The sequence below is a fragment of the Salmo trutta genome, chromosome 7 (assembly GCF_901001165.1).
Source record: "Salmo trutta chromosome 7, fSalTru1.1, whole genome shotgun sequence".
Classification (NCBI taxonomy): Eukaryota; Metazoa; Chordata; class Actinopteri; order Salmoniformes; family Salmonidae; genus Salmo; species Salmo trutta.
The window spans coordinates 30,680,636-30,752,724 of record NC_042963.1 but is presented as its reverse complement, the minus strand read 5'-3'; the positions used below and the strand labels follow the sequence as shown (position 1 = coordinate 30,752,724).

General features: G+C 41.5%; 1 protein-coding gene across 3 annotated transcripts; it reads left to right on the top strand.

Moving 5' to 3' along the window:
* The first annotated feature begins 41,734 nt into the window (after window positions 1–41,734).
* Window positions 41,735–56,639, top strand: LOC115197224 (pituitary homeobox 1-like). Of its 3 annotated transcripts, none has more exons than XM_029758557.1 (5): window positions 41,735–42,056; window positions 43,369–43,422; window positions 52,554–52,703; window positions 53,732–53,934; window positions 55,699–56,639. In XM_029758557.1, the coding sequence occupies exons 2-5, from the start codon at window positions 43,377–43,379 to the stop codon at window positions 56,248–56,250; spliced, it is 951 nt and encodes a 316-aa protein (XP_029614417.1). In that variant the 5' UTR covers window positions 41,735–42,056; window positions 43,369–43,376; the 3' UTR covers window positions 56,251–56,639. The 3 variants fall into 3 exon arrangements, with proteins under 3 accessions (XP_029614417.1, XP_029614415.1, XP_029614416.1); XM_029758555.1 differs by having other exon boundaries at window positions 41,736–42,015; XM_029758556.1 differs by lacking the exon at window positions 41,735–42,056 and adding an exon at window positions 42,428–42,610.
* The last annotated feature ends 15,450 nt before the right edge of the window (window positions 56,640–72,089 follow it).

Genomic DNA, 72,089 nt, shown 5'->3' with positions numbered 1-72,089 from the left:
AGAAAGGCAAGTAAAAGGTCATATTGAAAATTAGCTCCCTGGATGCAATTCCTATGGCTTCAACAGGGTGTCAGCAGTCTATGTTTAAGGTTTCAGGCTTGTAACTTCAAAAATGAATAAGAAATATCAGTTTTAGTACAGGGACAGAGTCTTGGAAATTTGTGTTTGCGCGCGTCATGAAGACAGGACGCACATGCTAAAATCAGTGTCCTATTGAACATACTTCTTTCCGTAAGAAAAATTATAGTTTGCATTTTAGGGTATCTGAGGAGTAAATAGAAACGTATTTTGACTTGTTGAAAAAAAGTTTAGAGGAACATTTTCGGATTCCTTTCTCTTCATGTTGTCACAGCTGTCATGGAAGAGAGAATGGGACCAAGGCGCAGCGGGTTGCGTGCTCAACATATTTATTATAATAATGAGAACACCACGGAAAAACAATAAACAAACTAACGACAGGAACAGAGATGCAGGCTCAACAAAAGCAGTGCTCTCAAACAACTACCCACAAGTGACAAACAAAACACACACCTATTTATAGGACTCCCAATCAGAGGCAACTAGAAACACCTGCCTCCAATTGAGAGTCCAGCACCCAACCGACACATAGAAAAACTAACATAGACCAGTGACCAAAAACCCCGTAATACATAAATAAACTAACCTCTGCCACGTCCTGACCAAACTACAATAACAAAATATCCTCTATACTGGTCAGGACGTGACAGTACCCCCCCCCCCCCCCCCCCAAAGGTGCAGACCCCGGATGCACCTACACAAAACACAGAAAAAAAACAAAACAAACAGAAAAATCCCCCTAAACTAAAGGGAGGGAAGGGAGGGAAGGGAGGGTGGCTGCCGTCAACGACGGCACTGTGCTACACCCCCCCCTCCCCAACCCACCTATATCGGAGGCGGCTCAGGTGCGGGACGTGGACCCCGCTCCACCCTCGGCGTCGCCCACTTAGGTGGCTCCCCTGGCCGCATCGGAGGACTGGTGGGCGACCCTGACTTCGCCCGGCTGGCGGGCGATTCTTACTGCGCCCGGCTGGCGGGTGTCTCTGGCTGCGCCCGGCTGACGGGCGACCCTGGCTGCGCCCGGCTGGCGGACGACCCTGGCGGCTCCCGACTGGCGGGCGGCTCTGGCGGCTCCCGACTGGCGGGCGGCTCTGGCGGCTCCAGACTGGCTGGCGGCTCTGGCGGCTCCAGACTGGCTGGCGGCTCTGGCGGCTCCAGACTGGCTGGCGGCTCTGGCGGCTCCAGACTGGCTGGCGGCTCTGGCGGCTCCAGACTGACGAGGCTGGGCTGACGCACTAGAAGCCTGATGCGTGGGGCTGGTACAGGATGTGCCAGTCTGGGCACACGCACCTCAAGGCTAGTGCGGGGAGCGGGAACAGGCTGAGTCGGACTGGGTTGACGCACTAGAAGCCTGATGCGTGGGGCTGGTACTGGACGTGCCAGCCTGGAAACACGCACCTCAAGGCTAGTGCGTGTAGCGGGAAACACTGTACCGTAGAGGCGCACTGGCGGTCTCGAGCGCAGGGCTGGCATCACCCCTACTGGCTGGATGCCCACTTTCCCCTGGCACATGCAGGGCGCTGGTACTGCGCGTACCGGCCTGAAAATACCCGGCCTCGCCACAGCACCCATCACCCCAAAGCACGGGACCTGTCCAGTATGTCTCTGCCCAAAAAGGGTACGGGGAGCTGGCCTGGGGCTCCATCCTCGCCCCGCCAAAACTGCCCTTGTGCCCCCCCAAAAATAATTATTGGGGCTGCCTCTCGGGCTCCCTTACCAGCCGTGTTCCCCGGTCCTCGCCAGATTTCCTCCGCTGCTTGGTCCTGTTGTGGTGGGTAGTTCTGTCATAAATGTTGAAGCCGTGTTGAATGGACCAAACTGCAGGCGGAATGTAGATACTCATCTTTTTAATATATAAGAGCAAAGGATCCACAGGAAAAACAATAAACAATAATTACTAACGGCAGGCTAACATGCTACGTACGAACAAAAGGACTAGCAGTGTTAGCACAACCACCCACAAACCCAAGTGACAAACATACTCCTAAATATATGACTCCTAATCAGGAACAACGATCCCCAGCTGTTCCTGATCAGGAGTCACAAGACCAACACAGAAACAGACATACTAGACAACACATACAGACTTCTTCTGCCACGTCCTGACCAAAACACTACACCACTACTCCCTCTGCTGGTCAGGACGTGACACATGTTGAATGAGTTCATTACTCAAATCGATGGCGCCAACTAAAAATACTTTTTGGGATATAAAGATTTTATCTAACAAAACGACACTACATGTTATACCTGGAACCCTTTGGATGACAAATCAAGGAAGATTTTCAAAAAGTAAGTGAATATTTAATCTTTATTTGTGAATGTATGAAACTTGTGCTGGTGGGAAAATATTTTGATGTGGGGTGCCGTCCTCAAACAATCGCATGACATGTTTTCGCTAGCGGGAGAAATATCCCTAAGTAGTTTTTAAGACACTTTCTATTATTAAAATGTGGTCGCTGTAATAGCCTATAGAAGGCTGTGTGAAAAACGTCTGGCCCTTGCTACATATACCAAGGGAATAACTGGACACTCATCCATAAAGACTCGGAGCCATCTCCGAGTGCACGGTTCGGATAGCACAATCCCCCCTGTGCATTAATGTCATGATCCTTCTGCAGAAGGAGAACCTCTTGGCTGAGTTCTTGTGACCTTAGTGGGGATGTGCAGTTTGCGAACAATTAGTTATTTTGAACTACTTTTTTTACTGATTTGAGAGTCATGATTTGTTTTTCTGAGTGACTCTGTTATTTGAGTCATTCGTTTGACCTGCTAGTGCTGGCTGCAATGAGTCCTACAGCAGGATTAAAACATGCTCCTCTGGCTCAGCGGCTCCAGAGCTTATACCTCAGTGCTCCAGAGACATGCTTAGAACAACAACTGTCTGTCATATGCACGCAGGAAAATAGATAATGAGCATAGAGAAAATAACTTTTATTTTCCGCAATAGAGATAAAAAGTAAAGGCATTGTTCTTTTGACAAAGCCTATGTGGAAAATGCCGTTTTAAATTGTTTGTACTTTTTTATAAACACCTAAAATAAGGTCTGTGGAGAGCTTATATGTTTTGCTCTATGGGAACTTATATAATAAAAAACCCAACATAAAGCACGTAAAGGTTTCATAATTAATAATGAATAGGTCACGGTAATTGACTGATATTATCTCATAGAACAAATAAGATCTCCTAAGCTGATCGTGGACTATGGAAAAAGGAGGGCCGAACAGGCCCCCATTAAAAGTGGAACGGGTCGAGAGTTTCAAGTTCCTTGGTGTCCACATCACCAACAAACTATCATGGTCCAAACACACCTAGACAGTTGTGAAGAGGGCACAACAACACCTTTTCCCCCTCAGAAGACTGAAAAGGTTTGCCATGGGTCCCAAGACCCTCCAAAAGTTATACAGCTGCACCATCAAGAGTATCCTGACCGGTTGCATCAATGTCTGGTATGGCAATTGCTCGGCATTTGACCGCAAGGCGCTACAGAGGGTAGTGTGTACGGCCCAGTACATCACTTTGACCAAGCTTCCTGACATCCAGGACCTCTATACCAGGCGGTGTCAGGGGAAGGCCCAAAAAATTGTCAAAGAATCCAGTCACACAAGTGATAGACTGTTATCTCTGCTATCGCATGGCAAGTGGTACCGGAGAGACAAGTCTAGGACCAAAAGTTTCCTTAAAACCTCTTAAGGATCACACCCAATTTTCGCCTAAAATGACATACCCAAATCTAACTACATGTAGCTCAGGACCTGAAGCAAAGATATGCATATTCTTGATACTATTTGAAAGGAAACACTTTGAAGTTTGTGGAAATGCAAAATTAATGTAGGAGAATATAACACATTAGATCTGGTAAAAGATAATACAAAAAAAATGGTTTTCTTTTTTTTTCACCATCTTTAAAATGCAAGAGAAAGGACATAATATAATATTTCAGTTTCGACACAATTTAGTTTGGCTACAATATGGCAGCAGTGTGTGTGCAAAGTTTCAGATTGATCCAGTGAAGCATTGCAATACTAGGCAATATTTTGTATCAAGTCTGCCCAAATGTGCCAAATTAGTCAATTGATACATTTTCAAGTACATAGCTATAGAGAATTTGCAAAAATGATATGGTAATGCAAAATGTAAGTTTACACACTCCCAGGAATGTCATACATGATGGATCATTAGCTTATACACTAACTTTCACACATCTAGATGGCCGGGCGGGGTGGGAGTGGAGCCAGAAACAGCAGTGGGGTCAAACTGTAGAACCCAGTTCCTACATTTGAATATAAAAATGTATTTTATCAAACAAAACTATGCTTCATTTTATCTCTGGAGCATTTTATCTCTGGAGCAAGATTACTGAATGTAAGTACATTTACCTTCAGAGGTGAATGTATCAACCCAGTTTCCGTGATAAGTTTTTTGTTGTTGTGCACTCTCCTCAAACAATAGCATGGTATTTTTTTCACTGTAATAGCTACTGTAAATTGGCCACTGTAGTTAGATTAACAACAATTAAAGCTTTCTGCCCATATAAGACATGTCCTGTTTGCTGTTTGCTGTTAATTACAACGTCATGCTAATCACATTAGCGCACGTTAGCTCAACCATCCCGGTATAGGGACACTGATCCCGTAGAGGTTTTTAAGACTGCTGAACAACTAATCAAATGGCCACCTGGTGTCCCTATACCGGGACACTGATCTGTCTCACCTGTCCCTGCAGGTGTTGCCCATCTTCCCTACTTATCCTCTGGGTATTTATACCTGTGTTTTCTGTCTGTCTGTGCCAGTTCGTCTTGTTTGTCAAGCTTACAAGCGTTTGTCCTGTCAGCTCCTGTCTTTTCCCAGCCTTTCTTTTTCTCGCCCTCCTGGTTTTTACCCTTGCCTGTCCTGACCATGTATCTGCCCGCCTGACCACTCTGCCTGTCCCTGACCCTGAGCTCCGTCCTGTACCTTTGTTCCACCTCTGGATTACCAACCTCTGCCTATCCTGAGCCTGCCTGCCGTCCTATACCTTGTCCTCTACTCTGGATTATCGACCCCCCCTCCCTGCCTGCCTTGACCTGTCGTTTGCCTGCCACTGTTGTTACAATAAACATTGTTACTTCACACAATCTGCACTTGGGTCTTACCTTGATTCCTGATACCCGGACTATTTACATTGAACCCCCTTGTTTTTACCCGGCTCCTACTCACTGTTTATTATCTATGCATGGTTACTTCACAAATTACCTCGGCTAACCTGTACCCCCGAACATTGACTTTGTACCGGTACCCCCTGTATATAGCCTCGTTATTGTTATGTACATTTCTTGTGTTACTTTTTGAGTGATACATTTTTTTTTACCTTAGTTTATTTAGTAAATATTTTGTTAACTCTATTTCTTGAACTGCATTGTTGGTTAAGGGCTTGTAAGTAAGCATTCATGGTGAAGTCTACACCTGTTGTATTTGGAGCATGTGACAAATAAGATTTTGATATGATTTTAATCTCAGACCTTATTTTGTGTATTTATCACAAAACCCATACATTTTCGGCATGTCATTTTTTGGGGCTTACGAACCAGAGGTAACTTAACAGCGGAATAATTTAGCAGAGGAGGAGAAAATAAGAGAGAGAGTAGGTATTAAACATACAAACAAAAATGCAGACCAACAGGCAAAGAAAAAGGAAAGACCAAAAGCCAAAGAGAAAGAATGGGTGAAAAACAAGAGACAGACAAAGACATAGGAAGAGACAGAGGGGTTGATTTATTGACAACAATGTGGAGATGTGATTTATCTGGATATGGAGGGACCATTCCTCTCAAAGCAGACAGGACAGGGGCGCAGTAGAGAGAGAACAGAAAAGGCAGAGAGAGTGCTTTTGAATGAATCAAGAGGAGATCGCCAGCTGTGTTTATCTGACCTCTGTCCAGCAGTCCACTCAGATCTCCACAGACTGACCTGCTGCAACACCAACACACCTCTATACTGATACTGGGTGCTTGATGATATGCTGATAAAACTACAACAAGTGGTCATTACAGAGAAGACAGGTCATTTCACTGAACAAAAATATAAACGCAAGTTACAATATTATTGTAGTTTACTGAGTTATAGTTCATTTAAGGAAATCAGTCAATTTAAATAAATTCATCAGGACCTAATCTATGGATTTCACATGACTGGGAATAATGCTATGCATCTGTTGGTCACAGATACCTTAAAAAAAGGTAGGGGCGTGGATCAGAAAACCAGTCAATGTCTGGCGTGACTGCCGTTTGCATCATGCAGCGCGAAACACGGGCCTCAGGATCTCGTCACGGTATCTCTGTGCATTCAAATTGCCATCAATACAATTACAATTTGACAGAAATAAGCTTTTTTGTATGTATGGTTAATTTCGGGGATCTTTTATTTCACGACAATGGGCCTCAGGATCTCGTCATGGTATTTCTGTGCATTCCAATTGCCATCGATACATGGGAATATGGGATCAACACCATGAAACATGGGCCCAACACTTTACATGTTGCATTTATATTTTTGGACAGTAATACATTGAAATGTGAAATTAATTTCAATGCATAGTTCTGGCAAGGTAAATAACGGGACCCCATGCTACGTGATATCAGAGCTCACACATCAACAACCCAAAAGAGTAGTACATAGAAGAGAGAAGGGAGGAACAAAACAAAATGTAAAAAATGATGGTAGCTCGGAGCTCCTCTAAAGGAGGGGAACCTGCAGAGCTCACTAATCCTCCGGACCTGACCTTAAGCAATCAGTTGTGGGTCCCCACGCAGGCCTAGACACCCATAGCAGCCTGATCAAAGCCTGTCAGCCTCGACAGCCGCCAACTTGGGCCTGGTGGTTTTAGCCAAGCCGGGAACCCTCGACCTGAGCTAAACAATCAGGAGACAGACCCAGCTGCTACCTTTACGCAGCTCAGAGAGAAAGGGGAACGGAAGGCAGGAAGGAATAAGGAGCAGGGAGAAAGATAGGCAGAGAGAGATAGAGAGAGGCAGGGAGAGGGAGCAGGGAGAGGGAGAGCAGAGAGAAAGAATGGGAGCTCAACATGGAGAGGATGCTGGTGAGCAAGTCTGATTGGTCAGAAAATAAACTATATAGTTGACAGGAGAGAAATTGTTTGCAGCAGAAAATGTAAATTGGATAGTAACAAGTATTTCACCTTTTCTTGTTAGAGCACATGGTTTTAGCTATGTACTGAATAGATACTGAATGTAAAATTTGACTCTAGTTGCCAGCTATCTTTCTACATTAGCTAGATAACATAGCTAGTTAGCTAATAGCTGCAATATTCTAGTTTACAATGTTAAGATAGCAAACTAGCTACTTAGCTACCAAAAGCAGGCTTCCTGCTTGGAATTACACATTTCAAAGATAAGATAAAACTATCTGGCTTCTAAGTTAGCTAAGCTTGCTCAACTTTATTCTGCCCTGGGAAAAACTGTACAATCATGAGGCTTTGAGGGCAACTAGCTATAAATAGCCAGACAAATGTATTGTCACAATTTTACAAATTTTATCACTCAATAAATCATAGCATGTTGAAGTTCATTCAGTAATTTTTACATGATAAAGTAGAATTCTGTTGAAAAAGTATGTTAAAGTACCATTTACATTCCTACATTTTTTTGGTGAAAATGATACTGTTGCCATGGTGTTTAGATTGATGGCCAAGTGTCAAAATACTGGTTTTAGATGTCCAAATTCATAATCAATATGCTGAAATAAGTTGTGATATTTTGAAGACCAATAAATAAAAGTTACTCCCTACACACGTGTCACACTTCTGTTCAGAGTGCTTGTATTTTTCTAAATTAGTATCTTCCAAACTGCACACGCACCACTATTTACCAAGGGGTCATTCAAGACTGGAATTGATAAGCTTGGTCTACTGTAATCAATAACGCGTGCAAATGAATCACTCACTTCGATATTGAAATCAATGGAACTGGGACAATAACCACTGCGACATGTACCATTTGCACTCTTCTAACAGACAAACCTCAATGAACTTGGGTATCCTACATGTGTCTGTCGATAGATGATAACCTGTCATAGCCCTTTATCAACGTATATCACTGTGAGAAAATTATTTCAGTAGATGGCCAATATGGAAAAGGAAACAACACTTTGACCAGATAATTTCAACGAGTCACCACCTCACATTGGTTTCTAAATAGCGACAGGGGTTGGATTTCATTTGAATGTTAGCTTAACCCTCAAATCCATGAATTCATATGAGGCCAGAGACTTATGGCTGGAGCACCTGATTTGCTTCTAGCCACTGTGGTCTGAAAATGACATCTACGTTCTAAGTCCCACTACTGACTGGCTCATATAACAGAAACATTAGTACTAAACCAAAGAGAATGATCTGTTTTAAGCAATCGATTGTGATTACTATGAACTGTAATAATATCACCAATCTGAGGAATTAAGGATGTGTATTTCCTGTCATTATCGTGACACAAGGTGAGACCCAGATGCAGACACAGGAGGCAGATGGTTAGAGTCTTACAATACTTATTAATCCAAAAGGAGCTGGCAAAAGAATGGTCGTGGACAGACAAAAGGTCAAAACCAGATCAGAGTCCAGGAGGTACAGAGCGGCAGACAGGCTCGTGGTCAAGGCAGGCAGAATGGTCAGGCAGGCGGGTACAAAGTTCAAACTTTTGACTAGTACTGTACATTTGCATCTTTGCTCAAATGCATGTAATACCTGACATGACCGCAGGAAGATGTTTTGGGGTGGGGAGCTGCAGATGTTTTTTCTCTCCTCGCTCTGCTGGTGAGTAATAAAGGTCTGTTTTTTATTATTCATTCTTTTTTGAATTGTGATTTATCAGGGGGTGCTGCAACACCCTCAGCACCCCTGCTATGATGCCTGCCAAGTCATTGGGAGTGATATTATTTAAATTGTGATGTGAGTAAAAAATAAATGTTTGATTTCACCTAATTGCAACATTCTGTCATAAAGAGCACATGTTCAACTTCATTAAAAAACACATTTTCCCATGTCAAGATTTTTTTTTAAATAAAACTGCTTAATTAAATAATGAAAAAAATCTCTATATAAAGTATCATCTGTTTTACATACTTTATCGATTTAAACAAAAGCTATAAATTGTACAATGCTCCACAATATGTCAAATTGAAGGTCTAGGTAATTTGTCACATATACACTGGGAGTCAGGAAGCAGGTGCAGAAGGTGAGTATAATAATGATAAATAAAGATAAACAAAACATGAGACGTGTACAGACCATGAATCAGAACAAATCAATACTGCCTGATGACTGAGGCTACTGAGGGCTAAATAAAGGGAAGGTAATCAAGGTGAGGATGAAGCCCAGGTGTACGTAATGATGGAGAGCAGGTGTGTGTAATAATGGTTGCCAGGGCCGGTGGTTAGTAGACCGGCGACGTTGAGCACTGGAGATGGGGAGCGGGAGTAGGCGTGACAGCTTCCAATAAGTGATATTATATGCTCTACAGTGATTGGATGGTTAGTGGTGTTATGGTGAATTCGTAACCAAGTGGGAAGTGGGAATTTACCATATCTGTGAAAGTCCTCTTGAACGGTAATCCAACTGGCAAGTACTAGTTAAATCAGCCATGAATCCCCCTTTTAATTTTTTTTTGGGGGGGGGGGGGGGGGGGGGGTAACAGGGTAGACATGTTATGCTTGATCCGCTTAGTTTTTCACCGCAAACAGCAGAAAAATCCCGTTGGATGTTGGTTGCAATGCTCTCGTCAAGTTTGTTTGTTTATTTGTCATACTTGGAGGCGTGGCTTGTGATAACAAAGAGTTGACTAAAGTTTAATTCTAGTATAATTTGCCAAATGTTGGAATATATTTGACAAAAGATTTCCAAGTACATGTTAAAAAATATTTACCAAATATATCAATATATGTGAAAATAGATGCATTATAGCCAATCAGAGCTACAGTAGGCTTTATACAAACAAGCCATTTGCCACAAGGCCTGCCATCATTCACTTTAAACTGGACTGTGTGTTTATAGGCAGTTGCAACGGCCCAACTTTAGATCATTCATTGTGGCCAAAAGCCACAAAATACACCTAAATGGATTTCTGTAAATATGTAAACACCATGGGAGTCCTCTTACATTTGGGATCTTTACAGTCCTATTGATCAAACAACCATGAAAAGGTAGTCTCTCTCTCCCTTAGCTATGCACATCAACAACAAGATCAACATCTAATGCTAGCCAGATCAAGATGAGCTAAAATCTAACAAAGGAACATTAGATAAACCCTCTCAAACTTTTTCAGCTAGTTCGCCATCAAAATTGCATTGATAAACGATGGGGAATTGTAGCCTCCACGTCCTTCTGAAGCTTGCCTGCCAATGCATGCTTGTCCCAACCAAGCACCCAAGATAACTGGCTGAAGTTGGCTAGCTTGCTAGCTAGCTACTGTACATCCAGACACAAATGAGAGAATGCCTCACTCTGATCATTTTACTCACTGTAGCAGATTTGGTTAGGCTATTTACATGTTATGTAGAGAGTTCTTAACTAACTATTACTTTTTTTACCAACTTTTACTGACACCGGTCATATCTAGTGGGTATTGGCATTCGTAGAACAATACAGTTGTTCTGCGCTCTGGAACACTCAAAGGAGAGTGCTCTGAAATCGGAGTAGATGGCCAGAGTGAATTTGTGAATTCACAAGTGATATACTATCTGGATAACAGTCGTTCAAGTCCTTGCTAGCTAACCAAATGACACCGGTATCTTAGAATATTTGTGATTTCTGTATAGCCACTGAAAAACGATATCAGGGGGAAAAGTTAGTCACTCACCCAGTCCTCCAATGGCATGACATTTACATTACATTTACATTTAAGTCATTTAGCAGACGCTCTTATCCAGAGCGACTTACAAATTGGTGCATTCACCTTATGATATCCAGTGGAACAACCACTTTACAATAGTGCATCTAAATCTTTTAAGGGTGGGGGGGGGGGTTAGAAGGATTACTTTATCCTATCCCAGGTATTCCTTAAAGAGGTGGGGTTTCAGGTGTCTCCGGAAGGTGGTGATTGACTCCGCTGTCCTGGCGTCGTGAGGGAGCTTGTTCCACCATTGGGGTGCCAGAGCAGCGAACAGTTTTGACTGGGCTGAGAGGGAACTGTGCTTCCTCAGAGGTAGGGAGGCGAGCAGGCCAGAGGTGGATGAACGCAGTGCCCTTGTTTGGGTGTAGGGCCTGATCAGAGCCTGAAGGTACGGAGGTGCCGTTCCCCTCACAGCTCCGTAGGCAAGCACCATGGTTTTGTAGCGGATGCGAGCTTCAACTGGAAGCCAGTGGAGAGAGCGGAGGAGCGGGGTGACGTGAGAGAACTTGGAAAGGTTGAACACCAGACGGGCTGCGGCGTTCTGGATGAGTTGTAAGGGTTTAATGGCACAGGCAGGGAGCCCAGCCAACAGCGAGTTGCAGTAATCCAGACGGGAGATGACAAGTGCCTGGATTAGGACCTGCGCCGCTTCCTGTGTGAGGCAGGGTCGTACTCTGCGAATGTTGTAGAGCATGAACCTACAGGATCGGGTCACCGCCTTGATGTTAGTGGAGAACGACAGGGTGTTGTCCAGGGTCACGCCAAGGTTCTTAGCACTCTTGGAGGAGGACACAAGGGAGTTGTCAACCGTGATGGCGAGATCATGGAACGGGCAGTCCTTCCCCGGGAGGAAGAGCAGCTCCGTCTTGCCGAGGTTCAGCTTGATGTGGTGAGCCGTTATCCACACTGATATGTCTGCCAGACATGCAGAGATGCGATTCGCCGCCTGGTTATCAGAAGGGGGAAAGGAGAAGATTAATTGTGTGTCGTCTGCATAGCAATGATAGGAGAGACCATGTGAGGATATGACAGAGCCAAGTGACTTGGTGTATAGCGAGAATAGGAGAGGGCCAAGAACAGAGCCCTGGGGGACACCAGTGGTGAGAGCGCGTGGTGCGGAGACAGATTCTCGCCACGCCACCTGGTAGGAGCGACCTGTCAGGTAGGACGCAATCCAAGCGTGGGCCGTGCCGGAGATGCCCAACTCGGAGAGGGTGGAGAGGAGGATCTGATGGTTCACAGTATCAAAGGCAGCAGATAGGTCTAGAAGGATGAGAGCAGAGGAGAGAGAGTTAGCTTTAGCAGTGCGGAGAGCCTCCGTGACACAGAGAAGAGCAGTCTCAGTTGAATGCCCAGTCTTGAAACCTGACTGATTAGGATCAAGAAGGTCATTCTGAGAGAGATAGCAGGAGAGCTGGCCAAGGACGGCACGTTCAAGAGTTTTGGAGAGAAAAGAAAGAAGGGATACTGGTCTGTAGTTGTTGACATCGGAGGGATCGAGTGTAGGTTTTTTCAGAAGGGGTGCAACTCTCGCTCTCTTGAAGACGGAAGGGACGTAGCCAGCGGTCAAGGATGAGTTGATGAGCGAGGTGAGGTAGGGGAGAAGGTCTCCGGAAATGGTCTGGAGAAGAGAGGAGGGGATAGGGTCAAGTGGGCAGGTTGTTGGGCGGCCGGCCGTCACAAGACGCGAGATTTCATCTGGAGAGAGAGGGGAGAAAGAGGTCAAAGCACAGGGTAGGGCAGTGTGAGCAGGACCAGCGGTGTCGTTTGACTTAGCAAACGAGGATCGGATATCGTCAACCTTCTTTTCAAAATGGTTGACGAAGTCATCCGCAGAGAGGGAGGAGGGGGGGAGGAGGATTCAGGAGGGAGGAGAAGGTAGCAAAGAGCTTCCTAGGGTTAGAGGCAGATGCTTGGAATTTAGAGTGGTAGAAAGTGGCTTTAGCAGCAGAGACAGAAGAGGAGAATGTAGAGAGGAGGGAGTGAAAGGATGCCAGGTCCGCAGGGAGGCGAGTTTTCCTCCATTTCCGCTCGGCTGCCCGGAGCCCTGTTCTGTGACCTCGCAGTGAGTCGTCGAGCCACGGAGCAGGAGGGGAGGACCGAGCCGGCCTGGAGGATAGGGGACAGAGAAAATCAAAGGATGCAGAAAGGGAGGAGAGGAGGGTTGAGGAGGCAGAATCAGGAGATAGATTGGAGAAGGTTTGAGCAGAGGGAAGAGATGATAGGATGGAAGAGGAGAGAGTAGCGGGAGAGAGAGAGCGAAGGTTGGGACGGCGCAATACCATCCGAGTAGGGGCAAAGTGAGAAGTGTTGGATGAGAGCGAGAGGGAAAAGGATACAAGGTAGTGGTCGAAGACTTGGAGGGGAGTTGCAATGAGATTAGTGGAAGAACAGCATCTAGTAAAGATGAGGTCAAGCGTATTGCCTGCCTTGTGAGTAGGGGGGAAGGTGAGAGGGTGAGGTCAAAAGAGGAGAGGAGTGGAAAGAAGGAGGCAGAGAGGAATGAGTCAAAGGTAGACGTGGGGAGGTTAAAGTCACCCAGAACTGTGAGAGGTGAGCCATCCTCAGGAAAGGAACTTATCAAGGCGTCAAGCTCATTGATGAACTCTCCAAGGGAACCTGGAGGGCGATAAATGATAAGGATGTTAAGCTTGAAAGGGCTGGTAACTGTGACAGCATGGAATTCAAATGAGGAGATAGACAGATGGGTCAGGGGAGAAAGAGAGAATGTCCACTTGGGAGAGATGAGGATTCCAGTGCCACCACCCCGCTGGCTCGATGCTCTAGGGGTATGCGAGAACACGTGGGCAGACGAGGAGAGAGCAGTAGGAGTAGCAGTGTTATCTGTGGTAGTCCATGTTTCCGTCAGCGCCAGGAAGTCTAGGGACTGGAGGGTAGCATAGGCTGAGATGAACTCAGCCTTGTTGGCCGCAGACCGGCAGTTCCAGAGGCTGCCGGAGACCTGGAACTCCACGTGGGTCGTGCGCGCTGGGACCACCAGGTTAGAGTGGCAGCGGCCACGCGGTGTGAAGCGTTTGTATGGCCTGTGCAGAGGGGAGAGAACAGGGATAGACAGACACATAGTTGACAAGCTACAGAAGAGGCTACGCTAATGCAAAGGAGATTGGAATGACAAATGGACTACACGTCTCGAATGTTCAGAAAATGACGAAAATGATACAGTACTGCTGGCTGGCGGAGTAGGCTAGCTAGCAGTGGCTGCGTTGTTGACTTTGTTAGAACGTGTAGCTGGCTAGGTAACCTTGATAGTTTCAGTACTACACCTTGTCATGATACAAAAGCAACTTTGTAGCTAGCTAACATAACACTAATCAAGACGTTCCTTTGTAATGTATTTAGTTTCTACAGTGCTGCTCGTCGGTAATAGTTGGCTACTTTTGGAAAAATGGCGTCGCGGGGGACGGAAATAGCTGGCTAGCTAACCTCGATAATTACTAAACTACACAATTATCAAGCTATGACAAAGACAACTATGTGGCTAGTTAGCTAACACTGCACTAGTCAAATCGTTCCGTTGTAATGTATTAGTATCTACAGCGCTGCTAGTCGGTAACGGTTGGCTAGCTAGCAGTGGGTTTGATGACTAGGTGTGTTGACTAAGTCTGGAGTCTGGACAAGGCGTCGCGTCGCGGCTGGCTAGCTAACCTCGATAATTACTAAACTACACAATTATCAAGCTATGACAAAGACAACTATGTGGCTAGTTAGCTAACACTGCACTAGTCAAATCGTTCCGTTGTAATGTATTAGTATCTACAGCGCTGCTAGTTGGTAACGGTTGGCTAGCTAGCAGTGGGTTTGATGACTAGGTGTGTTGACTAAGTCTGGAGTCTGGACAAGGCGTCGCGTTGCGGCTGGCTAGCTAACCTCGATAATTACTCTAAACTACACAATTATCTTAGATACAAAGACAGCAAAGACAGCTATGTAGCTAGCTAACTAACACTAACGCTAAACTAATCAAGTCGTTCCGTTGTAATGTAATAGTTTCTACAGTGCTGCTAGTTGGCTAGTTGGCTAGCTAGCAGTGTTGACCGACTAGCTAGCTAGCAGTGTTGACTACGTTAGGACGAAAATAGCTAACCTCGATAATACTCTAATTACTCTAAACTACACAATTATCTTTGATACAAAGACACAATTATCTTTGATACAAAGCTAAGAAAAATTGCTCAGATCAAACAAATCAAACTGTTGTAATGTAATAAAGTGTAATATTACCTGTGGAGCGAAGCAAAGTGCGACTGCTCGCTCCAAACCGGAAGCGATCCTCCTAACAGCTAACTAGCTAGCTAGAAATCTAACCAACGTTAGGCTCCGTGTTTTTAGCTTGCTACATAATTAGATACGCTATCCTATTAGCCACTTTATGACTGACTTGTGATCATTGCCCTTGCTAGTTTGATTGTATTGGCATTCCCAGCCTTAGTTACATTCATCTGTTTTTGTCCAGAATATTGAGTGTTAGAAACTAAAACAGTGCATCCCGAATGGAGGCAGAAAACAATGTATCAGGCCAGCTGTGATTAAAACCTGATAGCAGTATTTTTTGGACTACCAAGAAATGTATTGCTGAATTATATCAATCAAGCATTGAACTGCATCCATATATTCTGGCAACAATGCCTTAGTGTACGTCATGGAATGTACAGTCAAATATAATCTATTAAAGCCTCTTATAATGTTGGTTTTGTAGCATAAACTGTGAATTTGATATTTTTGACTGATATTATGATTGTCTGTTTGTTTCATATCTGCAAAGTAGTTAAAACACTGTCAGTTCCACTTTAATCTTTAGGTCACAGGTTACTTTGTGTGCAAAATGTGAAATGTATTTTTTTGCAATGGGAAGTAATCCACCCAGGCTCATCCCAGGCCCATCCATGTCTATGCCCCTGATGCAAAAAGCACATGATGATAATTGCACATCACAAATAGCCTACTAACCAACATTTCTGACTAAACCTTTTTAATACCTGGTTTACCTTAGTTAGAATTTACTAGCAGATACCATAAGTCGAAACGTCTTTCCTATCCTACCGGCTACCGATGTCATTATTCTGTGAGCTGCTCCATGCCAAAACCAGTTGAGAGCTGCACACTCTTGCTGCCTGCAGATGATATTCAGTTGAAAATAGGCTGTGTGCGGTGCGCATGTGAATATATTTCAAGTGCTTTGCGATTGTGTAGGGTACTTTGTGCATAATTCCTCTGTTGTACTACATAATTTATGCCGTATACCTCCACTACACTACTTTGATACGCATCAGTAGGAATTATGAAGTGTGTATACAGTTGAAGTAGGAAGTTTATATACACTTAGGTTGAAGTCATTAAAACTCGTTTTTCAACCACTCCACACATTTCTTGTTAACAAAATAGAGTTTTGGCAAGTCGGTTAGGACATCTACTTTGTGCATGACGTTTGAAATTATAGATTTATATTATTTTCTATGCGTATAATGATGACGATGATCCCAATTTAAAACCCTACGCCTGCTCTATAGTAGACATAGAATCTACACCCAGATATTGCACGTGGTGCAACAGGTATCATTTTTAAGTGCGATTTACTTACAACCAGCTGTTGCAACTGGCCCCTGATGTTAACGTTTAAACACTGAGGTAAACACTAATGCTCAGGCACTATTTAAAATAAGTAAAACAAGTACAATAAAAAAAATCTTACTCAGATTCAGAAGGGTTCTATGTAGAATCCTTCTGGCCTTCCAAACAACCATCAAAGAACCCTTTCTTCCAAAAACAGGTCTTAGGAGGAAAATTGTTCTAGGTGGAACGCTTTGCTTTACAAAGAACTCGTCTTCCAAAAAGGGTTATTCAGATAAAAATAGATCTTGGTAGAACCCTATCTCTCTGTAAATAACTATTTTGGAGAAAAATAATTCTAAGAGTGCATGTCTTTTTGGGCATTCTGGCTTTCTCTTCCCATCTGGTGTCCAGCATGGGGCAATCACAAGATGCATCTGATGGTAATCTGCATGTCCCAGCCATCGTCATCTCCTTTTCTTCACTATCAGGCTCAAGGGTGTTGTTGTGTCTGTCTTTTTGTGGAGTTCAGTTGTGATTATATTGGGCCAGTATATCCTCAGGGTGCTTTGGAGTGTTTCATTTTTACATGTTTCCAGTTGTTGTGCTATTGTGACTGTAATTTTCCAACATTCTGACACATATAGGAGAACACTGAGGACATTGCTTTGGAAGATGCAGATTTTGAGTGATTGGCTGAAGTTCTTGACTCTCCATACTGGTCTTAACATGGCAAAGGCCTGGTTCCCTTTACTGAGCCTGGTGGTCACATCACTCATGGAATCGCCATCTTTGGTCTTCATGGTCCCAAGATAAATTAACTCCTCTATCTCTTCCAAAGCAGTGTGGTTGATGTTGATTTTGGTGTCAGCCCTGTTGTTTTTGTCTTTTGAATGTTTATGTTGAAGCCTGACATTTGTGCAGAGATCTGAGAGGATTTGACAGTGTCACATCTAGCCACTGTGCTTCTGCCTCTGCCTCTGCATCGCTTGCTCTTTGGAGTTTTAGGTTGGGTATCTGTAAAGCACCTATTTGATTCACTCAACCCTGCTGCCCACTACTAGTAGTCGGTAACACTAGTTTGATATGTGATATTCATGAATTTAAAAAATGTCATTGTTTTAGGCACGACATTGCATTGACATTGATATGATTGACATCATTGTTTACGACAGTATGAGTAATACGACACCTCATGGTGAACCATTGGTACTACACTATGGAAATTAGTTGATGTACAACCACCGAACAACATGTATACCCTATAATCTCTGCAAGTCTTATGGTAAACAATCACCTCTATGTTGTGTCTGGGCATTAGTATATTCATATTACACATAGGAATGTCACTCACTGTTCATTAAAATGTTTGAATTGTACGCTCTAAAATGTTTACAGAGTAGTCTGCATGCTGTTTGATTTTTAATATAGCAACTACATAGCACTTCTAAAAGGCTAATTTGACATTGACACTCAATGACATTGCCATTACTTTATTTAATTAAAACATTTTTATTTTCAATCATCATCCAAATTGGGCCATTGGAACGGTCTATAATTGCCTTTTTCATCAGAGAACTGTTGGCGGATAGCAGACAGGCTGGCAGAGGTTTCCTGAACCCCGTGGGCCCAGCAGACTATTCACCTATAGTCTGCATAGCCGAATCGCCTTGGGACAAGGGACAGGGGGAATTGTTAGTAGTTATAAAAGTCTGGGAGACATGACTCTTAAGCCTTTACACTCGTACTCGTATATCGGTTGAAAATTACAGATTCTGGCACTGATAAGTGGCTAAATTGGAACGCAGTGGCTGTACAGTAACACGCTATAAATTACGTCAGAGCTCAGGATCTGCGCTTCACAACACTCTAATTGGGCAACTTTGCTAAAATGTTTTCTTGTCTGGGTAAGGAAATGCTGTAAATTAAGAGAACTCTATGTATTTTGAAAGATAAGTTGAGGATTATAATAAATACCACTTTGATGTCATACAAGTAAGCCAGACATCCGTGAGTCCCAATGTGCACTTCACATTTCCCTATCATCCAACTCATTCAGTGTCAACGTTTATGGTCACTATGTTACAGTTACAAGATGACATGGTGTCATACCTTGTGTTCTGAAGAGAATGAGCCTATGTTTGTTTATTGTGAAGAAAATTTGAGGCAGAACACGCACCTGAATGCATGCATCCCACTGAGCAAAAACTGGTTGAATCAACATTGTTTCCACATCATTTCAACCAAAAAATGTAATGTGATGACGTTGAATCAACGTGAAAACTGATTGGATTTTTGAAAAAGTCATCAACGTCAGGGAATTTAAACGAAAAATTCACACAACTTTTAACCTAAATCCAATGACACAGGGAAATATTTTGTTGATTTGATGTTGAATTCACGTTAGTTGACAACTCAACCAAATGTACAGTAAATCAAAACTAGACGTTGAACTGATATCTGTGCCCAATGGGAGGACTCCTTTCAATGTGCACCGACTGGCTATCATCAAGTGGCCCACTCAGGAAAAAAACCTTCAAACTGTGACCAGCGCCTGCAACCTGGTTCAGCTTATCAGTCAACCTACCAAGGTAGTTACAAACAGCACAGGAATCAAATCATCGACATGTATTGATCACATTTTTACTAACGCTGCAGATATTTGCTCTAAAGCAGTATCCAAATCCATAGGATGTAGTGATCACAATATAGCAGCCATATCTAGAAAAACCAAAGTTCCAAAGGCTGGGCCTAATATAGTGTATAAGAGGTCATACAATATGTTTTGTAGTGATTCATATGTTGATGTAAAGAATATTTACTGGTCTGTGGTGTGTAATGAGGAGCAACCAGACGCTGCACTTGACGCATTTATGAAACTACTTATTCCAGTTACTAATAAACACACACCGATTTAAGAAAATTACTGTAAAAACTGTTAAATCCCCTTGGATTGATGAGGAATTTAAAAATTGTATGGTTGAGAGGGATGAGGCAAAAGGTATGGCAATTAAGTCTGGCAGCCTAAATGATTGGCAAATGTACTGCAAATTAAGAAATCATGTGACTAAACTAAATAAAGAGAAACTACACTATGAAACAGAGATAAATTATATAAAGAATGATAGTAAAACGCTTGGGGCACATTAAATAACATTTTGGGAATAAAAAGCCAACTCGGCTCCTTCATTGATTGAATCAGATGGCTCATTCATCACAAAGCCCACTGATATTGCCAACTACTTTAATGACTTTTTTATTGGCAAGATAAGCAAACTTAGGGATGACAAGCCAGCAACAAACACTGACACTACACATCTACAGTGGGGGAAAAAAAGTATTTGATCCCCTGCTGATTTTGTACGTTTGCCCACTGACAAAGAAAGGATCAGTCTATAATTTTAATGGTAGGTTTATTTGAACAGTGAGAGACAGAATAACAACAAAAATATCCAGAAAAACGCATGTCAAAAATGTTATAAATTTATTTGCATTTTAATGAGGGAAATAAGTATTTGACCCCCTCTCAATCAGAAAGATTTCTGGCTCCCAGGTGTCTTTTATACAGGTAACGAGCTGAGATTAGGAGCACACTCTTAAAGGGAGAGCTCCTAACCGCAGCTTGTTACATGTGTAAAAGACACCTGTCCACAGAAGCAATCAATCAATCAGATTCCAAACTCTCCACCATGGCCAAGACCAAAGAGCTCTCCAAGGATGTCAGGGACAAGATTGTAGACCTACACAAGGCTGGAATGGGCTACAAGACCATCGCCAAGCAGCTTGGTGAGAAGGTGACAGCATTTGGTGCGATTATTCGCAAATGGAAGAAACACAAAAGAACTGTCAATCTCCCTTGGCCTGGGGCTCCATGCAAGATCTCACCTCGTTGAGTTGCAATGATCATGAGAACGGTAAGGAATCAGCCCAGAACTACACGGGAGGATCTTGTCAATGATCTCAAGGCAGCTGGGACCATAGTCACCAAGAAAACAATTGGTAACACACTACGCCGTGAAGGACTGAAATCCTGCAGCGCCCACAAGGTCCCCCTGCTCAAGAATACATATACATGCCCGTCTAAAGTTTGCCAATGAACATCTGAATAACTCAGAGGACAACTGGTGAAAGTGTTGTGGTCAGATGAGACCAAAATGGAGCTCTTTGGCATCAACTCAACTCGCCGTGTTTGGAGGAGGAGGAATGCTGCCTATGACCCCAAGAACACCATCTCCACCATCAAACATGGAGGTGGAAACATGCTTTGGGGGTGTTTTTCTGCTAAGGGGACAGGACAACTTCACCGCATCAAAGGGACGATGGACGGGGCCATGTACCGTAAAATCTTGGGTGAGAACCTCCTTCCCTCAGCCAGGGCATTGAAAATGGGTCGTGGATGGGTATTCCAGCATGACAATGACCCAAAACACACGGCCAAGGCAACAAAGGAGTGGCTCAAGAAGAAGCACATTAAGGTCCTAGAGTGGCCTAGGCAGTCTCCAGACCTTAATCCCATAGAAAATCTGTGGAGGGAGCTGAAGGTTCGAGTTGCCAAACATCAGCCTCAACCTTAATGACTTGGAGAAGATCTGCAAAGAGGAGTGGGACAAAATCCCTCTTGAGATGTGTGCAAACCTGGTGGCCAACTACAAGAAACGTCTGACTTCTGCAATTGCCAACAAGGGTTTTGCCACCAAGTACTAAGTCATGTTTTGCAGAGGGGTCAGATACTTATTTCCCTCATTAAAATGCAAATCATTTTATAACATTTTTGACATGCATTTTTCTGGATTTTTTTTGTTGTTATTCTGTCTCTCACTGTTCAAATAAACCTACCATTCAAATTATAGACTGATCATTTTTTTGTAAGTGGGCAAACGTACAAAATCAGCAGGGGATCAAATATTGCAATTGGCAGGGGATCAAAAATTGCAATTGGCTCAGAACAGGGCAGCACGGCTGGCCCTTGTATGTACACAAAGAGCTAATATTAATAATATGCATGTCAATCTCTCCTAGCTGAAAGTGGAGGAGAGATTGACTTCATCACTACTTTTATTTATGAGAGGTACTGACATGTTGAATGCACCGAGCTGTCTGTCTAAACTACTGGCACACAGCTCGGACACCCATGCATACCCCACAAGACATGCCTCAAGAGGTCTCTTCACAGTCCCCAAGTCCAGAACAGACTATTGGAGGCACACAGTACTACATAGAGCCATGGCAACATGGAACTCTATTCCACATCAAGTAACTGACGCAAGCAGTAAAATATGATTTAAAAAACTGATTAAAAAAACAGCTTATGGAACAGCGGGGGCTGTGAAGTACCACAAACATTGGCACAGACACATGCATACACACACACACGTTAACATACGCACTATACATACACATGGATTTAGTACTGTAGATATGTGGTAGTGGTGGAGTAGGGGCCTGAGGGCACACAGTGTGTTGTGAAATCTGTGAATATATTGTAATGTTTTTAAAATTGTATAAACTGCTGGACCCCAGGAAGAGTAGAGTAGCTGCTGCTTTGGCGGCAGCTAATGGGGGTCCATAATAAATACAAATACAAATGCAAGCATATTTTATTTTTTAATGTGGCATCAGTGAGATTCAAACCTATGATCTTCAGTTCTCTGTCTATGGAATTAGTCCACTGCACTAACAGGATGGATGTAACGGGTGTCGTAATGATTGGACCAAGGTGCAGCGGGAACGTGTATACTCATCTTCTTTAATTGGTTAAAAGAAGGAAAAACAAACAAAACACATATACAAACACAACGAACGCCACTAACAGTCCTATCAGGTGCTTAGACACTAAACAAGGAGACAACTACCCACAATTCCCATTACAAACACACCCCTATACATAGGACCTTCAATCAGAAGCAACGACGAACAGCTGCCTCCAATTGAAGGCCAATCCCAATTAACTAAACATAGAACTAAACAACCTAGATCTAACATAGAAATACACTAACCTAGAACATAACCCAAAAACCCCGGAACACTCTAAACAAACACCCCTCTACATAATAACATAACCCAACAAACTCCGAACCACATAAAACAAACACCCCCTGCCACGTCCTGACCAAACTGCAATAACAAATAACCCCTTTACTGGTCAGAACGTGACAATGGAGCTAGCATGCCATGTTTTTATAACTCATACAAATCAGTCCAGATAGAGCAGCTTATCGATATAATCTGAATAGGAAAGTCATTAAGAGCAAATTGTCATAACAGCATGGTTTATTCATAACGAAAGACAAACACACACTGTGCTGCCAGTTGCAGTGTAGGGGCGAGATGCAACTGAAATGTTGCAGTTGAGGAGAGAGCGAGAGAGGATGGAGAAAGTTTGCCTTGAAGTTCTCTAGTTAATAAATCCAGTGTGAAGTGTGATAAGTATAGTATCCTTAACTAGCATTGAAAAAGTTAGAATTGTTTTTCAAACACCTTTCTCTAATTTCTGAATAATGCTTGTAACGATGTCAGCAGGATACAGTAGTAACCTATGCTTCAGAAGGGCAGGGCAGGTAGCCTACACGCACACATACCGGCAAAGATTTCCACCTGGCAGGCAGATGCTGGAATACGTTTCTGAGTGACAGAGGGCTTTGCATAGGTGCTTTGTTGCGATTTTTGTGGGACTAGTAAAAAAAATGCCTGGAACATAAAATAATGTTACTAACCAGTTCCCATGCTTTTAAAATAGTGGTTTGGTTCTGGAACAGTATAGAACCGGTTCCAATCCTTGATTTAAACAGACTCCATTTCAAAAGAAACAAGCACTCATTAAGATCAGGTATGGCCAATTAGTGGGTCCAGCCAACACACCTGAATACACTTAACAAGATAGAGGTAGAGAGAGTTTTCTTGGTGCTGAGAACAGAATGTATATGTTTTAAAATAACATTCTTAGAATGTTGTCTAAATGTTGCTAAAGTTTTGTGTTTTTATGGAAATGTTTCCATAAACAATTTGAGAACATGACTTTAAATAAAACCATGAGGAAACTTATAGGAAACGTTATGCTGAAGTACTGAAATTCTCACAGAAGAACGTTATTTGTTATCGTTCCAGGAACAGTGTTAGAACATTACTTAAATTAAGCGGAGACAGATTTTTAAAGCTGACCGGGTCTCATCCCCTTGCTTCTACTGCTACTATACGCTGGCCTCTTTTTCTGCATTGACACTGCAGCCGTAACTAGCTATTTCTTGCTATGCTGCTGCTTTCGGATATAACATTTTCTTTGCTCGCTAGCTGTGTTGAACCTCACCTACATCGTTCAATATGCTCATGTTTCAATGTTTGGCTGCTGCAGGAATGTCATTGATAGCGAGGATCAGCATGTTGTTGCTCTGTTGTTGTCAGTCAATAGCTGGCTACAAACTAGATAACTAAGTATAATTAGCCTCGGGAGTAGACTATCATATAGCCTACTTATTTGTTCACAATACCACAATACTCAGTGAGTTCCAAACTGCCTCTGGAAGCAACATCAGCACATCTGTTCGTCGGGAGCTTCATGAAATGTGTTTCCATGGCCGAGCAGCCGCACAAAAGCCCAAGATCACCATGCACAATGCCAAGCGTCGGCTGGAGTGGTGTAAAGCTTGCCGCCATTGGACTCTGGAGCAGTGGAAATGCGTTCTCTGGAGTGATGAATCAGCTTCACCATGTGACAGTCCGACGGACGAATCTGGGTTTGGCGGATGCCAGTAGAGCGCTACCTACCCGAATGCATAGTGCCAACTGTAAAGTTTGGTGGAGGAGGAATAATGGTCTGGTGCTGTTTTTCATGTTTCGGGCTAGGCCCCTTAGTTCCAGTGAAGGGAAATCTTAACGCTAGAGCATACAATGACATTCTAGACGGTTCTGTGCTTCCAACTTTGTTGCAACAGTTTGGGGAAGGCCCTTTCATTTGCAGCATGACAATGCTCCCGTGTACAAAGCAAGATCCATACAGAAATTATTTGCTGAGATCGGTGTGGAAGAACTTGAATAGCCTGTACAGAGCCCTGACCTCAACCCCATTGAACACCTTTGGGATGAATTGGAACGCCGACTGCGAGCCAGGCCTAGTTGCCCAACATCTCTGCCGACCTTACTAATGCTCTTGTGGCTGAATGGAAGCAAGTCCCCACAGCAATGTCCCAACATGTATTGGTAAGCTTTCCTAGAAGAGTGGAGGCTGTTATAGCAGCAAAGGGGGGGGGACAACTCCATATTAATGCCCTTGATTTTGGAATGAGATGTTTGATGAGCAGGTGTCCTCATACTTTAGGTCATGTAGTGTATATTTGGAACCCTATTCCCTTACACAGTTTAAGCTAGAACGCATTCAGCTTAACTTGCAGACTGGTCTGAATAGTGTGCTCCTTATACAGCTACACTTTTGCTGCTCCTCTTCTCTGAGCAATCAGAATATCTGCTAGTTTATTAATGTATAGCGCTCCACAGTGGAGGTGCCATAAAGCCTAGTGGTCAAACAGGGTAATGGTTCCAATCGTTTTCCCACCATTCATATAAACACTTAAAATAAGGGCTGTGTTTCGTGCAGGCTTACCCTGGCATGACGTTTTGATAACCATCTCTCGGACAAGGTGACTTTTATCAATATATTCAGCTCTATTCACTCTCGTATTTGAAATTGCTAATTAGCATCAAAGTAGACAGCATGCAAAACTACAAATCCCAGCAAGCTCCTGCACGTCATCTCTAGCTGACAGTTTTGCTAACAGATATTGTGTCAATTTAAAACTTGCACAAGACAGTTCACAGAATTGTCCATTTAAGAAATGTTGCCAATTTATGCATTACTAAATTTAGCTAACATTAAATAGTTTATCCAGAGATTCATTTTTATTTTACATAATACTTTAATTATATATAATTTTTTGTATTATCATTTATTTTAATTATTGAATATTAAAACATACAATCTACTTGCAGTGACGCCGTTCAACATTTATATTACATTCCAGTCATCTAACAGACTCCTTTCCAGAGCGACCCATATAAGCAACAAGGGTCAACGCCCTGCTCAAGGGCACGTCGACAGATCTCCCACAAGGTCAAAAATGGGGACCCGAAACAGCGACCTATCAGCCATACCCCACCTCCAAGACCCCACAAAAGACATCAAGGACAACAAAAATCATAACAGCAAGGCCAACTGATTACATTTGAGTGCATGTATGGCACTATTTACATGTGTGTAGTGTGTGCACGTGCACGTGTGTGCGTTTGAATAAGTGTGTGTATATGCATGTGTACACGCGTACAAACCCCTGTGCGGCATCAGCCTCAGGAGAACAGGCATTAGATGTAACAACGTTGCCCCTCAGTGTCATACAAACATACTTTTTATTTTGACTTTATTTTTTTACTTTTGCATTTTGACCGCCATTCTATCCCCCGCCCAGCAACTCCAATCTCACTTGTCTCCAATTCCACATCCCAACACTCAGCTTCCCTCAGCCCATCCCACCTACAGTTGAAGTCGGAAGTTTACATACTTAGGTAGGAGTCATTAAAACTCGTTTCAACCACTCCACAAATTTCTTGTTAACAAACTATAGTTTTGGCAAGTCGGTTAGGACATCTACTTTGTGCATGACACAAGTAATTTTTCCAACAATTGTTTACAAAGAGATTATTTCACTTGTAATTCACTGTATCACAATTCCAATGGGTCAGAAGTTTACATACACTAAGTTGACTGTGCCTTTAAACAGCTTGGAAAATTCCAGAAAATTATGTCATGGCTTTAGAAGCTTCTGTTAGGCTAATTCACATCATTTGAGTCAGTTGGAGGTGTACCTGTGGGTGTTTTTCAAGGCCTACCTTCAAATTCAGTGCCTCTTTGCTTGACATCATGGGAAAGTAAAAAGAAATCAGCCAAGACCTCAGAAATAAAATTGGAGGTATCGCGTTCATCTGTACAAACAATAGTACGCAAGTATAAACACCATGGGATCATGCAGCCATCATACCGCTCAGGAAGGAGACGCATTCTGTCTCCTAGAGATGAATGTAATTTGGTGCGAAAAGTGCAAATCAAAAGCAAAGGACCTTGTGACAATGCTGGAGGAAACAGGTACAAAACTATCTGTATCCACAGTAAAAACGAGTCCTATATCGACATAACCTGAAAGGCCGCTCAGCAAGGAAGAAGCCACTTCTCCAAAACCGCCATAAAAAAGCCAGACTGCTGTTTGCAACTGCACATGGGGACAAAGATCGTACTTTTTGGAGAAATGTCCTCTGGTCTGATGAAACAAAAATAGAACCTTTTGGCAATAATGACCATCATTATGTTTGGAGGAAAAAGGGGGAGGCTTGCAAGCCAAAGAACACCATCCCAACCGTCAAGCACGGGGGTGGCAGCATCATGTTGTGGGGATGCTTTGCTGCAGGAGGGACTGGTGCACTTCACAAAATAGATGGCATCATAAGGATGGAAAATTATGTGGATATATATATATTGAAGCAACATCTCAAGACATCAGTCAGGAAGTTAAAGCTTGGTTGCAAATGGGTCTTCCAAATTGACAATGACCCCAAGCATACTTCCAAAGTTGTGGCAAAATGGCTTAAGGACAACAAAGTCAAGGTATTGGAGTGGCCATCACAAAGCCCTGACCTCAATCCTATAGAAAAATTGTGGGCAGAACTGAAAAAGCGTGTGCGAGCAAGGAGGCCTACAAACCTGACTCAGTTACACCAGCTCTGTCAGGAGGAATAGGCCAAAATTCACCCAACTTATTGTGGGAAGCTTGGGGAAGGCTACCCAAAACGTTTGACCAAAGTTAAACAATTTAAAGGCAACGCTACCAAATAATAATTGAGTGTATATAAACTTCTGACCCACTGGGAATGTGATGAAAGAAATAAAAGCTGAAATAAATCATTCTCTCCACTGTTATTCTGACATTTCACATTCTTAAAATGAATTGGTGATCCTAACTGACCTAAGACAGTGAATTCTTACTAGGATTAAATGTTTAAATGGATTAAATGGAAATGTTTAAAATTGAGTTTAAATGTATTTGGCTAAGGTGTATGTAAACTTCCGACTTCAACTGTATATGCCCAGACTTTTCACTGTATTTTTTACAATTTGTATCATATTAAATGTTATTCTCTATCAGTAGCCACCGTCCTACATACACTTATAATTGTCACCACTTTGGTGTTAGTTTCCTTGCATTTTGCATCATTCCATTACACCGTTTGTTTACCTTTCTCTGTCACGTACGTGTGGTTGTTTCTGAGGATCGCTCAATAGTGGATGATATTAGGCTAACAATAATTTTGGACATGTAGCCAATTTGGTATGCAGGCATTATGGTTATCATTATGGAATATAGACCATACTTATTATAAACCCTGAGTCTTGTGCACAGTTCACGACGACGACCGTTGTCATCACAGCTCAATTATTAGTGAGGATTATTATGGTAGATCTATAGGACTACTGTTCAACCCCTATTTTACACTTTTCTACCCTTCCAGGATTTCATGGATTGAACAACTGAATATGGCAACTTTCAGGATGAATCAAATCACTGTATTTTTTATTCACCAATATATTTTGTGCGTAAAGGCTCTCCAAACCTGTTTTTTATTATTCATAAGTACTTTCCTAACCCTAAATGATATACAAGCTCAGAGTTTTTTTTATCTACCAATTGGTGCTGAAAAGGAGACGAATATGCGTGTATTTAAATGGATTTCTTTAGTTGATCCTCAATTTACTGAACCATTCTCTTCATATATTCTAGTTAGTCTGGTGAGAAAAATCAAATTAAAGGTACACCACATTTAAATGGATGGCTTTAGATAAATGTACTGAAAATCCTATTGAACGAAAACTCCATGAGAAAATCTGTTCGCCAGCAAGTGGGAGGGTTTTCAGTGGTTGAATTACATTTATTCAGCACTCGCAAGGGAACCACGCCTGAAAAGCCCGTTATGCACCTGCATAATGTAAGTCTGAATACTAACTACTAAGAAGTGCATAGGAAAGGCGTGCGTAAGAAAGGCACACATATCCTAAGTCTGAATCGGGCCCGAGGTGAATCAGGTGAGCTAGTGCAGGGCTACAACACAATTGTGAAACGTCTGTGGGTCCCGAGGAGATGTTTGAGAACTACTTGAACTACTAGAACGCACCAGACAGACAAGGGCATTAGCCCTTAAAATTAAGTTAGGAATTAAAGTTCAATGGCACAGGTATTATGGTTTTTCCTCTACAAACCTTTTAAATTATTTCCTGGCAAACAAATTCTGAGTATTTAATTCAATGCAAATATAATTGTGATATGCTATGCCGCCTATGTGAAGTTGCAAAGATCAAATTGTGAGGGTGTAACATGCATGTGGAATAATTTTAAACTCAAATCCTTTTCTACACATGGCTCTTTGAAAGGCAGTTTGGCATGTGGCAATTTTCCCTGATGGAACAACGGTTGCTCACATGCCATCAGACCCCTGTCTACACATTATCTTTGCATGACGCTACATACTGTTAAGCAACTCAAAGGGATCGCTCATTAAAATGTGCTGTTTAAACGACAATGCTCAAATTACAACACTAAGGTGCTATCTAGAACCATCAAATCAAATTGTATTTGTCACATGTGCCGAATACAACAGCGAAATGCTTACTTACAAGCCCTTTAACCAACAATGCAGTTCAAGAAATAGAGTTAATAAAATATTTACAAAATAAACTAAAGTAAAAAAAAAAGATAAAATCAAAAAGTAAGACAAGACAATTACATAACAATGTGGAGGCTATATACAGGGGGTACGTACCGAGTCAATGTGTGAGGGTACAGGTTAGTCGAGGTAATTTGTAAAGTGACTACGCATAGATAATAAACAGTGAGCAGCAGCAGTGTAAAACAATAGTCCAGGTGGCCAATAAGTCTGGCTGGCTTAAAGGGTTCTTCGGCTGTCCCCATAGGAGAACCCTTCGAATAACAATTTTTGGTTGCAGGTTGAACCCTTTTGGGTTCCATGTAGAACCCTTTCTACAGAGGGTTTTACATCGAACCCGGAAGGGTTCGCCTATGGGGACAGCCGAAGTCCACTCATCTGCTGTGTGTGTTGTCTGCAACTCCTGAAAACAAATTAGTCACACACGTTTGCACGTGAACCCAAACACGCCTAGTAACAAATATACAGACACACAAAGACAAACACACAAAGTCAAAGAAACACACAGCGCTAATGCTCTCTGTCTTTTGTTTCTCACGGACGGGCAAGACAAAAGCAACAACTATGCAGGTGAACAAGCTGCCGTGTTTGCGCACCTTACCTAAGAAAGCACTGCCCCCCACCCACACATGCACAGCCGTCAGAGCGAAGCCAACTATGGTATTTCAGGACATCTCAGAGAAACTATATCAGCACAACTTCACATCCAAAGATGGGCAAAATGTATCTTGTTATGTATCTTCTTACAGAATATACTCTATAAAGACCAATCCCAGCTACTGCATAACGTTCTGAGAATCACATGTTTCTTAGAGCTTGGTGAGAGTGTGGTTGTCCTATTGTTATTTTGCATACAACCTTTTCCACAACTTTCTGGGAATGGTGCAGGATAGTTTCTTGGCTTTGGAATATTTTCAGGACTTTTAGGATTTGACCCCAACAAAATGTTTTCCTTGTATTTCATTACTTTAATAGAACATTTCCTAAAAGTTCAAACATGGTTACATTTCATTTCAATTTTGGTAATGTTCTAGGAACTTTTTCCAACTGGTTTGACATTGGGAATGTTCTCAAATAGTTCAAAGAATGTTTCTTAACGATGTTCTTCTGTGGGATTTTCAGCACTTTAGCATAACGTTTCCTCGTGGTTCGATTTAAAGTCATGTTCTCAAATTGTTTTGAGAACGTTAAGAAAACTTTAGTAATGTTCAGAGAACATTCTAAGAATCAACAAAACTCTATCATTGATCTTGTTTAGTGTGTTCAGGCGTGTTGGCCACACCTGATCCTACTGAGTGCTTTTCTCCTTTGAAATTGGGTCTGTTTGAATAGACTAAAATGAACAGCTTTGTAGGTGTAAAAAAGCAGGGCATGTTGGCTCCATCCTGGTGGGGCAGGGACCTGAACATCATGTGTTCAAATCTCACTAATGGCATGTCACAAGAAATGTGTTTGCATGATTGTTGCCTGAGGAAATGAATTTCCATGTGTCCTATCAGTGCTTGGATTTCGAACTAGTTAACCCAAAATAAGTTAGCACTGTTATTACAAGTCTTATTGAGACATTTACTGAAGGTTTTAAGGAAGTTATTCAAAAACCTCAGAATAACCTATTATTATTCCATTCTCAGAACATTAATAAAACCTCCCAGGAAAACTTTCAAGGAACCAAAGTAAAATGTTCTTAGAACCTCCCTGCTACCTAAAAATAAACATTCCCAGAACAGGGGAAATGTTCATGTTCAGTTTTACCGTTCGTTCCCAAAACCAATGGGAAACCAAAGACATACATTCCCACAACCTTCAAGGAACCAAATGTGCTTGCTGGAATGAATCAAAATAAATTACAAAGTACATTTGCAAAGCATTGTATTTAGAAATGGAGCTCATTCGGATAATACTCAGCATGCTTTGCAAGTGTTCATTTTTATATTTACATTTTTCTTGTTTAGCAGACACTCTTATCTAACCATAGTGCCATAAGACTTCTGATAACAACGCAGGGGGAAAGGGGGCCACACAATTGTGAACCACTATAAAATAGTGTTATGGAAAAGCATTATCAAAATTAAATGAAATACAATTACAGATCTCGAAGGTATCTTGTTACCAAATATATTGGATGTAGTTTAGGCCGGTGAAATACAAATGACAAAATACTCCAAAGTAATTGAAATACTTGTTTCAAATACATGTAACATAAATACTGCCCATCTCTAGTCACAGCATATATCACAGCAGTCTAACAATAGCCACCCACACCTGCTTTATCACTAGGGTAGAGTTACAATGTTTTCACTTTAACTAAATATTTTGAATGATTTAGTTTATCATTTTTAAGAGGGGGCACTATGAAGACGACATCAATGTGGTACTCCCTGACCCATGAAAGGAGCTGAACCTGGGGCCATATATGGAGCTGTGGAGTTGCCTGTCTCCCTGTGCGTGTGTTGTGGTGGGAAACAGCTCTGACCTTTTCTCAGTGAGGCTAACCAGAGTCACAGAGGTCCCCCCCCCTTCCAGCCCCTCTCACTTTGGCCTGGTCTGGCCTGCTAGGTGTGTGCCTGACCTGGCTGCCATGGTGCCCTGGGAAAGAAAGGGGAGAGAGAGTAAGAATAAGTATGGAGAGAATGGAAAAGAGGGAAAGGAAGAGAAAGAAGAGAGTGGCTCATTCCCAGGCGCCATGTCTCTGTGTGCTTTTATTGGCCCTCTTAATGATGCCGTGTTTGGGTGATTTTTATCAGAGGCCAGAAAGCAAAAGGAGGTAAAGTGCCTCCTGCTAAAGACTCTTATGAACAGCTTTATGGGTGCAGATACTATTTTATCTGACAATCAAGATAAAAATGCCATGGTTGTTCATTGCTCTGGCTTTTCCACTCTCATTCCCAGTTCTGGAACATGTGGAATTCCCAGGCCGGGCTGTAAATTGTCTTCTGGCCGACGTCTTTTCCTGAATACCTTTCACTTGGAAAAGGGCAGGAATGTGAGGTTTTACCTGTCCTTCTGAAAAACACATTGTTTGCTTCCCAAATGGCACCCTGTTCCCTATATAGTGCACTACTTTTGACAAGGGTGCATAGGGCTATAGGGTGGGAATAGGTTGCCATTTGGGACACACCCATGGATGACTTGTTCCGACTAACGTCATGCCGGACACAATGAGAAGCATTGTGTTGATAGAAAATTCAATATGCCATTGATTTATTGTTAGTGGACAAACATGGCTGGTGTCACTGATCAAATACATGGTGATGTTTCATTCGGGTCTGTAAATAAACACTGTTTTGTAATTAATGATTCATGTAATGCGGAAGTGTTGAATAAGCCAAGAATATGCCACTTCCGTTGGGTAACCTATGTACATTTCACGTGTTTTGATGAATGAACACTCCTTTGAGATAAATTATGAATAAGTTGGGTGGTTTCAACTCTGTGACCTGGAGATCCAGGATATTACCATAGGTTATTACAACATTACAATAGGCTGTTGTACCTATCGAACACAATAGGCTATGTTTGTCAAGAAAAAGTATGAACACGTGTTCTTTGTACAACATGTAATTCATGAACGTAATGGGTTATATTTCACTTATGCATATGGAAATGATTAACAGCTATACTATTCATACATCATTTCATTTCTTGAATGACGTAAACTGCCCTGAGCATTGGGTCCACAGAACAAAATACATTGAGCATGTTTTACATTTCTTCTGCCAAAAATGACCCCTAAGGCTTTTTAAGGAATACTGGGCAACCTCCAAACCTGTGTCCTACTTACTAACGAGGTAAATGTTGGCCATCGGTCTGGCTGTCTTCATTGACTGAAAACAGAAATGTTTGTTTTCACATGTATTATTGTGAGAGGAGAACTTCTAACGCACTGATTTATCCTGTCCGCATGGCCCTTTGCAGGTTTCCACCTGTGTCTCTTCTTGATTGTCCCTTTTCCTGAATGTTTGCTCTCTGTGATGGCATGCCTTTGTTTCACTGAGCAGGCTCTGAAGGCTTTTTAATAATTTCTCCCTCCTTTTTGTTTCTCTTTTGACAGTCCATCGTTCTTGTGTGACGATTCACAATGAGGCCCCAGCCTGCTCACCTTTTCAGGGCTGCTGAAGTGAAATTACTCATGCGCTGGCGGCTCCCCCGCAGCCAGCCGTCCTTCCCAGAGCTGCACGGACCTGTGGCAGTGCAGGCCGCTCACTTTGTCTCCGTGTTTGTTCCCCAAAAACTTCAAAATGTATTTTTGGGAACGGTAATGTTGACATAATAAATATTGGTGTCTCAGAGAATACAAATGACCTATAGGCAGAGGCGAGCCTCGGGCTGGATCTCCCTGGCTGGATGCCTCTGTCTCATTCTCAGATCTCCTGTCAATGGTCCTGAGACACATATCAGACTTCTAGCACAACAGCAGAGCCTGACTGCCCTCCTATAAGCACCTCTGACAGTTCTCAGGGCCTGAGTTGTTGCCCTCCCGTGTTCAGAGTGGGTTCAGAGTGGGTGTCAGTCTGTTCACGTAGAAAACAACATGATGAGAATCTGCAGAGCTACACAGAGCTACTGGGAACTCATTTTCCCACTGCAGCAGGCTCTGAAAATGGAGAGCTGAAGGAGAGACGGAGGAGGGGAGGAGGAAAGTGGTAGGTAGACTGAGAAATGGAGGAGGGGATGGGGGGCAAGGTAAAGTGAGAGAGAGAGAGAGAGAGAGAGAGAGGGGGGAGTGAGAGACAGTAGTCCCTAGACGCATAGAAACAGGGAATTTGTTGTTGTGTTCAACCAGGGGCCGAATGACAAGCAAAGTGACAGAGCCAAAGATACCACTTCAGTGACAAAGCCAAAGATAGAAAGAGAGAGGGAAAGAGTAGGGGACACTTTCCTCTTTTTAGGTGGAGTGGGGACTGGAGGATGTGTGTGGAGAGGTGGGGTGGGGGGTAGTAGGGATCTAAGTAGGATGGAGCTGGGCAATGCTATCCCAAACACAGTCGAGCACTATAAGCCTCTACCATAAATATCAGAGCCCACAGAGCAGCAGCCAATTCCGGTGCACTGTGTGCCATGCAAGAAGTTACAAACCAGATGTTGGCGCTCGGGTAAATAAAACATATCAAGAGTGTGCTAAAGCCATCAGTCCATCCAGAAGATGAAAAACTACCTCGTTTTTGTGCAACCAATATCAGCATAAATGTCCTGTGTCCCATAGCTGACTAGGAATGAGATGTCCCAGTTCTGTATTTCCCCCTATACCAAACTCTGTTGATGAAATAATGGTTTTAATCCTCTGTGGGAGGCCTCCCATATTACAGCACACTGTACTGTTGCTATAAGTGTGCCTGAATACAAAACAGACCTATGACTCCCATTCAGTTTATATTACCATATAGTAGAGATGCTGATGCACATACTGTATTCAGAGTTGGGGAACATATAGGATATGGGGTGGCAACTTCACAGAGCTGGTGGTGTTACTGTCTGTATTTCTGGTAGTTTGCCTCTTAGTTGCATTGGGTTTATGTTCTGATAAAAACATTGGAAGTCTGATTTGGATCGTAGCAAAGCCAGGGAGACGAAGGAAGTTTGAAAAAAGTGAAAAAGGATGCTTGTCTTTTCTTGAGATGATCTACGTACCAGACCTGTTTGTGTTGCAAATCTCCAAGCCCTGTGTAATCAAAACAACAGTAACTTCAGAGCCCATTGGAAATTGTGACATTGCCGTTTTCAACACACTTCAAGGGAATACAGTGACTATTAACAGAGCAAACAGGTGAATGACATCACTCTGCGCTAGCATCATTTTGAAGGGGATATCCATAAAGAAACCCTATGAAGTAAATATTCTTGTCTGTCTTTCTTTCTTTGAGTGACTCTGTTCTGAGTTAGCTTTAGGCCAGCTAACGCCAGCAAAGCTACCCAGTGTCAATCGCACGACCATGATTGATTTTACAGAATCTTGACTATGCACCTCCTCTCTGGTCCTCACATAACGGAAACAAAACTTAGAATTAATGCTATGAGCTGTGATTGGCCTCAATGTTTTGATTATTTGACCCTACGGTGAGAGAACTGTTTGATGCAGTACATCAGATCTACACTCTTACAAAAAAGGTGCTAAATAGAACCATATAGGGTTCTTTGGTTTGTCCCCATAGGGCAGGGGGGTCAAACTCCTTCCACGGAGGGCCGAGTGTCTGCAGGTTTTAGTTTTTTCCTTTCAATTAAGAACTAGACACCATGTGAGGGGAGTTCCTTACTACAGTGAACAAAAATATAAACATGTAAAGTGTTGCTCCCACGTTTCATGAGCTGAAATAAAAGATCCCAGAAATGTTCCACACGGACAAAAAGCTTCTCTCAAATGTTTTACACAAATGTGTTTACATCCCTGTTAGTGAGCATTTGATCCTTTGTCAAGATAATCCATCCACCTGACAGGTGTGGCATATCAATTAGAATATGATTAAACCGCATGATTGTTACACAAGTGCACCTTGTGCTGGGGACAATAAAAGGCCACTGCAATTGCCATGCTGACTGCAGGAATGTCGACCAGAGCTGTTGCGAGATAATTGAATGTTCATTTCTTTTCCATAAGCCGCCATCAATGTCGTTTTAGACAATTCTGCAGTATGTCCAACCGGCCTCACAATCACAGAACACGTGTAACCACACCAGTCCAGGACCTCCACATCCGGGGGGGGTGGGGGGGCTCAGGAGTATTTCTGTCTGTAATAAAGCCCTTTTGTGGGGAAAAACTCATTCTGATTGGCTGGGCCTGGCTCCCCAGTCAGTGGGCCCACCCATGACTGCACCCCTGCCCAGTCATGTGAAAACCATAGATTAGGGCCTAATGAATTTATTTCTTAGAACCCTCTATGTAGGGCTCTTCATAGAACCCCTTGGTACTGTATATGGGTCTACCTAGAAACCTCTATGAAGGGTTCTGCCTAGAACCCTCTATGAATGGTTCTACCGAGAACTATTTTGTCATTGGATGATTCTTCCTAGAACTGTCTATGAATGGTTCCACCAGCCTTATTAACCTTTAAAATGTAATTCTTTATGACAAAAATTGCATACATCATAAGGCCTTCCTTTGAAGTTAACCCCATACACAGTGGTCTGCAAATCACATTATTCTGGCTTGCAAAATTATGTTATTCCTTTTTTTTTTTTTTTATCACCCGCAACCTGCATTCCAAATGACTGCCAGGGTAAGGAAAGTTGATTCCTGAGACTACCTCAATAATTTAAACTGGAACAACCATCCCAGTAACGGGTGCAATAAGTCCACCTACTAACAGATTGAATTAGTTTAGAAAAATGTATGTTATTTATCTTTGTGTAGCATAACATTTATCAACCAATCAATGTACATGCAAAAACAAATATTAAAACAAACAAGTATTTAAATCACCCTGCAATAGAGCATGCTGGAAAATATGATATATGGTTCTGTGTAGAACCCTTCTTCCCTTCCAAATAACCTGTATTGCATTCAAAAGAATCCCTCTTGCCTTCCAAAGAATCGTCAACGAAACCTTTCTCCCAAAAACAGTTACTCGGATGTTAAAGGTTCTATGTAGAACCTTTTACCTTACAAAGAACCCTTCAAAAAAGGGGTTTTCAGATCAAAATAGTTCTTGGTAGAATCCTATCCCTCCACAAAGAACACTTTTCAAACCCTTTTTTCTAAAAGTGTATTAATGCCAGAACCCCAGGCATGACCAGGCATGACCGCAGTCAGGGTTGGGAGCAACTGATTACAAAAACTGAAACTGTAATCAGTTATGTTACCAGCAAAAGAAAATGTAATCACATGACAAATATGTTTCAAAAACGAGATTACTTATTGGATTACTTTTAAATTAAGTAAGGATGTCTGTGAAAAAAAGATATGTTATGACACCTTTTTCTTTTCTCAATGACATACTGTATATCTGAGCATTGAAAAAGGTGCAAGTTTAAGTTTGTTCCAGTTGAGCAAGTCTGAGCACAAGTCAGAGACCACTATGATGACACACCAAATGTGTTTCATGGATATTTTTTGTCTTCTTCTAATGCCTCTTAAGGTGAAAGTAATCAGATTACTGTACTCCAAAAGTTACGTTACTGATTACAATTTTGGACAGGTAACTAGTAACTGTAACGGATAACATTTAGAAAGTAGCCTACCTAACCCTGACAACAGTGCAATATACGTAGACACACACGTGCACACACACACACACACACACACACACACACACACACACACACACACACACACACACACACACACACACAGACTATGGGGTGCAGCCTGTTAAGTAGTCTACTTCTGGAGTGTGTATGACTAGCTCTGTTATTGCCAATACCTATATACTTCATGGGGTCACAACCACCACCTGAAGTCAGGCAACAGCAGGGCTGGTTCTAGCCACCACACCAAATGGGCTAAATCCTCCATCTATTAACACAGGAGAGGAGATGAATGCACTGGCTCTGTCCCAAATGGAACCCTATTCCCTATATAGTGCACCACTTTTGACCAGGGCCCATAAGGCTCCCATAGGGCTCCCATAGGGCTCTGATCAAAAGTAGTGCACTATAAAAGGAATATGGTTCCATTTGGGACACACCTACTGTTTCACCTCCAGAGTAGCACTTACCTCCCAGTCGCTACGTAATTACTGCATTTACTGCTTAATTATAGTTATATGTCACAGGACTCATCATTTTGCAATGCGTGTCTGACAGGTTGACAAATATACACACACCATTGTCTGGCTGACCACAGTTGCATACAAACTGCACAGGGTCAAATACTGCATGGGTCATACTTTGTTCATATTTCTACAGGGAAAATATATCAGAAAGTTTTCTAGGTTAATTTTACAGCTTATTGCCAGGCACTAGGAAAATATAATAAGCTAATAATATTAATAATAACAGCTATCATTAGTAGTAGTAGTACTAGTAGTACTAGTAGTAGTAGGCTGGTAGTAGTAGTAGTAGTAGTAGTAGTAGTAGTAGTAGCATCACCAATATAGGCTACATGTGCCAGGGCAATCCATCATCCAAAACTAAATATAAAATCAAAGAAACCCTTATCTGATATGCAAATCAACGCCAGGCACAGAAATAGGAAGTTGAAGGGTTATGTGCTTATGGTGACAATGTGGAGTGTAAAGGTAATCACTTGAGTTGTGTGACGCTAAAGTCAAGTGCTGCTACAGATGGCAATTCAAGGTCCCATGGAATTATCTATGGATTACGTCATTGTACAGCACAAGTGTCGGCACATCCATTTTGCACAGAGTAACCCAATGCTCCTAAAAAGCTCAGTCGTTCATGCAGATGTGAGAATAGAGTGAAGAGGTCTACTATTGAGACAGAATTAGAAATGGTTGTGCTGCTCCATTCCTCTTCTATTCTGGAGGGACTCCCCTCGTCCCAAGAGCTCTGGCCTAATCCTCCTGGAAGTGTTCTCACAGAGTGTGCTTTGGTTCATGCATAGCCAGTGGAGTAAAGTACTTATGTAAAAATATGTTAAAGTACTACTTAAGTAGTTTTTGGGGGTATCTGTACTATAAATATTTTTTCCAACTTTTATTTTTACTTCACTACATTCCTAAACAAAACAATGTACTTTTTACTCCATACATTTTCCCTGACACCCAAAAGTACTCGTTACAATTTCACAGGGAAATGGTCCAATTCACACATTTATCAAGAGAACATCCCTGGTCATCCCTACTGCCTCTGATCTGGCGGACTAACTAAACACAAATGCTTCGTTTGTAAATTATGTCTGAGTGTTGGAGTGTGCCCCTGGATATCCTGTAAATTAAAATAAAAACAAGAAAATGTTGCCATCTGGTTTGCTTTATATACGGAATTTGAAATGGTTTATACTTTTACTTTTGATACTTAAGTACATTTTAAACCAAATACTTTTAGACTTTTCCTCAAGTAGTATTTTACTGGGTGACTTTCACTTTTACTTGAGTAATTTTCTATTAAGGTATCTTTACTATAACAATTGACTACTTTTTCCACCACTGTGCATAGCTCTTGGCCGAGTTAACAAGGGACTCACACTTCTACCATGCCTTAAATAAGTACAAAGTGAGCTGTAGCGGGATTGGAAATATGTTTTTCCTCACAGGCCAAAGGCCTACACTCGTAGAAAAAAGGGTTCTAAAAGGGTTCTTTGGCTGTCCCGATAGGAGAACCCTTTTTGGTTCCAGGAAGAAACCGATTCTACAGTCATGGCCAAAAGTTTTGAGAATGACACAAATATTAATTTCCACAAAGTTTGCTGCTTCAGTGTCTTTAGATATTTTGGTCAGATGTTACTGTGGAATAGTGAAGTATAATTATAAGCATTTCATAAATGTCAAAGGCTTTTATTGACAATTACATGAAGTTGATGCAAAGAGTCAATATTTGCAGTGTTGACCCTTCTTTTTCAAGACCTCTGCAATCCGCCCTGGCATGCTGTCAATTAACTTTTGGGCCACATCCTGACTGATGGCAGCCCATTCTTGCATAATCAATGCTTGGAGTTTGTCAGAATTTGTGGGTTTTTGTTTGTCCACCCAGCTCTTGAGGATTGACCACAAGTTCTCAATGGGATTAAGGTCTGGGGAGTTTCCTGGCCATGGACCCAAAATATTGTTGTTTTGTTCCCCGAGCCACTTAGTTATCACTTTGCCTTATGGTAAGGTGCTCCATCATGCTCCATTATCCATCATCCATCATCCATATAGTTTTTTTGCCACCCGTTAGAGTAGATGTCATTCCTGTTCATCTGTTCTGTTGTATTGTCATCAAATGTTAAGGTTGAATGATAACAGTTTTGTAGCTTCAATGAGGCTAACAGTGGTGTAGAGCCTACTGACCGGAAAATACCAAAATTGGAATAGATACCACTTTATTACTGTATGTACCAGCAAAGATAATACTATATTAGAACATGTAATATGCATAAATATTCAATCAACATTTTACTTTGCAGTATGCAAACATAACATGATGAACAGGACTGACGTTTATGCTAATTGGTGGCCAGAAATAACTATCTGAAGCAACGCCTCCAATTTGATAGGCTGCCAAAGCTACAATATATTATTAAAAAGGTTAAAAATGGAACCCCTCCCATCACAAAAAGGTTCCGGTTTGAATCTTTAGACAGGGCTTCCTCACCCCAACTAAGCCATGGTACACATGTAAAAAGGTCTATTAGCCCATGTACTCGATAGTAAAATGACTCAAACGTTTTTTTTCCGATATTCTTTTGATTTTGATTATTAAAGATTAGTCCAATTAGCCTATACATACAACCAGTATAAGGATTCATTAATATTTATTTCAAATTCAAAACATGTTTTTTAGCTTTGTATGCCAAATAAATAAACTAGTTAATTCATTTCATTGGGCTACATTTAATATGTTCTTTTAAATAGCTTGAAAATGTATAATAGCAAACATTTCATAAAGAACATGAATATAAAGAACATGAATATAGCTTATAAGGCTAGACAGCAATCTACGCATATTCATTAAAGGCTATAGGATAAAAAAAATAATTTCACCTTTTTTTAACGAGGCAAGTCAGTTAAGGACAAATTATTATTTACAATGACGGCGTACCGCGGACGACGCTAGGCCAATTGTGCACCGCCCTATGGGACTCCCAATCACGGCCAGACACAGCCTGGATTTTTACCAGGGACTGTAGTGAAACCTCTTGCATTGAGATGCAGTGCTTTAGACCGCTGCGCCACTCGGGAGCTCAAATTCTATTCTAGCATTAATGCTGAGCAAATGTTTATTTTCTGCTATACTGATGAGAATATAGGCTACCTAAAGCAATGTTGATGGTAAATTCACATAGGCATACAAATACCAGTGGCTCATTCATAAAAATTAAAATGTATTTAAAAGGGAAATAATGAGCTGCATGCATTATGACATTTTGCAGTGTGAACAAGTCGAATCAAATTAAAAACGTATTTAATCGCTGTGTACCTTATTAGTATGTATCTTAACGTTTGCAACTGGTTTGAAAAGCAGGGTCAATGTTGTGTAATAAAATGTTTAAATAGTTGCAACTGATAAATTAGTGCATCTGCTGCAAGCATAATTCATTTTCAGTGAGAATTGTTATTTAATGCGCAAGTCTAATGGAACTATAGCTACCCGAACCGAGCGAAATAGGAAAAAAAAACAAATAGCCCTAAAACAATAAATAGATTTTTTTACACCATATTATCTTTCCAAAATGCATTTTAAGTGCTTGCATATGTTATATTGTTAGTATTTTGTTCAAAATGTAGAGTAGGCTAGATAGCCTATACAAAACAAACCCTATTTTCCCCATGTCGAGGAAGGCTATTGGCTATAAGCCATATCTTCTTCACCAGAAATACATAAAAATTCAAACGAATTCACTAAACATATTGATATTCAAAACCATTTGTTTAGGGTTTTCTCCGCCTTCAAAAAGATCAGCTGCTTGTACATCTCCTCACCGTAGGCTATATGCGCATTACTGTATCGAGTTGCTGTCGTGTGGTCCGCTGCCGTGACGTCACCGGGACAGGAGAAAGGTCTCCAGAAGAAAACACGAAGCGACGCAGAGAAGCTATCAAAGCGCGTACTTGGACACAGCATATGCCCGCACTTAATTGGATCTATTTCACACCTGCATGGGGACATAGTAAAGATTTGTTTATTTATTTTCTTGGAATTAACTGGTGAGTAGGCTATTCGAGTTGTGCGGAAAATATATGCCTTGGTATGTATTAATTTCTATGTTTTATTTAATCTGGCAAGTCAGTTAAATCGATACAGTGCCTTAGAACGCTGCGCCACTTGGTCCCCCGAAATTATAACTCAGTGACTCGGATTGCAAGTTCTTATTGTGTCCAAGTGTACAAGGCCTCTCCAGTCTATGTCAAGTGGAGGATACATAGGCTTCGAGCCAGTGGAGGCTTTTGAGGGAAGGACGGCTCACAATAACAACTGAAACGGAGCAGATGAAATGGCATCAAACACATGAAAACCATATGTTTGAAGTATTTGATACCATTCCACCGACTCCGCTCCAGCTATTACCATGAGCCGTCCTCCCCAATTAAGGTTCCACCAACCACCTGTGTTTTGAGTATTACGCATGGGCATGCATTGACTTTTGTAGGAGAAGATTACAAACCTTGTCCGGGAATATAGGTGGGGTGTTAGAGTATTGCGATAAAACGTTGAATTAAATAATGTTTTTATGAATGAGTACATGGATGACAATAGGCTCCGACTAGAAGACGTTTGAGAAATAACAATATTACGTGAGAGGTGAGTTGTCAGAAGAAATACAACCTCATATCATAAGAAGATGTAATAAAAAATACCTCTTAATGAGTGAATGCACTCCTATTATGTTACTAATCTGACAGTGTGCGTGTGCGTGTGTGTGTGTGTGTGTGTGTGTGTGTGTGTGTGTGTGTGTGTGTGTGTGTGAAAATAAAAGAGGTTATGTGTTTACATTACGTTAAAGATCAACTTTTGCAACGGTATCTCTGACTCTTTTCAAACTAAAGGTCAGCATAATTCCAATGAATGAATAAGTGTAGCCAAAGACTCAGCCAAAAAGGACTCTATTATTATGAATAAGTGTAGCCAAAGACTCAGCCAAAAAGGACTCTATTATTATGAATAAGTGTAGCCAAAGACTCAGCCAAAAAGGACTCTATTATTATGAATAAGTGTAGCCAAAGACTCAGCCAAAAAGGACTCTATTATTATGAATAAGTGTAGCCAAAGACTCAGCCAAAAAGGACTCTATTATTATGAATAAGTGTAGCCAAAGACTCAGCCAAGACTCTATTATTGTGCGTTTTTCACAAGTTGTGCACGAATTTGTGTCGTTATATTTTCATTTCTACTAAGCAAAAGGAAACGTGCGTAAACGCTGTTCAGTGGAGCCAATGCTATAGGCCAATATCATCCCTGATTAAAGTGGATTTGTCGATAGGCTATAGACAAGAAGGTTACAATGACGACCCTGTATAAATAATATGATGGTGAATGTCCATTGTTCTTTTGTTTTTCAGGCATCTAAATGGAACTTGTTTTGTCGAAGAATGTAACCCCTTGCGGAAATACAGGTATTACTGCATGCTTGACCGTTAATTCTTTTAGACTTTTGTAACATTTTACTGGTCAAACATGGTTTATTATGCATTCATAAAGCCTGGGCAAATACTATAATATATGCTACCACAACGCATTGTCAGTTAACAAGCAGCTTATAAACGAACATGGTGTTGAGAATATTTTTTTGTATGCACCATTGACAGCCTATGAATGCATAATAGAGCCTTCATCATACCCATAGGCTGGTATTCTCGGGTTATATGCATTTTGCATCTGGAATTCTTCAAGGTTCATGCTTCGTTATGAGGGATTTGTTACATGACAGACATATTTTGTCTGTATGCTACCTTACTGCGGCAAAAGGGGCTACTTCAGTTGTTTGACTAGGCTACATCCATTCAATGATAAAATAACTAGTTGATTGCGTAAATGTAAATTACACTGTTAATTAAATATCAGGGCAACGGTGGCCTTTTAGATAGGATATCGCCCTTATGCGCAAAAATTAGCAAAGATACCCGTTCAATTTATTCTTGTGGTTTGGATAGCCTACAGATTTCTGGTAGGTATTTGCCAATAATATATTAAATAAATCAGGTCTAGACTATTCGTTAAAACCGTTTGCTTGCATACACTTTTATTCTGCCTAATTACGCAGTATCACAGAAATAAATGTGGGCGGAAATCATTGATGGATCATAGATCTCTATAAGTTATTGTCGTGCTTTCGCATGTTTTCCCATGTCTGAACAGTCCATTTAAGCCATAGACATACGCAGTAGGGACCAGTAATTCAGGGCAGCCTGTTTTGAGCCCCACATTTTTAGCTTAAAACAAATTATATACATATTTTTTATTTATTTTATTTATTTCACCTTTATTTAACCAGGTAGGCAAGTTGAGAACAAGTTCTCATTTACAATTGCGTCCTGGCCAAGATAAAGCAAAGCAGTTCGACAACATACAAAAACACAGAGTTACACATGGAGTAAAACAATATACAATCAATGATACAGTAGACAAAAATAAGACTATATATATAATTAATTTGTGGAGTGGTTGAACAACGGGTTTTAATTACTCCAACCTAACTTCAACTGTATACAGTTGAAGTTAGGTTGGAGTCATTAAAACCCGTTGTTCAACCACTCCACAAATGTCTTGTTAACAAACTATAGTCAGTTAGGACATCTACTTTGTGCATGACACAAGTAATTTTTTTAACAATTGTTTACAGACAGATTATTTCACTTATAATTCACTGCATCACAAATCCTGGGGGTCCGAAGTTTACATACACTAAGTTGACTGTGCCTTCAAACAGCTTGGAAAATTCCAGAAAATGATGTCATGGCTTTAGAAGCTTCTGATAGGCTAATTGACATAATTTGAGTCAGTTGGAGGTGTGCCTGTGGATGTATTTCAAGGCCTACCTTCAAACGCAGTGTCTCTATGCTTGACATCATGGGAAAATCAAAAGAAATCAGTCAAGACCCCAGAAAAAAAATTGTAGACCTCCACAAGTCTGGTTCATCCTTGGGAGCAATTTCCAAACACCTGAAGGTACCATGTTCATCTGCACAAACAATAGTACGCAAGTATAAACACCAAGGCACCACGCAGCCGTCATACCACTCAGGAAGGAGCCGCGTTCTATCTCCTAGAGATGAACATACTTTGGTGCGAAAAGTGCAAATCAATCCCAGAACAACAGCAAGGAACTTGTGAAGATGCTGGAGGAAACAGGTACAAAACTATCTGTATCCACAGTAAAACGAGTCCTATATCGACATAACCTGAAAGGCCGCTCAGCAAGGAAGCCACTTCTCCAAAACCGTCATTAAAAAGCCAGACTACGCGTTGCAACTGCACATGGGGACGAAAATCATACTTTTTGGAGAAAATAGAACTGTTTGGCCATAATGACCATCGTTATGTTTGGAGGAAAAAGGAGGAGCTTGCAAGCTGAAGAACACCATCCCAACTGTGAAGCACAGGGTGGCAGCATTATGTTGTGTGGGTGCTTTCCTGCAGGAGGGACTGGTGCACTTCACAAAATAGATGGCATCAGAGGAAGGAAAATGATGTGGATATATTGAAGCAACATCTCAAGACATTAGTCAGGAAGTTAAAGCTTGGTCGCAAATGGGTCTTCCAAATGGACAATGACCCCAAGCACACTTCCAAAGTTGTTGCAAAATGGCTTAAGGACAACAAAGTCAAGGTATTGGATTGGCCATCACAAAGCCCTGACCTCAATCCTATAGGAAATTTGTGGGCAGAACTGAAAAAGCATGTGCGAGCAAGGAGGCCTACAAACCTGACTCAGTTACACCAGCTCTGTCAGGAGGAATGGGCCAAAATTCTCCCAACTTATTGTGGGAAGCTTGTGGAAGGCTACCCGAAATGTTTGACCAAAGTCTAAAAATTTAAAGGCAATGCTACCAAATACTAATTGAGTGCATGTAAACCTCTGACCCACTGGGAATATGACGAAAGAAATAAAAGCTGAAATAAATCATTTTCTCTACTATTATTATGAAATTTCACATTCTTAAAATTAAGTGGTGATCCTAATTGACCTAAAACAGGGAATTTTTACTAGGATTAAATGTCAGGAATTGTGAAAAACTGAGTTTAATATGTTTGGCTAAGGTATATATGTAAACTTCCGACTTCAACTGTATATATTGCATATATATTTCTTGGGGGTGCTTGCCTGTTTTGCATGTTATTATGACATTAATACGTGTCACATATCAGTTTGCAAACATTGTAAAAAATAAAAATAATAATAATTGAGTTATTAAAGCTGCATACAAACATTGTCTCTTTTTTTGCTTTCAGCTCCAAAATGCAGGTGTTTCAGCCTAACTCAGTGCTTTCTGTGGTGGTGGGGCAGCCTGTGTTGGGGTTGTTAATGTTCTCTAGTTGTGCCATGATTGGCTCAGTGTTCTGTCACTCATGGGGACACTATGTCACCGCCAAGTCTGAGGGTAGAGCAAGAAATGTAAGGCTCTTGGGTGCTGCCATAGAGTTACATTAGAAGTGCCCATCCAAGAAGGCTCAAGGTCATTGGCCACAGGTAAAATGACGCCAAATCACGTTATATCTACAGTAGCTTTGATTAGACTGATATCATAATTTCAAGTCGACATTCAACTGGCAAATCCTTTTTAATCGTTGTCATATGAATAGAAATAATGAAGAGAAATTATAGATAAAACATATCGGCGCTCATCGGCCAATGGACATAAACATTACACAACAAGTTGGAAATCGCAAATTCAACAATGAGTGTTTTGGAAGTAATCAGTTGCTAACTGCAAGCATTGCAAAGCAGTCACTAGCCATATATTCAGAGGAGTGCCTGTGTGGTCCCAAATCTGCAATTAATGGTCTCTTTTCCAAGCTTAAAATGATAAACATTCAACATTGGTCATGCTGTCAATGAAGCATGATTTGTGCCACGCTCAAAACAACTGTTAACTTGGAACTGGGAAATCTGACTTCAGTGACTTCAGGACAACTAGGAGCTTGAAAAAAAAACTAGTTCTGACTGGGAAAATACATTTTGAAAGGTCATCCAACTTGGCATTGTAAATCTGGAACTCTGGCCTCTATTTTAGAGCTATGACCTGAAGATCACTGATGTCCTCATGATTCGACCTTGTTTTTTTCCGAGTTCCCAGTTGTTTTGAAAGCACCATAAATCCAGAGAATGGCAGACTTTGAGGACAAAGTTTGATGACAAAATTTGCCCAAATTGAGCAGAGCACAAAAATTTGAGTCCAAAAATGTATTGCATGCTGCTGCATAAATTATGTTATATGCCAGGGAGATATGTATACTGTAGCTAAGAAAGTAATACTAAGTGTATGTTGTGTAGTAAGCTGTTAGTAACCCATGTGCCTAATGTGTCATGTGTCTGTCCTAGCTCGCTCATTAATTTCTTAATCGAAATTACATATTGCCTCTTATCCACTTTTGTCCCCTTATAGTTTGTACATCTCAAATGTCAATCGAAACCACATTTGTTGAGGAAATCAGCCATATCAGGTAGTTTTTTTTAAGGCAGTAAATGAGGCTGAATGAACTATTTAGCTGCCAGACAAGGCTCCGCTGATAGCCAGGTGTAGCAGTGGTAAGGTGTTGGGACTGCTGTTGGGACTCTGCTGTTGGGAAATCTTTATGTAGGCCCTAACCGTTTGCGGGCACCGTTTGTCACCGTTATAGTGCAATTAATGTATTGTTTAGTGTTTTGTTGTGGCTTTGCTGGCATGCATCCAACTTTTTTTTTTTGCCCCACCAAGATTTACATGCTAAAATCGCCACTCAGCATACGTAAAATATTGATGAGGACGTAACATAACTTTTTACTTGCATGGCCTATAGGCTATTGAAGAGAACACGAGGCAAGAGTGATATAACGTCAATGAATCTAAAGCAGACTGAAGCAATATGGTACAAAGTAATAGCCATTCATTCGTGAGTGGGATACTGGAGCCATTTTGAATGAAACATTTGTTCAAATGTCAGGGTGGATATCGGGAATGGGTCACACGTCCTTGGACCAAGTATCCACTCAAGATTGCGGAGATGTGATGATCGCTAAGTCAATAATGTCATTAAGTCCATAGCCTTTTCCAGTTACGCATGGTGTCCGATTATATTCTTGACCCAGTGTTTTCGTTGCCCCTTCAGTGGGTTTTTTGACTAAGACGAAAAGGACACGATAAAAAATACTTTTTGGTTTGGTTTGTGATTAACGACGATCGTTGAGTTTATTTTCAGTCCTCCGAAAAAAGATTACTGTTTATATTGCTACTGCCCTTTAACCTGTCTTGGTGGATGAAAAGGGTTTTGTAAACCATCCCTTCCGCAAGTGGCAAGTACCATATATTTGAAAACGCATTATCAGACGAGCCAACAATACGCGCATGAAGGCCAATAGGAACGTTCAGCACCAATGTATTTGCAAAAATATCAACAGATTAGGCCAATGATATAGATTGTCAATACGATAACACTAACAGTCCTGCCTCTAACATAGGCTAGGAGCCAAAGCCCGAAAGGATGCTGACTACATCTCTGTTGGTAATTATTTATGATGAGCATCTCTAACACACACACACACACACACAAGCAAACATTCCTTTGATTGTGCATAACCTTTATTTAACTAGGCAAGTCAGTTAAGAACAAGTTCTTATTTTCAATAACGGCCTAGGAACAATGGGTTAACTGCCTTGTGCAACCTTTCGGTTACTAGTCCAACGCTGTAGCCACTAGGCTACCTGCCACCCCTCTCTTCAAATCGCTTCACCGCGAGTCCCCCTTCTGAGGCTTTTCAGGCGTCCTCGAACATGTTCGATTTCACGGCAACTCACATTTGACTTGTTTTTAACGGTTAGAGATTGGTTTCTGAATAGTTTAGACCTCTTAATTCGCCGAGATGTTTGTGTGGCATGGGTGTTCCTCTTGATTTTATGTTGCTGGCTCAGTTCTTCCCTTTACCATGGTTGAATACATACCATTAACATTTCAATCAATTTGACAGTTGAAAGGCAATAGCTACATGAATTGAAACATGTTTTGTTTCTTGATTATGTGAAATTTAACTTCAATTGACCCAAATTCACAGCCTTGAGAGTGGACGCCACAATAAGGCAAATGCCTTATACTTCGTTGATTTATATGATTCCGTTTTTTTTATTAATAAGGTATGCGCGTAGACCTACTTTCGGATGAAAACATGGCGTGCATTCTATGCTCAAGAAAACTCACTTTCCAAAGAGGTTCAATAGCCTACATAAAAACAACATTGCATTAAGCATGGCGAGGAACCTGAACAAATGAATGAAAAAGTAAGTGATTGTTGAAAGGTTGCACAATTGCCTTTTGAAAGACCCTTAAGGGACTCTTTCCAGTTCGACAGGGTCTCATGCCAAAAGTAAATGTCATTAAATGAATCGAAACGTCAAAGGTTCAGGCTGCTGACCAGTCACTATGGAAGGGGAACGGAAGTGTCATGGCTAGAAGGGATCCAGTTTTTGCCAAATTTACGTCAGATTGAATTTTAGTAGCTGGTTATGAGAACTTACTCAGCTGGTTAGGATAATTAACGTAGCAGGTTAGGATAATTGGGTTAAGGTTAGGAAAGGGGTTTGGGTTAAGGTTAGCAACATAAAATGCAAAAATAATAACTTTTGACGTTAATTTGACAAAAGCTGGAAATTTTCTAGCCATGACCCTATGGGTGGGGGAAGCTCTAGTCTAGAACGCACATTCCATTTTGCTTAGGAGGATATTAAAACTCTCTCCATGGTTAAAGTAGTCAAAAGTAGATGTCATTGTTGTAAAACACCGTGAGCGTGCTTCATTTACTATCATTCTAAATTATAATACTGAATTTTTTTGCCATGTTTATTGTATATTACGCCAATTTCCCCAATGTGGACAGTTTGTGTTACTACATTACACACGCTCGCAATTTCACCACAAACAATTGAGTGGAATTTCACATCCTTTTTGCTTCAGATTGGTGATGTTAATAACACGTTTACAGTCATCACGAATAGATTACATCAATTATTCATTGCTTTAAGCAGATGAATAATTGAATAATAATAATCATTTTAATGAACTATATTTGGTTTGGGACCGTTGATTGTGTTAAACATGCCTCTCCATTGCAGGATTTTGAACGCCTTTATAATGTTTAAACTAAATGGCACAGAACATTCGGGGAGCTCTTTTTATAAACGTTGATGGCAGCACACCAATAGGCCTACACTGGTTGGAGAGTCAAACTATCACTTAAATAACAGCCAAACCTTGTCAGTGTTGACATCCTATGCCGGGTCGTGATTCGTTGAAGTTAAAGCAACTGATTTGTTTCTGTCTCGTTTCGGCAGCCTCCTCGTATCTCCATCTGACATGACTTCAACAAATTCTCTTCTAACCAGTCATGTAAAAAGTATTCTCAGATTCCATTTGGCATTTGAATAGTGTTAGTTTATACAGCGCATACACCCCAAACGTTGCCCCCTGTTCAATTTATTTCAAGATGATATCGATGGAAGTGACTAACAAAAATTAAAGTCTGCACACTGCGTTGGTGACTCATTTGAATCAAAATGCAACAATTCAAAAAGTAGCTAGATATCTTTCCACGTTGTCCTCTAAACTCTAATGTGCACATTATTCCTCTATTCAGTGTGGTTTTTGAGCTGTGTTCGTTTGTTTTAACAGGACGTGTAACCTCCTCTCCTCCCTCTCCGGCAATTGATTTCAAGGTGATAATCAATATATGTGTGATTGACAAAAACAGTGTTGCGTTTCTTTTTATGTTGGGGAAACTCGTTACAAAATGAACTGTCTCCTGCAGGTTGTCCTTGAACCAGTAATGTAAAAATGCCTGTATCTCCAGTGTCCATGTGGTTTTTGAGTTTTGGAATTTCAACCGCGCATTGGCGTACAACCTGATTTCCGCCTAATCGATATGAGTGATTTATTGCCAATTGTGAAAACAACAGGTTTTTTGGTGCGTGTGCAGTTTATACGGTGCTCATTTAAAAAAATACGTTATCTGACACGTGAAAACTGTGTTTTGAAATTGGACTATTTATCAAAATGTATCGTCAACAGGAAGCAGCGACAGCCTGATCCTCATTTTCAACCTACATTTCAGGAATATGCCTATAAATTGAGATTTCAACATTCATTTTCAATGAAATTGTACTTAATCAGGTAAAAACTGCAGAATAATTCCAAAAACGTGCTGTGATTTATTTATTTTGAAGCCTACAATCATCTAAAACGCTTAGCACTTGCACTTGCAGCAAGGCTTGGAGATCGTGCGCAATGGAAGCTGCCTAAAAACAAAATACCTGGCCAATGTAATTGTAATACTGCATGTTATTGGGACCATAAAATCATCCAAAACCAAATAATAGTTGCAGATAAGTTTATGCAAATCCAGGATTTTGACACTGCGCGCCTTGTCTTCATTCTTTGTCATTCACATGGTTATCAATTTAAAACGAGTTTGCATTGTGTTTGCATATTGTTTTTATTGTTTAAGTGATTGATAATGGTGTTGACTCCCTAGCATGGTTTACTATTTTCCATTTATTTTAACGCTACAGTGTGTGACAGACATTTCACTTAAATTACGGGAAAATATGCTACTGTCAATAGGTCTAGAATATAATATTGAGCCTTTCTCCTTAAAAACAAAAACAAAACAAGGCCAACATAGGGAACATTGAGGTCGAAATGTAATATTTAAATATATTTAAATGAATCACAGAAAATCTATTTCTGTGAATTTAATTCAAGATTGGATTCAAGTGGCTGGGCTCATAACTGTGTCATGTGACGTTTCATCTCAGTCCATCTCTGACCAAGCAGCAGGCGCCACTGATCACACACCACTTCGTTCTTTTGACACAAGGTCTGCCTCACGTTCTTTTTTTAGGTGATTGTTTAGAAGGCCTGAAAATATACCTCATCAAATCGTCCCCACACATAAACTGATAGACTATTAGGGTTACGGCAGATTTTGCAGCAGTGTCATTGTTTCATATACATAGGCTACTAAATTATAAATTAGGTAGCCTACTTTCCATATATGGTTGGCCTTGAAAATAACAGGGCAGGCCTATATGCAAATGTTTATTGAGCTCAGTTCATATACGAGATATACATTGCGTGTGCATGTGTAGGCTCTAAGTTAATTAAGGGCACCCAGCTGCAGGGCCGTTCCATTGCGCTGGAGCATATTTCAAACATGCCTGAATAAAGGGCCCATTTTCTTCCAAATTTTCTAAGGCAACGCAACTTGCGCTCCGCTGGGATATCCCCCCCAACCCCCGCCCCAATAGCCCCCCCGCCCCCTTGACCCCCTCACACCGGGCATATCCCCACCAGCGGAATCTGAAAGCATTAGGCTGTCAGTGCTGCGAGGAAAAGAGTCTGTTTATCTGGAGAACAAATTCATGAAAATCTTTTTTTTAAATTCTTGCAATGGCAAGTGTTTGGCTACAGATGGAAATCTAAACACTCTTGTTGAAGTTTGAGAAAGCTCGTATATAGAGGATTTAATACTTATTTTTAATACGGCACCATTATTTTCAAGGTGGAATGAATTTGGACAGAATCGCAGAGACCGTAAGACCCCCACCGACGCGCGACATGGCCTCTACGTTTCATTTGCCGAGAACTGCAAACAACACTCGAGAAACGTTGGAGAACTCAAGCAGCGAGTCATCAGATACTGAAATAACAGGTACATTATTAACGGTGTAATGACATTGCATTACATACTGTCATTATTGCTAGGTAGGCTATACAACAGGCGTTTTTTTGTGTTAAACGTTAAAGGCTAAAAAGCTACGTATGTGTGTAATGTATTTGATATTAAGAGAAACTCATACGTAGCTTACAACTTTGTCCAAAGCATTGAGCAATAACAAATATATTCGAAACACAAAGCACCTTCTGTGAATGAAATAAATAACTTGCAATTGTCGTGTTTTAGTAGGCCTAACAATAAGCTTACAGTTTGAATATTTTTTGCATATTTAAACAAATGACATGCAGGAGTTATAATAATTGTTTGAAGTTATATTTTGTGCTCCTGCGGAATATTTGGTATTTTATATTCCACTCCTCCTCATCAGTTATATGATATCAATATATAGACCTAATACTAAAGAGATAATAAGACGTACGCTTAAGAAGAATATGGCTAGCCAATACATTCAGCAGCTACAATATGGCTAGTTTGTTTTAAACTGATCTTTCTTAAAATTAAATATTGCCCTTCTTACGTCTAGCTTTTTTAAAGGTATGAAATGTAGGCGTTCTTGTAAAGACACGCATGGACAAGATAATGGACTCTAGATAAGACTGGACAAACGTTGCAACAAAAGCAACGTTCTAAGTTTATGCCGATTAATTTCTAACAGAGCGTCTAAAATAATCAATATTGAACCCGGAGCAAATCTGTTAATGTTTGACGACCGTGATAGCCTGCTGGTAGTCTTTGTAGGCCTTACAGACTTTTGAAAGTTGACATTTACTTTAAACAATGTTAGAATCACCCTGCCAGGTATATTATGCTTTTCTGCAGCAGAAGTAAACCATTTGTTAAAAATTGCACATGCGTTTCGTACATACTGTTTCTAGACTCATGAGCTGAGATTGTACAGAAAACATTTGGGTGAGTGGCACCCCTCTGTGTAAAATCAAAGTTGTCTGACTCAGTATAAGCCACAGTACAATAACCAGAATGTATATGTTTGTTTTTCACAGAAAAGGAGAGGAGTGTGGAACACAGAAGTGACGATGGAAACGCAGATGACCCCAAAAAGAAGAAAGCGAGGCGGCAGAGGACTCATTTCACCAGCCAGCAGCTGCAAGAGCTCGAGGCCACCTTTCAGCGGAACCGCTACCCCGACATGAGCACGAGAGAGGAAATAGCTGTGTGGACCAACCTCACCGAGGCCAGAGTCAGGGTAAGTGAGCCGAGATGCGTTTTAGCCCGTGCTTAAAACTTGTGTATATACAAAGGGAAACCCTAAAAACGTGAATTAATGAAAGTAAAACTCTTTCCATTTAAACCTGTTCTGGGTTTATTGCTTGACTTCAGGCCAACACTGGAATACCACTTGGATGATATTGTTGCAATAATTAACGAACTTTATGAGGTAGATTTTACGCTATAATTTCCCTCCATCTTTTTTGTGTGTTTGTGTGTGTGTGTGGGGGGGGGGGGGGGGGGGGAATACAACTGTATCTATCAACTTTTGATGACATTGTATCAACTATGTTTTTATATATAATTACAGTATCTGTGCCAATTCATTTTAAATATTTATTTCGGCAACAGTTAATTTTACATAGGTCTTATTATTGCTATAATGTGTATTGTTCACTACACGTCCACTGTAACGTGTTCCTCTAGAAACTTTTTACAGCAGAAATGTTTAGTGTAGTGCATTGAGTAATATCATATTATCATGCATGCACATGTTCTTGCGAGTAATTGCACATTAGGCCTATGGAAAACCCTTTTCGAAAAATTCAACCCAAACCACCTAAACAAATCGTTTTTTTTATTACAATATAGGCAAGAAACAAGTTAAGCTTGAGTTTTTTTTGTGTGTCCTGGGCTTACAATTAACGTATGTTCCATGTGTAAACGTACCAATACATTTAAGTCTACATATCAAAACAACAATGCACTAGTTAGTTGGCAAGAAGTCGACAAATGAGGCCAATAAGCGCCTAATATCATTTTAATTGTAATTTTTTTATGGCTAATATATTATGATTATCCATACATCTATAGAATACTTTCAACATTTCGAAGAGAATCACAAACTCTTATTGACGCCCAAGCAGTAGGACATCATAACATTTACCTTATATTATCCAACAGAAGTGAATTACACACTCTCTTAAAATAGACGCACAAGAGTAACACCTTTTTTTCCTGAAACAGCGGTTTTGCAAGGGGCCGTGCAAACACTTAACGGTTATTGATAATACAACTATTGATAATAATGATTGTATGATCGTTCGATCAGTAGCCTGCTAGGTTAGGCCTACATTTTGATGAATTTCATTGTGCATAGTGCCTATGTCTGCATAGTTGGCATCCCCGGTACAGCCGAGTGGCCCCCCATACCTCCGGCCATAGTCATAGAGGAGATGGAGTTAGGAGCTGAGAACATTGACTGGGATGTGAGTGGGCTCATTGAGTGCCTATGTCTGCATAGGCACTATGCACAATGAAATTCATCAAAATGAGAAGCGGCGAGATATAGGCCACAGCAAAACACAATGACGAGGAGGCTTTTCTAGCTAAATATAACCCACCACTGTGCAGCTCTAAGCTTATGGTGTCACATCGTTCATGTCTTTGTGGACAATTTATCTTTAGCCTACAACCGTGTGCCCCGGAAGACTATACATAGCCCCACTTCCAATTATATACCCTAAGACTCCTGATTTGTTTCCATTATAAAGTACAAACGAAGTGTTCTTCTAATAAAAACATTAGAGAGCCAATTTTGTGAAGTTGTGGCAAAAATATAATCTAGGTTGTTTAATCATTCATAGGCTAGGCTGTATGTTTTCTAGTTGACTGTTATGGATTTATTATAAATGTTACAAATAATAACATAATAACCCAACTATTGTTATTATTATGACATTATAATACTGTTATAGATCGCATGTTGAATAAATGTTTTCTTTTTGTCTTTGATCTTTAGGTGTGGTTCAAAAATCGCAGGGCCAAATGGAGGAAACGTGAACGCAACCAGCAAATGGACCTGTGCAAGAGCAGCTACCTGCCCCAGTTCAGTGGCCTCATGCAGCCCTACGACGACATGTATCCCGCCTACACCTACAACAACTGGACCAACAAAGGACTGACTCCGGCTAATCTTTCCACAAAGAACTTCACTTTTTTCAACTCAATGAGCCCACTCACATCCCAGTCAATGTTCTCAGCTCCTAACTCCATCTCCTCTATGACTATGGCCGGAGGTATGGGGGGCCACTCGGCTGTACCGGGGATGCCAACTGCGGGCCTGAACAACATCAGCAATTTTAACGGCATCGGCACCGCTACAATCAACTCAGCCATGTCCTCGTCGTCCTGTCCGTATGGGCCTCCCGGTTCCCCTTACAGCGTATACAGAGACACATGTAACTCTAGCCTTGCGACCCTGAGACTGAAATCGAAACAGCACCCAACCTTTGGATACAGCGGGTTGCAAAGTCCCGGGTCTAGCCTTAATGCCTGTCAATACAACAGCTGACGTATCAGCCGTGATAAAAGTAATTTTGCGGACAGCTCTAAGCCTAGTAGCCTAGCCTACCTGCGAATGGAGCGAAAGACAACTAAACTGGATTAGTTGCAATCATTTATTTTTCAAATGAATTATGCGGGTTGTAGCCTATGTGTTTACCAATTAACTTGTAGGCTACAACAATTTAAATGTCCATGTTTTTGGATTTAAAAGTGATGATGAAGACGTGTTTAATTGCAACATTGTACATTAGCCTACATAAGAAACAGACAAAGGAACTCCTATGCATGTTCGCTTACTTGCTTTGAGGGCTCAAACCCATTTGAACGTGACTTGTATTGGTTTAGTCCAGCGTTTCCCAAACTCGGTCCTGGGGACCCCAAGGAGTGCACGTTTTGTTTTTTTGCCCTAGCACTACACAGCTGATTCAAATATTCAACCAAAACCCCCTTGGGGTCCTGAGGACCGAGTTTGGTAAACGCTGGCCTAGGCCCTGTACTCTTGGTCTTGGATTAGAAACAGTTTGGTAAACGCTGGCCTAGGCCCTGTACTCTTGGTCTTGGATTAGAAACAGTTTGGTAAACGCTGGCCTAGGCCCTGTACTCTTGGTCTTGGATTAGAAACAGTTGAAAAACGCTAGCCTAGGCCCTGTACTCTTGGTCTTGGATTAGAAACAGTTTGGTAAACGCTGGCCTAGGCCCTGTACTCTTGGTCTTGGATTAGAAACAGTTTGGTAAACCCTGGCCTAGGCCCTGTACTCTTGGTCTTGGATTAGAAACAGTTTGGTAAACGCTGGCCTAGGCCCTGTACTCTTGTTCTTGGATTAGAAACAGTTTGGTAAACGCTGGCCTAGGCCCTGTACTCTTGGTCTTGGATTAGAAACAGTTTGGTAAACGCTGGCCTAGGCCCTGTACTCTTGGTCTTGGATTAGAAACAGTTTGGTAAACCCTGGCCTAGGCCCTGTACTCTTGGTCTTGGATTAGAAACAGTTTTGTAAACGCTGGCCTAGGCCCTGTACTCTTGGTCTTGGATTAAAAACAGTTTGGTAAACCCTGGCCTAGGCCCTGTACTCTTGGTCTTGGATTAGAAACAGTTTGGTAAATGCTGGCCTAGGCTCTGTACTCTTGGTCTTGGATTAGAAACAGTTTGGTAAACCCTGGCCTAGGCCCTGTACTCTTGGTCTTGGATTAGAAACAGTTTGGTAAACCCTGGCCTAGGCCCTGTACTCTTGGTCTTGGATTAGAAACAGTTTGGTAAACGCTGGCCTAGGCCCTGTACTCTTGGTCTTGGATTAGAAACAGTTTGGTAAACGCTGGCCTAGGCCCTGTACTCTTGGTCTTGGATTAGAAACAGTTTGGTAAACGCTGGCCTAGGCCCTGTACTCTTGGTCTTGGATTAGAAACAGTTGAAAAACGCTAGCCTAGGCCCTGTACTCTTGGTCTTGGATTAGAAACAGTTTGGTAAACGCTGGCCTAGGCCCTGTACTCTTGGTCTTGGATTAGAAACAGTTTGGTAAACCCTGGCCTAGGCCCTGTACTCTTGGTCTTGGATTAGAAACAGTTTGGTAAACGCTGGCCTAGGCCCTGTACTCTTGGTCTTGGATTAGAAACAGTTTGGTAAACGCTGGCCTAGGCCCTGTACTCTTGGTCTTGGATTAGAAACAGTTTGGTAAACGCTGGCCTAGGCCCTGTACTCTTGGTCTTGGATTAGAAACAGTTTGGTAAACGCTGGCCTAGGCCCTGTACTCTTGGTCTTGGATTAGAAACAGTTTGGTAAACCCTGGCCTAGGCCCTGTACTCTTGGTCTTGGATTAGAAACAGTTTTGTAAACGCTGGCCTAGGCCCTGTACTCTTGGTCTTGGATTAAAAACAGTTTGGTAAACCCTGGCCTAGGCCCTGTACTCTTGGTCTTGGATTAGAAACAGTTTGGTAAATGCTGGCCTAGGCCCTGTACTCTTTGTCTTGGATTAGAAACAGTTTGGTAAACCCTGGCCTAGGCCCTGTACTCTTGGTCTTGGATTAGAAACAGTTAGGTAAACGCTGGCCTAGGCCCTGTACTCTTGGTCTTGGATTAGAAACAGTTTGGTAAACGCTGGCCTAGGCCCTGTACTCTTGGTCTTGGATTAGAAACAGTTTGGTAAATGCTGGCCTAGGCTCTGTACTCTTGGTCTTGGATTAGAAACAGTTTGGTAAACCCTGGCCTAGGCCCTGTACTCTTGGTCTTGGATTAGAAACAGTTTGGTAAACCCTGGCCTAGGCACTGTACTCTTGGTCTTGGATTAGAAACAGTTTGGTAAACGCTGGCCTAGGCCCTGTACTCTTGGTCTTGGATTAGAAACAGTTTGGTAAACGCTGGCCTAGGCCCTGTACTCTTGGTCTTGGATTAGAAACAGTTTTGTAAACGCTGGCCTAGGCCCTGTACTCTTGGTCTTGGATTAGAAACAGTTTGGTAAACGCTGGCCTAGGCCCTGTACTCTTGGTCTTGGATTAGAAACAGTTTGGTAAATGCTGGCCTAGGCCCTGTACTCTTGGTCTTGGATTAGAAACAGTTTTGTAAACGCTGGCCTAGGCCCTGTACTCTTGGTCTTGGATTAAAAACAGTTTGGTAAACCCTGGCCTAGGCCCTGTACTCTTGGTCTTGGATTATAAGCAGTTTGGTAAATGCTGGCCTAGGCCCTGTACTCTTGGTCTTGGATTAGAAACAGTATGGTAAACCCTGGCCTAGGCCCTGTACTCTTGGTCTTGGATTAGAAACAGTTTTGTAAACGCTGGCCTAGGCCCTGTACTCTTGGTCTTGGATTAAAAACAGTTTGGTAAACCCTGGCCTAGGCCCTGTACTCTTGGTCTTGGATTAGAAACAGTTTGGTAAATGCTGGCCTAGGCTCTGTACTCTTGGTCTTGGATTAGAAACAGTTTGGTAAACCCTGGCCTAGGCCCTGTACTCTTGGTCTTGGATTAGAAACAGTTTGGTAAACCCTGGCCTAGGCACTGTACTCTTGGTCTTGGATTAGAAACAGTTTGGTAAACGCTGGCCTAGGCCCTGTACTCTTGGTCTTGGATTAGAAACAGTTTGGTAAACGCTGGCCTAGGCCCTGTACTCTTGGTCTTGGATTAGAAACAGTTTGGTAAACGCTGGCCTAGGCCCTGTACTCTTGGTCTTGGATTAGAAACAGTTGAAAAACGCTAGCCTAGGCCCTGTACTCTTGGTCTTGGATTAGAAACAGTTTGGTAAACGCTGGCCTAGGCCCTGTACTCTTGGTCTTGGATTAGAAACAGTTTGGTAAACCCTGGCCTAGGCCCTGTACTCTTGGTCTTGGATTAGAAACAGTTTGGTAAATGCTGGCCTAGGCCCTGTACTCTTTGTCTTGGATTAGAAACAGTTTGGTAAACCCTGGCCTAGGCCCTGTACTCTTGGTCTTGGATTAGAAACAGTTAGGTAAACGCTGGCCTAGGCCCTGTACTCTTGGTCTTGGATTAGAAACAGTTTGGTAAACGCTGGCCTAGGCCCTGTACTCTTGGTCTTGGATTAGAAACAGTTTGGTAAATGCTGGCCTAGGCTCTGTACTCTTGGTCTTGGATTAGAAACAGTTTGGTAAACCCTGGCCTAGGCCCTGTACTCTTGGTCTTGGATTAGAAACAGTTTGGTAAACCCTGGCCTAGGCACTGTACTCTTGGTCTTGGATTAGAAACAGTTTGGTAAACGCTGGCCTAGGCCCTGTACTCTTGGTCTTGGATTAGAAACAGTTTGGTAAACGCTGGCCTAGGCCCTGTACTCTTGGTCTTGGATTAGAAACAGTTTTGTAAACGCTGGCCTAGGCCCTGTACTCTTGGTCTTGGATTAGAAACAGTTTGGTAAACGCTGGCCTAGGCCCTGTACTCTTGGTCTTGGATTAGAAACAGTTTGGTAAATGCTGGCCTAGGCCCTGTACTCTTGGTCTTGGATTAGAAACAGTTTTGTAAACGCTGGCCTAGGCCCTGTACTCTTGGTCTTGGATTAAAAACAGTTTGGTAAACCCTGGCCTAGGCCCTGTACTCTTGGTCTTGGATTAGAAGCAGTTTGGTAAATGCTGGCCTAGGCCCTGTACTCTTGGTCTTGGATTAGAAACAGTTTGGTAAACCCTGGCCTAGGCCCTGTACTCTTGGTCTTGGATTAGAAACAGTTTTGTAAACGCTGGCCTAGGCCCTGTACTCTTGGTCTTGGATTAAAAACAGTTTGGTAAACCCTGGCCTAGGCCCTGTACTCTTGGTCTTGGATTAGAAACAGTTTGGTAAATGCTGGCCTAGGCTCTGTACTCTTGGTCTTGGATTAGAAACAGTTTGGTAAACCCTGGCCTAGGCCCTGTACTCTTGGTCTTGGATTAGAAACAGTTTGGTAAACCCTGGCCTAGGCACTGTACTCTTGGTCTTGGATTAGAAACAGTTTGGTAAACGCTGGCCTAGGCCCTGTACTCTTGGTCTTGGATTAGAAACAGTTTGGTAAACGCTGGCCTAGGCCCTGTACTCTTGGTCTTGGATTAGAAACAGTTTGGTAAACGCTGGCCTAGGCCCTGTACTCTTGGTCTTGGATTAGAAACAGTTGAAAAACGCTAGCCTAGGCCCTGTACTCTTGGTCTTGGATTAGAAACAGTTTGGTAAACGCTGGCCTAGGCCCTGTACTCTTGGTCTTGGATTAGAAACAGTTTGGTAAACCCTGGCCTAGGCCCTGTACTCTTGGTCTTGGATTAGAAACAGTTTGGTAAACGCTGGCCTAGGCCCTGTACTCTTGGTCTTGGATTAGAAACAGTTTGGTAAACGCTGGCCTAGGCCCTGTACTCTTGGTCTTGGATTAGAAACAGTTTGGTAAACGCTGGCCTAGGCCCTGTACTCTTGGTCTTGGATTAGAAACATTTGGTAAACGCTGGCCTAGGCCCTGTACTCTTGGTCTTGGATTAGAAACAGTTTGGTAAATGCTGGCCTAGGCCCTGTACTCTTGGTCTTGGATTAGAAACAGTTTGGTAAACCCTGGCCTAGGCCCTGTACTCTTGGTCTTGGATTAGAAACAGTTAGGTAAACGCTGGCCTAGGCCCTGTACTCTTGGTCTTGGATTAGAAACAGTTTGGTAAACGCTGGCCTAGGCCCTGTACTCTTGGTCTTGGATTAGAAACAGTTTGGTAAACGCTGGCCTAGGCTCTGTACTCTTGGTCTTGGATTAGAAACAGTTTGGTAAACCCTGGCCTAGGACCGGTACTCTTGGTCTTGGATTAGAAACAGTTTGGTAAACCCTGGCCTAGGCCCTGTACTCTTGGTCTTGGATTAGAAACAGTTTGGTAAACGCTGGCCTAGGCCCTGTACTCTTGGTCTTGGATTAGAAACAGTTTGGTAAACGCTGGCCTAGGCCCTGTACTCTTGGTCTTGGATTAGAAACAGTTTTGTAAACGCTGGCCTAGGCCCTGTACTCTTGGTCTTGGATTAAAAACAGTTTGGTAAACCCTGGCCTAGGCCCTGTACTCTTGGTCTTGGATTAGAAACAGTTTGGTAAATGCTGGCCTAGGCCCTGTATTCTTGGTCTTGGATTAGAAACAGTTTGGTAAACGCTGGCCTAGGCCCTGTACTCTTGGTCTTGGATTAGAAACAAAAAAGTGCAACACATATAACTAGACATATCCGGACTCTGTAGAAGAACAATTTTATTGTACATAGCTTAGACTTTTATGTTGCTCATGTGCTTTACCGTTTATGCAGGGGGTGCCACTGGCCCACCCAATTGTGTCCTGTTTCTGTAGCGTGACTTTACTTTTAAATGCTCTGTCTTGAGTATTTTTGTTTTATTTGTTTGCTAAAATAGAAATTCTGCATTTTTAACTTGGGTGAAAAGTGTTTTGTAAGAGTTGATAATAATGTAAGATAAAGCAAAGTCCATTATTCTGTATTCAAAGGTGATTGACAAGTAACTTCATGTGTTTATGGTAATATGTTTGAATAAACTACAGCAGAAAGAAGTGCATTTCAGATATAAAATAAGGGAAAAGGTATACATGACAAAACATAATATGTTCCAAGTTTATGGAATAAAAGATAGGAGTGCAAAATAAATAGCCTATATATATAGCCTACAATTAATTATTTCACTGATGACAACTCAAACCAATCTTCAGCTGCACACATTTAAACCCCCCTAGAGCACGGGTTCCCAAACATGACCATGTAAAAAAAGTGACATAATTACAAATGATAGGCTAACTTTTTTAATTAGGGCTATGAAAGTATTTTACGAATCAGTCTGACAGACCTTTGGCAGTATTTCAATCTGAAGCAGTATGGTGTTTTGAAGTGACTGAAATCAGAATCAGAACGGTATTATTGGCAATCATTTTGTATGATATTCTGTGTAGAAAATAACATCCCCTCTTGGCACAGACATCAGTTCAACGTCTAGTTTTTTGATTTACATTTGGTTGAGTTGTCAACTAGCGTGAATTCAACGTGAAATGAACCAAACAATTCACCATGTCATTGAATTTAGGCTAACGGTTGGATAAAAAAAATACGTAATTCCCTTAGTTGATGACTTTTTGAAAATCCAATCAGTTTTCCCAAGTTGATTGAACATCATGACATATATTTTTTGGTTGAAATGACGTGGAAACAATGCTGATTCAACCAGTTTTTGCCCAGTGGACATCTTTAACCAGGTTTCCATACAAAGTAGGCTACATGTCAGATAGCATATTTGTCGGTAAACTTTCCAAATGTTGACAAAACTAAATAAACCTACCTTAACAAGATGGAACCTTTTTGTGTAGGTAAAATTATTTATGTTAGAAATGGCGGTGGTAAGCCTTTATGCGGAAATATTGATATAATAACCATCATATCAAAGTAAACTTGGAGTCAGGAGATGATGTGTAATGTGATTCTCCCACTATGACTCGGGAAAGCATGCAGTTTATTAGGCTACAGATTAAATAAATGATGATAAACTTCACAGGGTGGTGAAAGTGCACGGTGATGAGCTTGTGGCACTTTTCCAATAAATATTGAGGTTTTTATTTTGGTGACATGATGGTAGATGCTTGGTTGCGTGTTTGTCATGTACAAATAATCTCACTCTTTTGTCCATAATAATCTCATCATGTACTATAATATATTTGCGCAATGTATCTGCGAGCGGGCACATTCGATATAAAACTATTTTTATTTTATTTATAAAACGACCAGTAGAATTGAAAATGCAATGGAAACCCATTTAAATTGTATTTTTTATTCGGTACATTTGAATTTAACCGCAAATGTTATTTTTATGTGCACTAAGTCATCACACACAGCCTTTTATCCACAGCAAGTCGATTTGATAGAAACACATCTCCAGTGAAGAAATGCGCATATTTTTTTTTTTAGATAAAATGAACCCTGTATCACCAAATATGTATATTTTCATTTACAATTGTATTTATCCATGAAATAAATAACAACAGCACATCCAATAATGTTATTGTAGACTAGGCTACTCCCATATCATATAAACAGAGTAAATAATAGAAGGCGACTTTACCGTTAGGCTATTAACATAGTAAAAGAAGAACCGTTATCGACACGAGGCTAAATAGTAAATGTTTTCAAACAAACCAAATAGCCAATGCGTATCACACAGTAAATGTTTCCAAATAATATCACAATCATAAACTAGCCATACTTACGATTCCTCCACAATTACTTCCATCCAGTTCATCATAATAAGAAAACTGTCTGGACCAGATCATCACCTTCATCACCACTCCTCTTCAAAGTCACTTCTAACCCATGTGTCGTGGTAAACGATTTAGTTTCCATATTTCTTTATGCACAAAACAAACAAATAAACAAAATTTCTGCCTCACGGACGCAAAGGCGGTTCTAGCTTGTATGGCTCCCTGGGTGAACCCCCAGGGAGCCAAATAAACAACACAAATAAATAATCATAACATTTAAAATTATAGAAATATAAAAAAATATATATACAAAAATAAGACTCGTAAATTTCAAAAAGAAGTAACAAAGACAAATATAAACAAATTTGTCTTGATTTGGCACTCGAGCATCAATACATTACCCATCCCCCAAGAGTTAAGACTAAACCAATTCACCTTGGTGGTGTGCAGACTGGTTTTATATTATTCTTAACGATTTCGCACAAACCAGAAAAAAATACAACAATATTTATGTGAAAATATATATTCACAGTATTATGAATGAATTGTGGTTTATTTAGTAGCATTTTGTAGCGTGACTGATTTTACGAATTGCATTAGTACTGTACAAGAGGTGCGCTCTTTGATAGATTCCCCCGCTCCACCTACCTCGGGCTTCCAGTGGGGAGACGTATGGTCAACCTACCCCCGCCCCCCTCCCCATCTCATACTTCTGAGTGGGAGACCTTCCCGGGCAGTAGCCTGCCTAGCTCACAAACTAGAATCAGGGCACCCACTCCGACAAGGATAATTGACCCACAGTCCCACACGGTGACATGATATCATTGATGTGACGTGCAAATGATCGATAGAAAACCGATCGCGCAAATGTCACTATTCCAAATGTTTTTGTGCGGGCGCCCTGTGCCACATTGGGCGGCTGCCCATGTCGCCTATAACTAAATCCGCCACTGCACGGACGTGTTGACGACCTCGTTGGCGTCACCGAGTTTCATCACTCAGTGAGGCTTCGGTCAGATATTCTGTGCTTTGGTATACAAATGAGCAGTGGCGATTTTAGCATGTAAATCTTGGTGGGGCAAAAAAAAAAAAAAAAAAGAAGCATGCCAGCAAAGATGCATGCCAGCAAAGTCAATACACAATACAACACAACATTAAACAATACATTTATTGCACTATAACGGTGACAAACGGTTCCCACAAACTGTTAGGGCCTACATAATGCTGTCCCAACAGCAGAGTCCCAACAGCAGTCCCAACACCTTATCACTGCTACACCTGGCTATCAGCGGAGCCTTCTCTGGCAGCGAAACAGTTCATTCAGCCTCATTTACTGCCTTTTAAAAAAACATAGCTGATATGGCTGACTTGTTAAACACATGTGATTTCTACTGACAATTGAAATGTACAAACTATAGCATAAGGGGACGGCGAGCGAGCTAGGACGGATGTAGTCAATATAACTACTTGTTCAGCACATTTGAAATGTACAGCGACAGAATTCAGAACAAAAAAAAAACAGAAAATCCGTGCTTTGGTATACAAATGAGCAGTGGAGATTTTGTCATGTTCTTACAGTATTCTCCCTGTACACCAAGTCAGAACTGTAGGATAAACCATAGAATAAATAAAGTGGGTATATAAGAAGACAATGAAAACTCTTACAATATTCAATTATTACATTTCTCTAAAACAAGCTATAGGCTACATGTGCACCACCAAGTCAGAACAGTAGGTTAAATTAAGAGGGGGAAATGGACCAAATTATTAGGGTGAGGCACATGGGCCACTAACAGCTTGCTACACAACATACACTTAGTATTACTTTCTTAGCTATAGTATACATGTAATTTATGCAGTAGCATACAATACATTTTTGGACTCAGTGCTGTGCTCACTTGAACAAGAAGGTGGCGCGGTGGTCCTTCATGGGGAAATTTTATCATCAAACTTTGTCATCAAAGTCTGGCATTCTCTGGATTTATGGTGCTTTCAAGACAACTGGGAACGCGGAAATAAACAAGGTTGAATTATGAGGACATCAGTGATCTTCAGGTCGTAGCTCCAGAAAGAGGCCCGAGTTCCTGACATGCAATTCCGAGTTGGATGACCATTCATAACGTATTTTCCCAGTCAGAGCTCGTTTTTTCCACGTTCCCAGTGGTCTTGAACTCACCGAAGTCTGACATTTCCCATTTCTGAGTTTACAGTTGTTTTGAATGCGGCAGAAGTCATGCTGGATTGAGAGCAAGGCCAACGTCAAATGTTTATCCTTTTAAGTGTAGAAAATACACCCTTAAACCCAGAATTGGACCACACACTCCACTGAATAGCAGGCTAGTGATTGCTTTGCAATACTTGCAGTTAGTCACTGATTCCTTCCAAACCACTCTAGCATACTGAATTTGCGATTTCCAACTTGTTGTGTAATGTTTATGTCCAATGGCCGATGAGCATCAATTTGTTTTATCTATAATTTCTCTTCATTATTTTGCTTCATATGACAAGGATTGAAAAGGATTCGCCAGTGGATTGTCGACTTGATACATGATGATGACTGATAGCTTCCTAGCTTAAATTTTGGAAAGTATGATGTTGACATAATCAGTCCAATCAAAGCTACTGTAGATATTTTTTATTTATTTATTTTTTATTTCACCTTTATTTAACCATATAGGCCAGTTGAGAACAAGTTCTTATTTACAACTGCGACCTGGCCAAGATAAAGCAAAGCAGTGCGACAAAAACAACAACACAGGGTTACACATAAACAAACGTACAGTCAATAACACAATAGAAAAATCTATGTACAGTGTGTGCAAATGTAGAAGAGTAGGGAGGATAGGCAATAAATAGGCCATAGAGGCAAAATAATGACAATTTAGCATTAACACTGGAGTGATAGATGTGCAGATGATGATGTGCAAGTAGAGATACTGGGGTGCAAAAGAGCAAGAGGATAAGTAACAATATGGGGAGGAGGTAGTTGGATGGGCTATTTACAGATGGCTGTGTACAGGTACAGTGATCGGTAAGCTGCTCTGACAGCTGATGCTTAAAGTTAGAGAGGGAGAAATAAGACTCCAGCTTCAGTGATTTTTGCAATTTGTTCCAGTCATTGGCAGCAGAGAACTGTAAGGAAAGGCGGCCAAAGGAAGTGTTGGCTTTGGGGATGACCAGTGAAATATACCTGCTGGAGCGCATGCTACGTTAGCGTGTTGCTATGGTGACCAGAGAGCTGAGATAAGGCGGGGCTTTAGCTAGCAAAGACTTATACATGACCTGGAGCCAGTGGGTTTGGCGACGAATATGTAGCGAGGACCAGCCAACGAGAGCATACAGGTCGCAGTGGTGGGTAGTATATGGGGCTTGACAGTACACAATGCAATGAAATGCTTACTTGCAGGTTCACCTTTCAACAATGCAAAAACAATACAAAAAGTAGTAACTAAGTGAATCATGGAAATTTACTTTTTTTTACACTACAGTTCAAAAGTTTAGAAATGTCCTTGTTTTTGAAAGAAAAGCAATTTTTTGGTCCATTAAAATAACATCAAATTGATCAGACATACAGTGTAGACATTGTTAATGTTGTAAATGACTATTGTAGCTGGAAACGGCTGATAAAAAAAAAATGGAATATCTACATAGGCGTACAGAGGCCCATTATCAGCAACCATCACTCCTGTGATCCAATGGCACGTTGTGTTAGCTAATCCAAGTCATTTTAAAAGGCTAATTGATCATTAGAAAACCCTTTTGAAATTATGTTAGCAGCTGAAAACTGTTGTTCTAATTAAAGAAGCAATAAAACTGGTCTTCTTCAGACTAGTTGAGTATCTGGAGCATCAGCATTTGTGGGTTCGATTACAGGCTCAAAATGGCCAGAAACAAATAACTTTCTTCTGAAACTCGTGAGTCTATTCTTGTTCTGAGAAATTAAGGCTATTCCTTGCGAGAAATTGCCAAGAAACTGAAAATCTGGTACAACGCTGTGTACTACTCCCTTCACAGAACAGCGCAAACTGTCTCTAACCAGAATAGAAAGAGGAGTGGGAGCACAACTGAGCAAGAGGACGAGTACATTAGAGTGTCTAGTTTGAGAAACAGACGCCTTACAAGTCCTCAACTGGCAGCTTCATTAAATAGTACCCGCAAAACACCAGTCTCAACGTCAACAGTGAAGATGCAGCTCCGGGATGCTGGCCTTTCTATATGGAAATAACAGGCATAAGACAATCCTGTTTACCTGTAGAATGGAATAGGTTATAAGACCTCTATGATTCATTTCATTTGGTCAGTTCTACTACCTCAGCATTGCCCATTTTAAACAGGGAGCCAGTGGCTAACAAAGTGGCTAGCCAGTCAAGTTAGCTAAAGCAGAAACAAAACCCATCAAATACACTCGCTGAAAATAAACACTTTTCCTAATATCATGACTTAAATCAACATCCTTAGCTTGCCCATTCACTAAATATACTGTTAAATAACTCTGACTGAAAACCAATAGTTTATGGATGCTGAGCACTAATGCTATCTTATTAGAATTAGCTAACCCTTAGTCTCCCTCAGCATGTCTACTGTAGCTAGTTAGCTACCACCAACCCTGCATAAACCTGTGGCTAACTCTGCTGCTGCTGCACTTTTACTTTCTGGCTGCTCTCCACCTCATTCACTACTGCCTGCTCGTTCTCAACCGGTTTGCTTTTTTTGTCTCTCTTTCAGAAGAAGCTCAGAATATCCATATTTGCTCTGTGCAATGCTGCAGACCCTGACCGAGTGACAGGCGTTTTGCTGAGTAATGACTTGACATCTAACCGGTGCTGTAGTAGTGGGGAGGGGTCAAGGGACGTGAGCGGTCCACTGCATTGTGAAAACTCGACCAATCACCGCAGGCACAGGCGCTTCACTCCAGGGGCTTCTTGCTGTGCCTGCTACTGTATAGCGCAAGTGATGCTCGGTTATGTAAAGATTTTGGGGCTAGGCCCCAGAAGCCCAGGCCTAACGATGCCACATATTTTTTTGACAAAAGCAATGTCCCCGCCAAAAACATTGCAATAGAAATGGCAGCTATAGTGGCAGCTAAAGATCGACAACATTTGTATCCGTTCGACAGGGGTGGACTTTTCTTTTGTCAAACTTTCTTTACTGGGAAAAATGATGATGGAAACTATTATCAGCTAACAACTCTCTCATGTCTCGTCATTGAGCAGCCCAAATGGGGAGGTTTCTATGGATACTCACAGATGCAGAGGAGCACATGGGCCAGCGCAGGGAGCGAGGGACAGACCGAGATGGATCAGACAGAGATGGATCAGCTATGGATACTAATGGAGGAAGTTACTGTATTTCTCATTTTGGGTTGAGCAATCGGGCAGGGGAGAGTAGGGCTTGAACGTCACCGCCATTGCTTTTCTAGTTGTCTGAATGCAAGTTTCACTATCCAATTATCTCAGATCTAGGCTACAGGAGTGCAAGTTTCTCCATTGCACGGATAGTGGTGATGGGTTGGCACATGAGAACTAGATGGTCATTTTCCAAACCAGATTTTTTTTTTAAACTTGCTCTTTAAAATGATTTTTGTGAGAGTTGAAAAAGTTTTACTTCAGTGAAAAGCAGTGAAAAATAATCAAAGTAAAAAATATTTCAATATTTATTTGATAGACTACTATATCAGCCTTAGTACTTTGGAGTGTTGGGCAGTTAGATCACATATTTAATCACAATAACTACACTTTTATACCACAGTATATGCAAACTGTAATAATAGAGGACAGAAAACAAAGAGGCATTGGTGAAGTTTAAAATCAAATACAAAAGTTTATTTTATCACAACAGTCTAAATGGACAATAAAATATATGACCTACGTGGAAGATTAAACTACCAACGGGACATTCAAAACTGTAATATCTTATGCTTCACTGAGACGTGGTTGAATGACGACACTATCAACATACTGCTGGTTACATGCTGCACCGGAAGGATAGAACCTACCTAGAGAGTTTCATCTGTATTTTTCATAGCTACATACCACCACAGTCGGAGGCTAGCATTGAGACAGCATTGAAAGAGCTGTATTCCACTATAAGCAAACAAGAAAACGCTCACCCAGAGGTGTTGCAGGGAAACTTAAATCCATTTCACCAAATTTCTATCAGCATGTTAAATGTGTAATCAGAGGGAAAGAAAACTCTGAACGCATACAAAGCTCTCCCTCGCCATCCATTTGGCAAATCTGACCATAATTCTTTCCTCCCGATTCCTGCTTACAAGCAAAAATTAAAGCATGAAGCACCAGTGACTAGATCAATAAAAAAGTGGTCAGATGAAGCAGATACAAAACTACAGGACTGTTTTGCTAGCACAGACTGGAATATGTTCAGGGATTCCTCCAATGGCATTGAGGAGTACACCACATCAGTCATTGGCTTCATCAATAAGTGCATCGATGACGTCGTACCCACAGTCACCGTACATACATACGCCAACCAGAAGCCATGGATTACAGGCAACATTGGTACTGAGCTAAAGGCTAGAACTGTCGCTTTCAAGGAGCAGCACTCTAACCCGGAAGCTTATAAGAAATCTCGCTATGCACTCCGACGAACCATCAAACAGGCAAAGTGTCAATACAGGACTAAGATCGAATTGTACTACACTGGCTCTGACGCTCGTTGGATTTGGCAGGGCTTGCAAACCATTACAGACTACAAAGGGCAACAGTGCCGAGAGATGTCCAGTGACACGAGCCTACCAGACGAGCTAAGCTACTTCTATGCTCGCTTTGAGGCAAATAACACTGAAACATGCATGAGAGCACCAGCTGTTCTGGAAGACTGTGTGATCATGCTCTCCGCAGCCGACGTGAGTAAGACCTTTAAACAGGTCAACATTTACAAGGCCGCAGGGCCAGACGGATTACCAGGACGTGCACTGTGAGCATGCGCTTAACAACTGGCAAGTGCCTTCACTGACATTTTCAACCTCTCCCTGTCCGAGTCTGTAATACCAACATGTTTTAAGCAGACCACCATAGTGCCCGTGCCTAAGAACACTAAGTTAACCTGCATAAATGACTACGGACCCGTAGCACTCAGTCTGTAGCCGTGAAGTGCTTCGAAAGGATGGTCATGGCTCATTGAGACGGAGCAGCAGAAATCCATTAGGTTTCCATAGGCGAACACACCACAGGCAGCCAGCCGTTGGCACCTTAATTGGGGAGGACAAGCGCATAGTAATGGCTGGAATGGAATAAATGGAACGGTATCCAACAGATCAAACACATGGTTTCCATGTGTTAGATGCCATTCCATTTACTCCATTCCAGCCAGTATAATGAGCCGTCCTCCACTCAGCAGCCTCCTGTGGTACACACACATACTGTATACACACACACACACACAGGCATGGAGGCACGCACACACACGTGCACACATACAGCACTCTGGTCTCGTGGGATCATGTGTGTGGTGAGGGGAATAGAAGGTGAATGTATGAGTAGTAGTATGAGCTGTTGGTATGAAGGAGTGAGGTAAGGATATGGCTGGTTGGGGGTTCCAGGGAAGGCATATGAGCAGAGAAATCAGCTCTGGGGTTATCATCTCTGTCCAAAGATGGAGAATGTGGCTGCCAAAATATGAAGTGTGTGTGTGTGTGTGTGTTTGTGAGTGAAACAAGACTAAGCAGCAAGCTTGTCATTCATGGCTCAGCACAGTTTGACATTAAGCGGGCTTTACTTGATCCAACATCCTCCCTGTAGCACACAGCAAAATCAATGGTGTACATTTCACTCTGAAAGTGCTACATTTAAGTTATTTTCAGTGAACACGAGACCCACTGTACTGGTGTTAAAATAACACTTTTGAATATTTAACCTTGTTGCAGGGTTCCCAATTCAACTCTTACAGTGTTCAAATTAACTTGATTGTGGTGTTTGCGTATCTCTACTGTAGAGGAATATGCAACACCTACAGTGTAAATTATAACCCATGATGTAGAGTAAACTGGTCTCACTTTGCTTAGTGCTGACACTGTTTTCTCAGTGTAAGACATTAACACCTGTAGTGTTACAGTAAATAGTTTTGGAGTGGAATTTTAACACTGTATAATGCAAAGCCTAATTTGCATATTTCCTATGGTGCCTTTCTTTTTCAAGTGAATTGTACAGTTACCACCTATGAC

Bases quoted from the DNA above. Each gene is read 5' to 3' on its own strand.
- LOC115197224 (XM_029758557.1), top strand. From the start codon at position 43,377: ATGGAACTTGTTTTGTCGAAGAATGTAACCCCTTGCGGAAATACAG. The intron at 52,704-53,731 runs GTACATTATTAA...TGTTTTTCACAG, and splicing joins ATCAGATACTGAAATAACAG to AAAAGGAGAGGAGTGTGGAA. The intron at 53,935-55,698 runs GTAAGTGAGCCG...TTTGATCTTTAG, and splicing joins TCACCGAGGCCAGAGTCAGG to GTGTGGTTCAAAAATCGCAG.